At 39.7% G+C, this 71875-nt stretch overlaps 2 protein-coding genes across 17 annotated transcripts in view; both read left to right on the forward strand.

Annotated features, from left to right (window-relative positions):
• Positions 1-413: 413 nt before the first annotated feature.
• Positions 414-50378, forward strand: ZNF644 (zinc finger protein 644). Of its 14 annotated transcripts, XM_071810454.1 has the most exons (9): positions 701-835; positions 21400-21455; positions 32978-33050; positions 34412-36461; positions 36900-37455; positions 37639-38244; positions 40793-40915; positions 48083-48185; positions 48685-50378. In XM_071810454.1, exons 4-9 carry the CDS (start codon positions 34443-34445, stop codon positions 48875-48877), a joined length of 3600 nt encoding a protein of 1199 aa, XP_071666555.1. In that variant the 5' UTR covers positions 701-835; positions 21400-21455; positions 32978-33050; positions 34412-34442; the 3' UTR covers positions 48878-50378. The 14 variants fall into 14 exon arrangements, with proteins under 14 accessions (XP_071666556.1, XP_071666553.1, XP_065697943.1 ...); XM_071810448.1 differs by lacking the exon at positions 40793-40915 and adding an exon at positions 34118-34195 and having other exon boundaries at positions 32978-33083; positions 34412-37455; XM_071810449.1 differs by lacking the exon at positions 40793-40915 and adding an exon at positions 34118-34195 and having other exon boundaries at positions 34412-37455.
• A 19161-nt stretch (positions 50379-69539) lies between these two features.
• Positions 69540-71875, forward strand: part of LOC139828311 (uncharacterized) — a 14132-nt gene continuing 11796 nt past the window's right edge. For all 3 annotated transcript variants that reach the window (XM_071810457.1, XM_071810456.1, XM_071810458.1), the window contains exons 1-2: positions 69540-69971; positions 71580-71735. In XM_071810457.1, coding sequence (XP_071666558.1) covers positions 69542-69971; positions 71580-71735 — 586 coding nt within the window. In that variant the 5' untranslated portion in view covers positions 69540-69541. The remainder of the gene's footprint in view (positions 69972-71579; positions 71736-71875) is intronic.

Raw genomic sequence — 71875 nt, forward strand, 5'->3', positions numbered from 1 at the left:
CACAGCGAGCGCCCGTGTGCAGCTCCCGCAGCACCTGACCTAGTTTTCCACTTTCTGTGGGAAAGGCACCGCCAGGCAACAGCCTCTCGGACTCCTGGCTCCTGAGCGCGCAGCTTGGCGCAGGTGAGGGGAGGCCGCGCCGGGGCAGCCGCGCTGGCAGGCGGCCTGCTGAGGAAACCGTCGTGCCGCCCGCGGGAGGCATTTCCTTCTTGCCCTCGGAGCCGGACCAGGAGCGACCCACTGGGGCCGGCCTCCGGAGCTGGGGCTGTCCCCGCCCTGTGGTACCGGCCGCACACCCGCGGAGGGGTGCGCGCCCCCGGCTGTGCGGCTCGCTGCGGGCGGCGCCGAGGAGCGCGGCGCGGGAAGGCCGCACGCATGCGCGATTCGGGACCCAGGACGCGTGTGTGTGTGTGCGGCTCCGCGCGGAGTGGCGGGGGGTCGGGAAGTTGCGCGATGACGTCATGACGCCGCGCGCAGGACGTAACCCCGGCGTGACGCACACCCCGGCGAGCCCGTGAGTTTCCCGTTATGCTTTTTTTTTTTTTTTTTTTTTTTTTTTAAGTTGCCCTCCCCCCGCCCCCCCCGCCGGCAGCCGAGAGGGAAAGGAAGGGAAGGGAGGGGAGGGGAGGGGAGGGGAGGGGAGGGGGCGCGCGCCGCTGCGCGCGGCGCCGCGTGGGGTGGGGGGGGCGCGGGCCGGGGCGCGTGCGGGGAGCCGGCCGCCCTAGCGGCGGTTGGCGGGGAGGCGGCTCTGCCTCCATCCTGCCGCATCGGGAACATGGCGGCCGCCTCCGACCTGGCGCGGCACCGCGACTCGGCCGCAGCCGCCCGCGCCGCGGTAAGTGGCCGGGCCGAGGCGGCGGCCGTGGCGGAGCGGCAGGGAGAGGGCGGGCAGCTGAGGCGTTCCCCTCCCGGCCCTCCTCGTCGCTTCCCTCCGTCCCCGCCGTCGGCTCTCGCCCACTTCCCGAGCCGGCGAGTGGCCTCCCCGGTGCCCCGGCCGGGCCGGACACAAAGGGCTGTGCCGAGGAGGGTTTTGTTCAGTCACATGAAGCGCCGCAGCCAGTGAGCGCGGAGCTGGGAGGAGGGAGCGGGGCCGCCGCCATTGCCAGGCGCGGAGGAGCTGGGCAGCCCGGTGCCGCCGCGGCGGGGCCTAGGGCGCGGGGAGAGCCGCCCGGGCCGGGCCGCCAGCACCGCGGGGCCGCGGGGACACAGGTAATGCCCGCGCGGCGCCGCCACGACCGGGGCAGGAGGACGCCGACGCTCGGGGATGGCCGCGGTGACCCCGGGGGCTTCGGCAGGGGTCGGTCCCGCTCCGCCGCCTGCCCCGGCGTGCCAGGGCGGCGCGGCGGGCTCCCCAATGCGGGCCGGCACACAGTCTGCCCGCCGGGCTCACGGGCAGCTCGGCAGGGCTGCCTGCTGCTGTCTTGGGGCAGGGGTGACGCGCGATCCGTTCCCTCCCCTTCCTTCCCTTCCGTCTTGACATGGAGCAGGGTGTCCCTGAGACGCACCGTGTTGGTGTTGCAAACGGCTTGGCAAGTTCCCGGCCCGCCGTGAGACTGGCCGGTGTGCCCTGCGCACTGGGGCAGCGCCGCCGGCTGCGGTGCACGGGGCTCCCGGAGCCGAGGTGCTTTACAATAGCGAAGGAGAAGTTAACAGTTCAGGTACAGAGCCGTGTGTTCGGGCTCCAAGCTGCTTCAGGGTTAGTGGTTTCTCTGACAAAGTTTATGTTCCATCAGGTTGCAGTGTTGAGCATCATCCTGACCAATGTAGTTTATCTGACATCTAGAAAGTTTTCCTCCTTCTTATGGCTTGTATGTAACGTTTAATCTATTGGAAATACTTCTGTTGGGGTAGTGTGGGCTATAAACTGACAAATCATGATGGTAATGAGAAACAATCATGGTGTATCAAAATAGGTTTCAGTCAGTGTTGTACAACTCTGGCCCTTTAAGGAAAATCTCATTTGCAGTGATATTCTGATTCCTGCCTCCCCCCCACCCCGTTCTTCATAATTTAATTATGAAGATTGTGTCATGGAACTTAGCTTTCAAACGCATGTGGGGATTGAATGTGCACCAGATTTTAGAGTAAGAAACCATTTCATGTTGTGTAGATTAATGAATTACCACATGGGACAAACACTCTTAAAGAGGCTGATAAGCGTCTCTGGAATTCCAGCAAAGAATTGTGTTTTTTACTGAGAAGTTTGTGCAATACTTTTTTTAAAAAAAATATTTTCATAGAGATTGCAAAACAATTTTTCATTCGAATAATAAAACAAATCTCTAAATAGAAGATTCTTCACAGTTGAGAGTGAAGTGCTTTGGAATTTTGGTAACTTAATGTGATTCTTCTGCACAGAATATTTCACTACTTGTTCAAGGCAGGAGATTTGAGGGCAGAATAAATTGACTGATTAGACAATGCAGAATAGATCTGGAGAAGCTTTTTGTGGGTCACTTAGGTGCAGAGAAAATGCAGTAATTTTCTTACTGGAGAGGAGTTTAAGTAGAGTGCATGGAGGAGCAGTGCAGTGTGACAATCCTATTACACTGACTTATAATCACAGCTGATGTTGCAAACCTGTCTAATGTAACTGCAGAGGGATGTGCTGCAGAGTTATACAATAATTACAATGAGAATTGAAATTAATAATCTTCAAAATATTGTTATAAAATAGTTTCTTCTGAAATGAAGCATTCATTCAAATTGTTCTTTTTAATAAAAACATTACCCAAAGAGCAGGACTTTTTTGGGGGGGGGAAGTTGTTAATGTCACCAAATAAACTTTTATAGATGTATTTTTACTTCTGTCTTCTCTAATCTGTATGGTATTTTTTATATTCAAAGAATCCATGGCAAATATCATTGTAATATAATCCAAGCAAAGGTGTACTATTCTGACTATTTTGAAGTTTCACAAAGTCCAGCATCTAGCTTATACCTAGTAGCATTAGAAGGAATTTGCCTAGGCAAATGTGTATGAAGGTTCTTGAGTGAATGCTAAAAGAGACTACTACTGTCTTGAAATCTCAACAGGTGACTGGGCTAGAGAGAGGAAAAGGCACTGATGACTTAGAGCATCCTTGTGGGGTTCCTTGGTACAGCAACAATTCATTAAAATAAGAGCATCAGCAAGTGAATAAACAGGATGTTAAACAATGGTGGCAATGCCTTCCACTATAAAGTAACACTGTAGGCTGAATTTCAATATGGATGCTGAATTCAAGGGTTGCCAGTGGAATAGTTTGTGCTTATTCTTGCAAGCATTAGCAGAACCTACTACCATTTGTACTTTTAACTCAAGCCTTTTGGAAGTCACTTCTAGAGAAAATGGCCCAGAAAGGGAATAAAATTCTCCATAGTAATAAAACACACGTGCTTACATGCAATTATTAATTTCAAACACTTTCAGACTTTTTACCAACTTAAAAAAGATCTGAGAACTTAAACCTTGAAAAAATACAGAATAGTTGTGTCACTTGCTGTGCAGTTTCATCTGAAGCTGGTTTGAATTAATGGTCTTTGAACAGTTGCTGACTGGCTGCGCTTGTATGGCTGGTTGATAACACACTTTCCTCACAGTTCTATGTTTTCAAACAACATTCTGTCTTCAAAGAAGTTCGAATGATGCAACTATTAGATAATTGCCTTAAGATGCTTGTTTTAGTCCCTCTATTATAATTTTAATACCAAATACACTGCTCTAATGTTGCAGTTTTTAAGCCAAATTGAATTAGTTCCCTCTGTGCTCTGGATTGTGACTATACTGTATTACATATTCAGAGATTAGGAGGAAAAAAATAGTAAAATTAGGTTGTATCAGAACAATATTGCACTCACTTAAATTGACTTTGAGACTGGTCAAGTTGGTATGGCCTCTAAAGCCCAATTCCTTCAGGTGGAACTAACATCCACCCACTTCAGAGTGTAAAGAAGTCCCCAGTGAAATAAACCAAAACAAGTCTGTCTCCCCCAAAAATATGTTCATTTATCTTCTTCAGCACTCTAAATATAAGCTGATTTTTGATAAATAATATTTTGGTTTGCTGTTTGTTTTTTTTGTTGTTGTGTTGTGTTGTTTTGTTTTTTTGTTTTTTTTTTTTTTTCAATGTAGATGCAAGCTTCGTATAGGTACTGGAAAAAGAACTTCAGTTGCCCAAAGAAATTGTGAATGCTGGTTATTCTGGCTGGTATGTGTAAAGATACTACTGGGCTGTCTGGGTTAAAGGATTTCATGTAGTTTGTAGTACCATGAAAAAATATATTCAAGCTAATGAAAAAAAAACACACAGAAAAAACCCATACACTTTCATGCATGTATACACTGTGTCCATTAAATACAAGCTTGTGTCAGTTAATAGAAACCATTCACACAAGCAGCGATGGTAGAAAAGTCATGCCGATGTTATTCACAGAACTGTAGAAGGGCTTTGGTAGGCAAGGGTGTGAAATGGTCACTGACTTCCTCAATTACCTGAAAATGGACACAAATACTGTGCATCTCTACAGTACTGTAATAATCTGAGATTTTAATTTAATGCTCAAATCATAGCTGTCTGTCAAGAAAGACCATGCAACGAGTTTACACAAACTTCTAATGTGTGTTTTTTCACGAAACTGAAAAAGGTATGATAGTCATGGGATCAGCCATGGTGTTTCATCTTGTTACAGAGTCTACCCAGAATTCTGTGGTATTTACTCATAAGTGGTGTTGCTTCATTGAAGAAGAGCAAGCTTTTTTACATTTAAAAGGAAATAAAATAATCCAAATAAAAATTAATATCCAGTTGTGCTGCATTTCTGTCACTGTTCAACTGTACATAGTAGCTGTTATGCTGATAAAATGTTGTAGCAACGCCCTTACATTGACAGTGAGATTAAAGCGGGGGGAGGACAGTGACTTAACAGTGAGTATGCATTTTTTGGTCTTGGTTACACTAAACAGTATTTCTGAACCAACTTGGTAATACAGAGAACTCTCACTCCAGTCATACTCTTGGTGTGGGAGTTGCTGGTTTCAGGTGTGACTAAATCCAGCTACTGGAAGCAGTAAATCTCTAGTTGACATTTATTGATTGATCCTGAGTGCTTAATCTTACATGTAATCAACTAACAGAAGGATCATGGGATATTTAGTAATTTGGTATTTCTTTAAACTTAATCCAGAGGATGTGAGGTTTGTGCTCAAATCAGAATAAAGGTCAGATTGCTGGGTTTTGGAATAGTTCAGGCCCATTGTTAGCGTGTAGTAAATATTTGCAGTATGCTTAGTTGCATGGTAGATACTTACCATACTTGTAAAAGCTTTGGAGTTTTAGAGATTGGAGTACAGTCTTACTTGCTTCTGAATGAAAACAAAGAAGGTAAAAGTTGCAGTCTGAGAAATTTGCAATCTTATATATATGTGTGTATATATATCAAGGAACATTATTTTATGAATATTTGAATGATTATATTTTTTGCTTGCCTTGACTACTTGGTAATGTTACATTCTTCACAAAGCAGCTAAAGTGGGAGAAAGGATGTGTCTCAGGGAGGAGGATGGAAAGAATTACAGGTGCCCAATGATTTGTCCACTTGTAGCTGTAGACAAGGATTGAGATCATTGTAACCTTCCTGTTTTCAGGGGCAGCTGTTAGTGCTCCCTTGTAAAAATATCTTCCGCAGCAAAGGAATAGAACACAAGCAAAACAAGGTGCAAGGTGTATGTCTTGTATAATTTACTTTTGTTTACAGGCTTTTACCTGATGCGTCCTTTTTTAGTTCAAGTGGAAGAAACGAGGTCTTTCTTAACAAATTTAACCATTGTAATTCTGAAAAGTAGTAACGAATCCCTCCTACCTGCCTCTTTGCAGAATAATAATTTGATGTATTGATAGCGTGAGTTGCACTTTATCACATCTACTTTTGCAGTGTGACTTTTTGATGGGGCTGGGATGGGTTTTCCACCCAATATTTTTTTCCAGCAATGGCATACAGCAGGAGGTCAGGGGACTGCGCTTGGAAAAGTGATAGTTAATCTGCTAAAGCATGGCAGCTCTGAAGCTGCTCTGTGTTGCTGCTGGTAGGAAGTGGTAGGTATCTGCTTCGTGACTGGCTGCAGTCCGTGGGGTGATGGGTGGTGGTTATGGTTGATTTTATTTGTTTTGATTTGTTTTTTGTTTTGATTTGCTGCTTTTCATAGTGTTTGCTGCTGCTATCTTTCTTCATCTTCAAATGTAGGCACATACAACAGTTTTGTGGCTGTAGAGCTTCAGAAACTATCTCTAATTTTCCAAATGTATCTTTTCCAGTCAGAAGAGATGGGAACTTTGTAGGATTTATATACTAAAATCAGGCTTCCAGCCACCAAACCAGTTGGTGTGGGTTGTTGAAGAGTTTATTGCATTTATGATTATTTTGTTTGCAAAGAAACCATATATTCTTACGCATGTTTTTAGGAGCCTTCACCAAAGACACTGGATTCTGTGTTCCCCTGTGATAATTAGTGCGGAGGTTAGAGAAGGGGAGCATTTTTTCCAGAAGCATTTTTTTGTTGTTGTTACTGTAAGTTGGCTTGGTATTAAAGCCTGTATTTTCAACAGAGGACAGCCTTTGTGTGAAAATTTCTGATATAAATAACTTTATTTATTTACACAGAGGTGCTGTATTTTGTTGTTTTAATATCGTGGTTGTTATGCGTGTAACTTCTGTGAGAAAGTCTTGATTGTGTGTGCTATCACAGGGAGTGGGAGGTGACAGTTCTGCAGCTGGCATCTCCCAGCTCTCTCCCATAATGAAGCAAGTGCTGTGTCCTCTTCTGCTTCCTTTGTTCTTTTTAATATATATATTAATATCTATGAAATCACCTAATATTTTCTGTTCTTGAGCAACACTTAAACTAAGAACCTGTGGCATGTAATGAAAATAACTGCATTGTATACAAATTATAATGGGTCTTAGAACTCTGAAGTTACTTTAAAAAGTTTTTTGTCTTCTGGGAAACCAAGAACAAATAATCTGTTAGTGCTCCCTACTCAGGTATTTATTATAAAAAAATAACGTCATGGCAGTTTTTTTCTAAGGAAGACGGGGGGAGGATAAATTGGGGTGGCATGTGATGGTGAATTAACCTAGATAAGCTGTAAGGAAAAAAAATTCTGAGACTTTGGAGCAGTTATAGCATGGGAAGGAGTAGAGCTAGTATTCGCTCTCATGTTCCTGTAAATGAGAAGTCCCCATTCCTAGATTCTCTAGGTAGTGAGACCTCCTGGGTAAATTTGCTGTCATTCTCACTGCTATATATGTGGTGGAAAGCGCTGGTGGATGAGAGAGGTCCAGTTTCTTTCCTGGCGTGTGTGAGCGTTGGAGAGGAAGAGGAGCGGCTTGTCCAGAAAAAAAAAGGTTCCCCAGGTCTAGCTCTCTCTTGCGGTTGTAGGATTGCTGTTGCTTTTCACAATATTACTGGCATTATTGTGCTTTAACAGGCATGATCTATTTCTGCACAAGGGAGAGAACCAAAAATAGAAATCATACTTGGGAAAAATCATTCAGATTCCTATATAACTCAAGTGTCATGCTGTTTCTAAAAATACTATACAGGTACTGTGATAATTCATTTTTAGAAATGTCTTTTAGACACTAAACGCAACTTGGGAATTTGCCTTCCATTTTTTAGTCCAGTGAAGTTCTAGCAGAGGTGAGCAGAGATGATGATGTGCAAGAGATAATCTAGCAAGGATTTATGTCAAAAATGAACAAACAAATTGTTATAGTGGGAGAGGCTTTTTTTTGTAATTATTGCACACACACAGAGAACTCCTCCACAGTTTATGTGTGTTCCTTTGCCTATCTATCCAGGTAGATCTTCATAAACTTTTATATAGAGACAAACAATTAAAATATTCTTTAGTGTTTTCCAATGTAAGAGTATTGTGCTGTTCTAAATTAAGGCTATATTTAGGGTAATGTATTGACATATAGTAAAATTGTGAAGGCATACAGGTTCTGTAGTCGCTTCAGAAGTCCGGCAGTGTCCACTAGGGCAGTAGAGAGATGAGTTTACACTTTTGCATAAAAAATACTGCAGTATCCCAGCAGAATATTTTTTCATGTCATTTGAAGTGTTAATGGTGAGCTGGAGGTTTTGTCTGTTAAGCCATTTAGGGAAAAGTGGGTTTGTTTTATTTGTTTATTTGATCATTTTGATGTTTTGGATGTTGGGTGCTGTTTTATATAAAGTTCTCTTTAATATATTTCTAATAACTTAACGTTAGGTCCATCTGTTAAGCTCGTCCTGAAGCGTGCTGCTATGTACTATTTTCAAATATAAAGGAGGAACGATTAACTAGTGATTCCTTGTGTTGTGGTTTCCATGATCTTCTTAAAACAAAGCCTTCTTCCAACTTAGTAATATTAATACTAGGGCCCAGGGTGATTTTGTTCATAGTAATCTCTCTGTGGCTTCACTTCCATTCTGCCATGGAGTTTTACCTTCACTTTTATTTCGTTTTTTTTTAAGTCATGTTCTGGAATGCCTTTTTCAGCAGGAGAAAGTGCAGCTTTTTACATTCTTAAGGTTGTCCTTTTTCTTCATGTTTTCTGTTGCTGTAGATTCGTTAGCATTTCTTTCTGATCGTAAAGGAGATTTTGCATTCAGAAATGAAAATCAAAGCTATATGATGTTAATTAACAGCTTATTTGAAAGAATAGAAAAATGTTCAAGTGTTACCTTTTGTTACCGATACTTTTTTATTCAGAATTTACACTTCATTTTTAATAGGACAACTCTATTAGTGTAAAAACAAACCAACCAACCCACATCCCAAAGTCCCCTTGCCTTTTCTTTATTCTTGCTTTCAGTACAAATCTGAGTGGTTTATGACTGCCCATAGCTCATAAAAAGTGAACGACACAAATATCACTTTGTTTTCCTTTGAATATTGTAAATTCCCAGAAATTTTCTGATGGCTTTAAGACAGTGAAGGAATAGCTTTGGTTAGGTTATTCTGAAGTCTAATTTTGGAGAAACTGATTTATACTGTGCTGTAACTTATTGTAATTTTTATTTTCTTTATTATCTGAGTTCTGTGAGTCTAGGGGTAAAGACAGGTTATTTCTTAAATGAAATTTGTAGTAATACCGCATGTATTTCTGTACTTTTAAGAGAGTTCCGGAGTGTAGTTCATGCCTCTTTTTTTTTCTCTGAAGCTGTTGAAAGTTGGTTACGCAGGAATTGAATAAGTTCTGGGCATTTTTATCAGAATTGATCTAAGTAAGTTTTTTTCCTATATGTTGTCCGTGAACTTAAAGAAAAGTTCCTCTCCTTTAATTCATTTAAACCAGAGGATTTCATATTCACAGATAATTCTGTAAGCATTTAGTGTTGATTATGTTTTTTTCAGTATTCCAGCCAAAACCAAACATAAAATACTGGAGTTAACCTTGAAAATCTAACTCAGATGTTTACAAAATTCTCAATAATGAACTAAGTAGCTCTAAGGCCCATCAGCAGGCAATAGTCAACCTTGTTTATGAGCCTAAAAGTAGGCACAGAACCTCGACATAGGTGACTAAGTTTTGGGGACATATTAGTCAATATCTCTGTGAATTTATGAAGCTTTTGCAGAAGGTGTCTGGTGGTCATTCTATTTAAACTGTGGGTGTCTAAACCAGCTGAATTTTCCTTTACCTTAGGTGTTCACTTTCATTTGTTTTAAGAAGCTTTGTTATTAGTGCAAGTAACAAAAGCAGTTTACTCGCTGGAAGAATATGTTTCTGTCTCGGTGTTATGTGCTTTTTAAGGTACAAGGGAGGTATGGGAAATGTACAGGTTTCTTTGCCTCAGTGTGTCTATATTCTGAAATGGAGTCATGTGAATGACCTGTGCTGTGTGTATATTTATTTTATACTCTTGATTTTGTACAACCGTAGCCCATGCGGACCTGGTTCTCTTGCACTGTCCTTGTAATCTAATGTAAAGCATATGAACAAGCAGGCTTAGGGTGTATGTCTTTCTCCTGTTTCTTGGGCTACTTTGAAAGTTTGGTTGGGAAATTTGGTCAGGAAAACTGACAAATATAGTGTATGTGTTTTTTTTAGTCCCAACCAGATTAGGTGGCTATGCATAGGTGAAGATAACCAACGTGGTGTGCTTTTTGCTGCTGTATTTTTTGAAAATACTGCAACTTCTTTGGGAGCATACCAGAAAGATACTTTCCTGCAGCTAGAAGAAGAGTATTCACTGCTGTAATTCATCATATGAAGGAGACATCAGCACTTTTATAATGACATCAGTATTCATATTGATAGCAATGTGTATCACAAGACCAAAATGGTGGTGATGAAGTGGCCAAGCATATGATGTAATTGGTTTTCTCTTTTGTGCTGTGGCAGGTATGTCATGGCCCTTAAATATATTTGTTAGAACCTTTATGCCCTGCCTCAGTTTATTGGTTGTTTATAGCTAGCTCATGGAAACTAGACCAGAAGATATGTATTTGCAAGTGTGACAAAGCAGTGAAAAACAGTCTGCTATGTGTATGTAAATGAATCGGAAGTAAGTCTCTGCATGAAATGCTGCATGCTTACACCTGAAATCCCAGATATCTTACTACTGAAAAAAACAGAAGTTGGGTGGACTGAGTTTGTCCATTGGCTGCCATGTGTTTGGAAGAATTCAGATAGTAGAAGAGTCAAAGATAGAAAGCTTTTGCCTGGTTGATGGCCAAGCAAAAGGAGGGTAATGGTGGAACAGAGTCCACAAGCATTTAACTGGTTCAAGTTTAAAGAGGGAAGGATTAATGGAGCGCTAACCTCGAAGTGAAGTCTGCCTAGGACTGCTCCCCCTTCTTGCAATCTGATGTGGAGATTCCATCAAAGTTTATTAAACTGTTTAGTAGGTAGACCTTAAGGTCCTGTAGAACTTGGGTGGAGGGACCTTGGGATAGATCTCGAGAGTATCTGCTTCATAGCAATATGCATTTCATAGAATAATTTTTGAGCAAAGGCTTAGTAAATTTACAAAACACTTGGAAATTATACTATAAGAAACAGTCCCCTATGGTGATTAAGTTAGTGTGTTAGTAATAAAACGTGTGGACATTTTGACTGAACACTGGGACTGTGAGTAGGAGCTTGCTAACACGACCTGGATGTTGTGTCAGAGCTGATCTGTGGTTGTGGTGCTGGTGAGGTGTGGCTGGTACGATGCAGTGTTCAAAATGGTAACTAGTGATCTCGAAATACATTTCAAAGAGCTGTGTGGAGGCATTTGCCACAATTTGCTTGCCAAATGTGGGTAAGATGTGAGTTATTGCTATTTAAAAAAAGTAGAATAAAATGAAGACACCAACACTAATGCAGCTATCTAGCGTAAAGATGTAAAAGTAAACCACGATTGATTTGTGTTGCATTGCTACAGCTTATCTGAAGTAGGAAGTAGTTTTCTCATATTTATGTAGGTGATGGGCAGTGTTGGAAGCCACCAAACCAAGAGTGAACGCTGAGCAGATCAGTGAGGAATGGATTTTTACTTATGTTAAAACCCATTTTCAATAGCTATTAAGGTGATGGTGTTGACAGCATATTTTAACTTTATTCCTTCACCAAAACTAATCCTCTGTCATCAAAAAGCAGGCTCTTGCAAATGAAATAAATGCTTTACGTTACTGGTTATGTATATGTGACTCCCCAAAGTGATCTTTCATAGATTATAAGTAATAACATGTATACAAACCCAGTTAGAAAGCAAAGTATTTTGTAGGTTCACTTGAAATCTGATAAGCAGTAGTTGAACACAATTGTATAAAATACATGTATATTTTATTTGGATTAAACTATTGCATTGCAGGAAGAATGTCAGTACTGGAATTTATTTTATTTTTTTACATGGTTATTTTCTTCATACTGAAGCATTCATTGTAGTGACAGCTTAGCCCTCTGATAAGCAAGTAGGCTCTGAGGGAGTTAGCAGTGGTGTTCAAAGATGTCAATATTCTGGAGTGTCTACTCCGTCCTCTACTAGAGGTTACTGTTGTAGGGATATCAGAGTAAAGTGTCTCAGCCACACCAATTCAGAGTTCAGCATAAATCTACCTGCATTTTAAGGATACGTCCTAACATGTGACATATTTATTACAAGTTTATAAGCAGAGGCTTACAAATACTTATGGAAATCTAAGTGTGCATGAAATATCTAGGAATTTTTTGTTGGATTTTACTTTTTTGTGTGCATAGAAAATACATTTCCTTTGAGACCCTGAACGGGAGATTCCCTTTCCTGCTGTGGTCTACGGGAAGTGTCAGAAACACTGTCTAGACAGACAACAGCAGGCATTAGAGCTCGTGATCCCAGCATAGCTACCCGTTCAACTGGAACAAACTTGTGAGGAACTGAGTTTGAACTTGGGATCCTGTTTTATAGGGGATACTTAGGTGCTAATACCAGTTCACTGTTTCCTCCCATTGCTGTTATGACGGGTTATGTATTTCACTTTCTTCCTAGTGCCCTCCTACCATTGCTTTTTTTTCAAACTGTCATGAATCAAGAAAGGGAGATTTTAATTTTTTTTTTCTTATGAAAGAAGTGAAAACAGTGTCATTTATCACTAATTTTGAGCTGTAGGATTTTAGGTTCAACCTTTCTTAAAAGCTGTTTTGCGGTCTGAAGAAAGCCAGGAGAGTGTTTCAGGTGTTGTCATTTTTGAGACCACAAAAATGTAGAGGAGTTGGAAATGAATGTGTGTGCTAGTTTTGTCTTAAAATCGTTTTCTGAATACAGAAGATTCTGAGAGATGTCAATCTGCTAAGAAATTGCTCTTGGCCACAGCACCTGCTTTGGTTCAGTAATGTGCGATATAAGCAGGGGTTCCCTGTGGCTGCTGCCGCAGTGACCAATGCTGTACACCTACCGATCTTCTCCTGGGCTGTGTTCGTAGAGCCTGCCAGTTAAAATAATAAATCGTGTCACTGTTCTTCTCTCCCAGTGTCCTGCAAACTCTTCAGTCTCCTAAATGTAGAGTGTTTTTTAAAAAGCGGACTGCCATACTGTTGCATTTTCATTAGTGTAAACTGAAATGGTGTCGAGTCCAGCATTAGAGAATACTGTTAGGTAAATCCATTAGAAGGCAGTCTAGAGGGAGATATCTGAAGAGTGCAGCCAGAGAGAAAACTGCTGAGCAGTTTGCCGCCTTTGGGTTTAAACGGAGATTGCAGTAAGGACTGTGCGCTTTGGAACAGGGTTAAAGCTGAAAAGAAAATGGCTACCAGAAATCATTGTTGCCTCAGTAACAACATGGCTTGACTGTTAATGTGCTGCTCTGTTAGAAGTGTTGTGCAAAATATTGCTTTTGGTAAAAGTGTCCTAAATGGGAATTGAGATGTAAATCCATCTAGATATTAATGGATATCATCAAGCTTCTTGCTTTAGAATACGGATCTATTTATTGGAAAAATGAATTCCTAGTAAATATTTTTTTTAAACTTAATTATTGCTTTTTCTACCCCCACAAAATGCTTAATGGTTTTAAATTTTATTAATAAACATAATGTCCACATAAAAAACGTGCAGAAGAGACCCAGTACAGAGTATTAATCTTTTTTGGTAATCATTCTTTAAAAAGCCTTGATACTATTTCACCAAGTGTTTGGTAATATAATCCTAGCTTTCAGAAATTAAGCCCTTAATTTATTTTTTTTAATGCAGCAAAGCTTTCATTTAAGATATTTTTAGATTTTAAGTTCAAAATGAAAAAATATGGCCAACATAAATCCTGTTTGAAGACTTATGAATAAAGACCGGATTCTAGAGTGGAGTCTACTCAGGGATCTGCATTGTATTTTATTTCATAAGGACATAAGTGTATGTATTGTGGAATAAACTTTTTGCCCTTTTTTAAATTATTATTAATAGGGAAGAATACAGTTAATGGTGAAGAATTTCAGAGGTGTGTAATGTAGTATGTCAGGAAAGGAGTATGTGAAGTGCGGTGAATGTGTGAAGATTAATTGATGCATTTCTATGTGTGTCAGGATTCCACAGGTGGCAGACTTGATGGCAGGAATGGACTGGCAACTGTATCTGCTTTTCATCAGAGTCCGGTGTTCGTGCTGTGTCTTGTATACCTATAGCAGATCACGTTAGTTATTTTGGTTCGGATTGGGCGGGAGGGAGGGTGTGTGAAGTTCTTTGTCAGACTTCCCATCTGAAAAGACACTGAATTCTTTCAGTAGAGGTGGAGCTGATAAACTATTGTCTAGTCAGAGGGCTTATGAAAGATTATTCAGTGGTCATTGGTAAAAATTAAGAACACTTTTTACTTAAAGTATACATCTAAAATATATGGTTGCCTATGACTTGGAATGCAAGTATCTGTACTTAAAACATGGTATTTCTCAAGTAGCACACATACTTTATTTACTTTGGTTGTACTTATGTACTATTTTTATTGTACAATCTGATTTCATACCTACCTTGAGTATCTTGTACAAAATAGTCTTCTGACTGATTTCAGTGGAAATCTGCTTCATTTACAGGCATATGTGCCAAATACATAAAATACAACTTTCAAGCAGTAGAAAAATGCATAGCATGTAAAGACAGTAATTTGGACAACAGAATGTTGCAGCTTGGTGGTACACAAAAGGGGATGAACTAATTTGATGTATACAACCTTAACTTGAACTTCTTTTATTATTATGCTTAGCTTTGCCTTCCTCAAGTTTATATTAAAAAATCTTTATGTTTTGTAGAAAGGAGAGGATGACACTACACATGTCTAACACCACTGTACAGTTTGATATTTAAAAAATGAATTCCGAAATGTAACAGGCTGTCTCCTTAAAATGAGCATATGGAAATGCTGCCTCAGATGTTCTAATCTTTTTTTCATTCACAAAATGCATGGTTTTTAATTAAGGCAGTTGCTTCCTTAGAGAAGCACTTCAGAGAAGAAGCTCTCTGGTTTTGATTTCTGTTTACTTAGTTTCAGCTGAGGAACTGGGTGTGCAAAGTTTGAATTTGTAAGGAACCACAATAAATTGCTATGAGATAGGCAAGGTCTCATGTAACTCTGTCTTCCAGAGTGCATTCATGCCATGCTTATAGTCACTGCATTCTGGGGTACTGTATGTAGAGCTCATGTGATGATATTGTGAAAGAACATGTTGTAATTCAGACTGGAGGAGAGAGTGATTCCACAGCTGAAGGGCAGAGGCAGTTCCTGCACAGGTAATGTATTGACGAGATTTTGCTGACAGCATAATGAAAGAGGTGTTCAATGTCAAGGATGATGCCAAGGTTATATACAGTGCCGTTAGTAGTCTGGAGTGGAATGGAGAGATGATGTCATTCTGTGCTTTAAGCTGTTCCTATCTGATAGAAGCTGTTATATTTAAGGTATATAAATGCAGCAAATGGAGAGCTGGCTCACATAGTCAAGATAAATAGGTGGAAGGGTGACTGAACATGTACAGGTGTTTATTACGCAAGTGGTATGTTGATCTGTAACTTAAAATGGTAGAGAAGTTATAAAGAAGGTGAAATATTTCTCTGCAGCTTATTGCTTATGGTAATTCCTATTGTGAAGAATGCCATTTGATTTAATTAGATATGGACTATTAAGTATTGATGCTTAGAATGTTACAACTAATCTTACCTAAAGGGGAAACTGCATTTATAAGCAACCTTCAGAAACAATATATTAATATTTTATCTTAAGACCTTCAGGTTCTAAACGTTTTCATAACTCCATCTTTAAACAGATACTTCAGTTTAGTGCTTTTATGATGCTTTCATTTGTATGTTGATTGTAACATATTACTTACTGGATAATGTACACTGAAAGTAAACTGCTCTTTAGTTATATTTGTTTCCCCTTTGCTTCCCCTTGCTTCCGTCTTTATTGTGTGCCTATTGTGTACATCTGAAATGCTTACTTTCTTTATCTGTTTAGTGATGGAGAGGAAAAGTCACCTTTTGTTTTATTGTCCAAACCCCAGTGTTTTTCATTCTGGTGAATTTTCATTTTTTTCATTTACATAATAGAGGTATTTGAAATAATTAAATCTATTGTTGAACTTAATTGATGGTAAAAACACAAGTTCATTTTTTCTATTCAAGCTACTACTTTTTTACCCTACTGTGATACTCCTATTAATGTTGTATTCATCTACTTGTAATCTTCTTTGGACTGAAACAGCTTCACAGTCTGAGGTATGATCAGTTGTGTTCGTTTTCTGTGCTGTCACACTTTTCCTTGAAGTGCTTCACCGTCCCATACGGCGTGTTGTCAAAAACCAAAACTTTCTCCAAGTAGAAAAATGAGACATTTCAACACTTCCACGGGAAAGCCCCACCACAGCTTTGGGAACCGTGCATGTGGCTTTTTACTGTGATGAATAGACAAAGAAGAACTGTAGCTTCTTTGAACTATTTTTCGGATAACTCGAGATCTAGCAGGAGATTCAAAATGCAGGAGGCAGTCATCTCTCTTGCAGTCCCTTGCTTGCTCACTCTTGTTCAGTCGCTGCAGATTCTTTGAAGTCAGAAGCTTTTCCAGTAAAATGACTTAAATTTTGTCTCTTCATATTGTGAACTGTTAAGTTCTTGTGTAATTTCACTTCTGGATAATTCAGGCTTCAGTAGGGTACCTGCACTTAAACATCACTTTGCATTAACTGTTTTTCCTTTGCAATTTTAATTTTGATAAATTTGATTGTGACATATATAATTCAGTTGGGTAAACTAAGGTTGGGATAGCATAGATTGAGAGGACTTTTACAAATTCTCAAAGGGAATTAATTTTGTGATTTTAGAAAACCTCATATTTAAATTCAAGTGATTATTTGAATTCATCCACATTGAATATTATGAATATTTGTGGGCACTGAATGTAGATTAAGTTATTTTTACACTTTTTAATAGAAATCAAAGAGCATGAAATCTCCTTGTGCAAACAGAAAGCAGGAAACTACATTTAGTACACACAAGGTCATTATTGTCTACTTGTTGGGAAAATGGCAGTATATGCTTGTATTTAAAGAGCTTTTCAGCTATATTAAGTGATTGAGGAGACTTGTCGTCTAAGTTCTTGCATTTTCAGTCCTCTTCTGAAATTATTTTATCCTCGGTAGTTGTGAGTACAGTTTTAGCTGGAACTTCTTCTGGGCTTCTTGTAATAGCTTTTTCTTAGAGCAGTCTCTGTTTTCTACTAGCTGTTTTTTCCTGTGTCAATTCTTAGGATTATTAGATTTCTGTAAGATTGGGGACATTTTCCAGAGCTACATCAGATACCAGGATGAAATTTCTTCCTCTCCTCCACAGCTTTTGAATTTAGCAGACTTTAATGCTGGGACAACAGTAACCTAATAAAAGTAAATGCCATTCTCAACCAACTAATCACATTTTTGTAGGTGCCAGAAAGTACTTGAAGTCGAGATTACAGTTGCAAACTTTTTTCTATGGTTTTATGTTAATATAGTGAAATGGGACTGTTAAGCCAAAGTTTATACCAACAAAAGTAATTCGTATCGTGTAGTTTATTCTAGCCTTTGTTTCTTCCTCTTCCTTCTCCCACAAGCATCACCAGCTATGGGGCAAAGGCTAGTTTTGTATTGCATTATAACTCTCTTAAAAACAACCAACCAGCACACACACACACACAAACTTCCCAAAGCAGCAACAACAACAAACCCACCAAAAAAATGCACTGTTCCTGACTGCAGACATTCCAGGAGAAGGTGGTGGTTAAAGATGGTTAGGTGCTTTTCCCAGATAGATGTAGAAATGTCAGTTATCACAGATCCCTTAGGAAATAAAAGCTAAACAGTAGATAAATAGATCAAAATTCATGTCAGGATTACTGCAGATTTTATTTACTTATTATACACCTTTACATTCTAGTGTTTCTCAAGCTTTTTCCCCAGAGGGGGCCATTTTATAGGAGATACTTCATTATAGGAAACAGAGCCCGAATAATATAATAGAAAGTGACTAAAAGCAAATTTATGGTTGACATAAGATCCAACTCCTTAGACAAGAGGAATAGTTAGGCAAGTTTTCTGTAGTAACTTACATTTAAACTCAGATTACTTGTCTTTATAAACCTTGTATCGTGAATGATTAGGAGCTTCATGCAGGAGTCATGGGTAAATCTTTACAGATGTGAAATAGTTATCTTAGCTGTTATTTATGAACCTGGATTTTGAAGTAGCAACTGTTGTTGTTTCCTTGGGAAAGCAGTATTATGGAAGCTTTTGTAGTTGTTCTCTAGCTAACCAGAAAGATTAAAAATTTTAACTAGTCTAGTGTGATTATCTGTAGCAATTATTTTACAGCCTGTATAGACAGCCTTCTAAATTATTACTCAAACAAATGCTTTTTGAGAATCTCTTTGTGTCTCTCTCTGTAGCTGAGATACACTTGAGGCATTGTACTTTTGTCTCTGGGCAATACCCACAGCTGTGACTTTGTCATTGCCTACAGACTAGAGAACTTCTTGTACCTACTTCATCTTTTTTTATGTGTTGCATGAAAAGAAGTATCATAGGTTTGCTGCTTTTTTGTAGTGTCTCTGGGCAAGGGGATCATTGCTGGCATTGAACCAGCCTTGGTTCACACTTACCAATTAGTCAGAAATACTTGTGCTTTTAAGCACTTTCAGTCCATTTGTGTTTCTTCAGTATCATGAGGGTACACAAGATACAGCTTGTCTCCACCATTGCAGTTTTCTTCTACTTCCTGTTCTCTGCCCTTATCAGAACAGGCAGCTGCTTATCGGTGATCAGAGCCTAACCATTTTACAGCAGTCCTTGTAACTGCAGTGGGCCCCTTCTCACTCTTTGAATGGCAAGGCCTGAAGGTCAGTGCCCTGTAACTACATTTCTTACCTGCTTCTGAGTCCCTTCTGATGCTGTCTTTATTACTTGGTGAGGGAGAGGGCTTTCATTATCACTTACTTTCCTGATAGCGAGAATTAAGACAGGAAAATTGGAGCCAAAGCATTTGTGATTTTGATGTCTTTACCTTTCCTTAAGAAGTCCTGGAGAACTACCTCTCTTGGATCTGCTGGTAAAGAATTTCAGGTGCTTGGTTATTCCAAATGTAAACACCCTTGAAAGGAGGTGTTAGAGTTTGATTGTGCTAGAGTGAGAGGAATCTTCCTTGACAGCAGAAGGACCTTTGAGAAGTGACTGTTGGTTAAGTACTGTAGGTTGGGCTGCTTTAAATAGACTTTCAATGCCATCAATAGTTTGAGCTAAAATCTGATGTCTTGGTGCAGATTGCATTGCCTTCATCAAGGTGTTTGCACGCCACTGCATGTACTCTCTCCCATTGGGTGGAGCTTTGAACACCAGTGGGTCTGAAATCCTGAAAAGGGGAATTAATTCTGATGATGTCTCTTTGTGAAGCTTCTGACACCTTTTCCTTCAGCTGGACAATAAGCAAATTATGATGGCACATCTTCTCTATTCCCTTCTCTTTCCCTCTGTGCCAGATGTAAATATAGAGTAAGCCCAAATTTATCCCCAGAGTGGTCTGTGAGCTCCCTGTGAACCAAAGAATACCTACGTTTAAGAATACTGGCATTTAAGTTTACTGCAAAATGCACATTCAATGAGTACAAGAGTACATGCCCTCCAGACAGGCGCTGCAGAGTAAGACGTGCTGGCTTGTGTCAGCAAATGGATTGGTCCAAAGTAATGTGTTTCCATGAAAAAGCTGTTAGTGAGTGATGAGTTGTATGACAGCCTGCTGTAGTACATTGATCTGCAGGTGTCTGGGATTAATCCTTTGATGCAAAGATTCTGTCTGCTCTTGAATCACAAACCATGAAATCTGTTGAAAAAGGTTATTGCTAATGTTGAGCAACTGCAACGTTCAAAACATGTGAGAATTGTGACAGTGGTGGTGGGAGATCATTTTGCACAGGGACAGTCACTGGTATCATTCTTACTTGCAGTGAGAGAAGTGTTAGGCTGGGATTGGCTTTGCCCAGCTGAAATTGGCAGGTTGACTATGCGAATTTTAGCGTCTGATAGTATAAAGCCTGCATAGAACTTCTTTCCCAGTTTTTGAAAGGTGTTTTGGCTTTTCATACGTGGGGATTGTGTTTTTTGGGCATTTTTAACTGTACTTTTAGTTTCACCTTCTGTAACATACAGTAGGGTTCTACCACTGCTTGAAAATAGCACTTTTGCTTCTCTAAGCTAGTAATGTGAGTATTACTTTAAAACATAACTAAACAGTTTTAAATTTTTTTTCTGTAATGCAACTTATTTGAGAAATTAACATATCTTTTGAATAACATTAAGGCATCAAGGCTACAGTTCAATGTGATAATTAGGAAATTATCCTGGGGCTAGGGAAAGGAGCTTGGAGACTTGTCTTCTGTTGCTTTATATTGCCCAGCAAGACTTTTTTGAAAGGCCTGTCTTTCCTTACTCGTTGTAATTTAGGCAGGTGTCTTTGAGACACAAACTGACTGGGGAACTCAGAATCGGAAAGCTGCGTGTGTGAACAAATGGTGGGAAGGAATCTTAGGCAGTATGTGAGGATAAGTCTCTCAGAGTTAGTTTTGGTGATGGATGCATTAGTTTAGTCTAGATACAAATAACCCTCTCTGCAAAGCTGTATGGTATTGTGTCTTCGTTAGAAGTAGACTCATTTCTGTAGAGATGCTATATCCAAATCCATTCTTGATTTTGTGCAGCTTTCATGACTTTCAGAGTCTCTTCCAAAGCGTATATAGTCTAGGAGGTGAAAAATTGCCTTGTATAGTTCTGTTAAAGATCCATGAGCAAAACTGAAATTAAAGCATTTAATCTGACATTAGTCAGCCTTCATGAAGGCAAAGTAAGCTATGATTTTAAAATGAGCCAGCTAGACTTAAAGTAATAATCACAACTTTGTCCTTGGAAGGGCGAGTAATTAGTGAGGCCCAGGTTTAAAATCATCCAACACTTCACCAGCATATCTCAGATATGTTGATTGTTTTTGCTAAAAAGATTCAAAGATCCCTTTAGTTTGTAACCATTTCCTTTCTGTGCATTGTTCCCCATTCAGGGAACTTAAGATAGGTGACTTGGAAGGCACTAGCAGAAAATGCAGCAGAGCTTTTCTTGCCGTGCAACCTTTTTCCCCATGTTCTGCCCAATTAGTTTAATAGCGTGTTTATATTTGGTGTGATTTCTTATAGGTTTTTTAGTTAAAGTACCAACATCTGTGTTATTTGAAAATTACTTGTGTATTTGACAGAAGACCACTGGAATTTTGGTATTTCTACCCTGAGACAAAACTGATAGAATACATTTGTAGCTGTTGATTCCTTAGCTCTGTACGTTGCCTGTCTTGTCTGATGGTCTAGAACACAAGCAGAAAACAATGACAGCTGTACAGTAAGTTTTTGTTTTATTTTGCAGGTTTGTTTTAGTGTGGAAGTGGATATTGCAGCTTAATGCAAATCAAACAAACAAAGGTGAGTAGAAGTTGACAGGGGTGTTTTTCTTTCAAATTCTATGAATTCATTAGCACATACTACCAAACACTCAGGAAAACGTGGTTAGTGAAAATTGTATTGAAATTTGTATCCTGATTACTGTAAGTTATCATAGAAGTAACACTATGTCCATACCAAAGTAGGAACAAAACACACACGCGCCCTAATATTTAGGATTATTATGATAATTATGCTTTTCTTGGAGCAACTAATATAGTCAAAAAGCTATCAAGGCATTCTGCTAGCTGTTGTGAGCCAAAGTTATGAGTACTTGAAATTAGTTTCATCCTCTGCATATTATCCATCTGGTTTCAAAATACTGAAAGTGTACTTTGCATTGTCGAAGCAGCATGTTAAACTTGCAGTTTTTCTATTAATAGATAACTATGCTGGAAATTTGACCAGCTACCAGAATAGCATTTTGAATTTTTAATACTGAAATTTTGTTGGTTTCTGGTTTTGGTTTGGTTTGGGTTTTTTGAGCACTATTTGAAAGACAAAGTGTATGAAGATGTACTGCTGGTACTCATGAGCTGTAGGATTTAAGTGTCCATTTGCACTTGCAAAGTGTCCATCTAGAAAAAGTTTTGTGTAACTTGGGCATTTCTCCCCCACTTCCCCCAGCTCTTATTTTTACAAAAATAATTTAGCTAAGCCCAGATTTTGTTTCTCTTCATGTTCCTTATGTTCCACTTCAGGAATACTTTGACCTTTAAAATTAATCTCTTCTTCATTAAAGTATGTGAAACACTTAACAAAGAGTGATTTGCTTTAATCCATTTTAGCTTGAGTCTTTCAAGCATATCTTTAGGTAAGGCCCCAAAGTTCTGTTAAGTTCTGTGCTGTGGAGACAGGACATGGTGGACTCCTGTACACAGGCTTCCGTAACAAACGACAACTGGCTTCTCAAGTTCCCTGCTTGCTCTTTCACTAATATACTGTCTCAGAATACAGCTGCTTATGGTGACTTGATGTTTTGAAGAGACAAGAGGGAGATCCCGTTTGCTCAAGTCAGCTTGTTCTTAATTTCTAATCTCTGATTAATATGTAGACTTCATGTAACTTTTTTAATGTAGTATGTACATCTAAAAATAGACATGACCTGCTTTGTTTCTGTCTTCTGTTCTGCTAAGACTTTTTAGAGCAACTGCTGTCAACTTTAAAATACTGATTATAACAGAACAGTTTGTGGGAATTGAAAATAACTCTTCTGTTCAGTGTTGTTCCTTTGTATAATGTATAACTGATTCAGAACTTAGATTATGAATTGTCTTCTGAGCTATGAACAATTAGAAGTAAGCTATACTGCTGTAGTATGCATATACTTATGTACAGAGGATGTTTACGGCATTAGCCAGACTTTGCAGGTTTCTGGAATGTGCTGCTTTAAGAAAAGGAATAAATATTACTCTGCAAAAAGAAATACTTTATTTGAGGATGAGTGTAAAACAATAAGTGGGGCTAGGCAGGGGACTTGAATTCACAAAAAGATTTAGATTTTTCCCTGTGCCTTCTAATGCTTTCAGCTTATGTTCTGTCTCTTCTTAATTTGTGTTATCTCATTGCTGGTTTAAATACAGAAAATTAGTTGAGAAGTCTTGTATGAGTGTGTTCTTTAAGCATGAAATCTTCTGGATGGAAGTCCAAAGACCTTTCATCTCAGTGACGGTTAGCTGTGTATAATAGGAAAGAGTTGGTCTCTGAGGAAAAAGACTGTACTCTTGCATACATAACAAAAGGACAGAAAAATGTGTGAAAGAATACATGGAAGCAGTGTAATGATCTTTGATCAGTATTGTTGATGCTTGGAGGAGATCTTGAGGTTCTGACAGTTCTGGGAAAATGACATCTGAATAGTCAATAAATCAATGAAAATATTACACATTATCAGGGAACAAAACAAAAACCAGAACAAAACAAAAACCAGATCCGGTTATACAAATTTGTGGTGTACCATAGATGCATTGCATTGCAATGTGTATTGCTTCTGGAGTACTAGTCTAGTCCTGTGACCGAAAATGACATGGTAGAGCTGCAGAAGGTTCAGAGAACGCCAGCAAGGATGACTAAAAGACTTAATTCTAAAGAACAACCTGCATTTCCCAACTGCCTCTGCCTTCTGTCTCCACTCATGAGTGTAGTGGCTGCAGCATCTTGTAGGCTTCTAAGCAATAAACTCCCACAGCTCTGTACAGACTTGTCCTTTTGTGTAAGCTTCTGTCATGTAAAGGAATAGCTGAAAATGCGACTTAATGATTTGCTTAAATTTTTTTCTTGTACTCTTGACCAAAATGCATTTCGTAGTGACTCTGATGATGTGGTTTCCATGTATGTTTTCTTTAAGTAAAGGATTTGAGGTTTTTGTACTTCTAATTTCGAGTAATTCACTTTTCTTGTGCAAATTTGAAAGATTTAAAATCCTGACTTTTGGAAATTAAAACAAAAAAATCTTGCCAGCTAAAAACACAGACGTGTAAGATACTATTTACAAATAGTGAATGTACTTAGTTATGATAACCATAGTCTTTGTTCTTATATTCTCCGACTTCCAGACTGTATCTTCTGAGCTTCGTAGGAGGACATATTTTGTTTTAAATATGGGGGAAAGTTAGGAAAAAATAATCTTGGTCTCAGTGTGTTATTGAGACTCAATGGGTCACGCTTCTGTGTACAGGAAACACTACAGAAAGTAGATGCTTGTGCTGAATTTCCCTGTAACAGTGTGCAGAGCGAGGTCAGATTTTAAGGGGAGCGACCTTGTCTTTTCTTGTCGCTTGAAATTATGATATGAGTCTTGTCTGTTCATTGGGTCATGTGAAGAGTTATATAGCTTTGAGTCTTTTAAAAACTCTTATTCTATCTGTTCATCAGTAAGGATAACTTCTCCAAGTTGACAGAATTTTTTCTACTTAATCTCAAAAGGAACAAGATATTTTTTTTTTTTTGACCTACCTGGCACTGTTCCGTACAATCTTAGTAGCTTTTTAACCCTCGATCACTGAAAGAACATACAGGATGATGAGAAGCAGTTTGCTGGTAAAGATGAGTTAATATCACTAATGTAATTCATTACATTAAGGTTTTGAATTCAATGAGTAAAAGCAGAATGTTCGTTTCAGGTAATCTTTTTATAACTGGGAAAGCTAGCGTGCTTTCAGAGTTTAGTCTCTACATTAGCAGGAAAGACAATCTTAAAATTCGTGATACTGTTAAAATATGTACAGCAAATACTTATCACCAAAAGAAAGCAAAAAGCATGAGAAATGACTAGATGTGTTTCAGGTCATGCTGAATAAAAAGAATTACAACTTTTATTTAGTATAGTAGGATATAAGGTCAGAATTTTTCCAAAGTTGAGAGGTGTGTCATGTTCAAAGATCTGTCTCAATAAATTTGGGTTAAAATGTTTTTAATGTTACTTTTGAGAAAGTTGTACTGTAAATCCATTATGCAGCATCGTGTTGTCATGTGAGTTTTCATCTGTGATCTATAGGACTGACAGTTCACGACTAGTTTATGCAAGTACTTAACAATATAATGAACTTGAGAAATATCCTGTAAAAATAGTCAAATATACCTGACTTCTAAAAATCCTTCTCAGTCTGGCTGTGGTCTTTACGTGCTAACAGAACTACATTTAGTTGTTTATCCAAGTAACAAGCTGGATGTTTATAACTGAAGAGGTCTTTTGTTTTGGTTACTGAATTCATCTTTCTCTGGAATTTGGGATTACGGTGAAAATAAGATTTCTGTGGCCATGTAGTTGTAATCATTGGGGATTTGTGCAGAGCTACGGAAATTAAAAACAGTTTGTTGATATATATTGGATTTGTATTGGAAGAAAGGGCTATTTACACAACTATTCACAAAAGGTGTCTGAACAAAAAGAACAAATTGTAGGAAAAAAACTGTTTTAAATGGAAAGTCAGTTTTAGATTTGGATATGAAAACTCTGTAGATTCTATTTTGATTAATTTTAAATGTCTTTGTGTTAGTACACTATTTCTCATATTTGGCAGCTGGGGGAACGTTTTCAGTTTTGTATGTTCCATTCATGTGGAATAATTAAATTTGCATACAGAATTTCACCACCACTTGGTGGCAGTACCTGGCTTCAAAAGGACTTAGTTTTGAGCAGATAAAGTGACTTTGATTCTGCAAAACATAGGTTAAGGGGGAGTAGATTTGTTTTAAAAATTCTAAAAATTACTGATGTGTTTTATAAATGAAAATACTTTTTATTTAACCTACTGGAAGGATTTGCATTTGTATATGTCTATGGAAAATCTAGCTATCGTATCTGATACGTAATTTAAGAGTATTTCTAATGTTAGTAGTATTCTCAGAAGATGTAGTTTATGTTCCCTAGTTGAATTATTTTAGCATTTACTTCTAGCAGTTTACTTAGATCGAGTAAGGTATTTCAAGTAATTTTAGAATATAAAATTTGCTTCATGGTAGTGTTCTTCATAATGTTGTCTTTTGCAGTTAGAGGACTTGCCAAAGCTGCTTTTTTGCCTTCTGAAATCTTCTCTATATTTTCACTTTTTAATTTATTGATATAAATTTTAGGAAAAGATTCCCTAGTAGATTTTTCTGTCAACAAAGCTGGTAAAGGTTTGTGCCTTTACTCAGAATTGTTGCCTCTTGGTTGTGCCAGTTCAGCAGTGTGTGGGTCCCGGCCTTTTAAACAGGGTAATGAAATTGCTGATGCAGTATGACAGAAGGAATGTAGGAAAGTAGAAGGAGGCAAGAGTTATTTAAATTGGCTTTACTGCAAAGAAAAGCATAATTCGAATGTATAGGGCAGTAATTTGACAGCACATGGCTCCATATTGAGACTGCTTCCTCTGCTCTGCAAGCCAGAACCTTCTGCAGTGACAGCAGATCTTTCATTTTAGTATCATCCCCCATGTAAGGACTGTAGGGGTGAGACTAGAGCCTGGAAGAATGCAAGTACTCCGCTAAACACGTGCTCACTGTGAAATGTCTCACTCGCTGTGGCTGGAGTTACAGCAGCATTGCTGGTGGGAGGGGGTTCTATGGGGAAGAAATGTTTTTATTGTATTGCCTGAAAAGCCACCACTGAGAATCCAGCATCCTTAGGCCCCTCTGAGGTGTGACATAGTGAGAAGGCATCTAAGTAATTGGTTGCATAGAAGGAGGGGGGCTCATCCTGTGGAAAGTCCTGAATTGTAGAAATACTAGTAGAAAATGTGTGAGACTTGGTAAATGCATGCTTATAAATTTGAGTGAGATAATGTTACTTTACCTAATGAGTAATGATATTATTTTATTTAGCAAGAGGACTCTGGAACAGGAACACTGGAAGAGAGATAGAAAGGCAGGCCCAGGGCATCAAATTATAGTATCATGAGGTTTCTGTCAGCCCATTCCTTCAGCCTGCTGAGGTGCATCTGAATGGCAGCACAACCCACTGGTGTATCAGCTACTCCACTCCGTCTTATATCATCAGCAGACTTGCAGATGGTACCATCTGCCCCATCATCCAGGTCATTAATGAAGATGTTGAACAGTGTTGGACTCAGAGCTGACCCCAGGATACAGTGCAAGTTACTGGCCACCAACTAGACTTCGTACTGCTGACAGCCCTTAATTTTTGGTAGCCTGATAAAAATTTTGTCTCACAACAAGGATGGGAGCAGGGCTTTTATTTATAGACCGTAATGAGCAAAAATGTTCTTGTTTTGTAATGCTGGTGGTTACTAAAATAATCCATTTTCTTATGTGTAGATAAAAACAGTTTTTGGAACTATACTTGAGGCTCAAGAATACGTTTGACTGAAAAACACAGATGATGGTGATGAAATAGATAAGTGTTTTCTCAAACAGTTGATTTATTTAGGTGTGAGCCTGTGATATTGGCATAAAGGAAAACAATTTATCTATGCTTGTAAAAGTATGTAAGAGAACAGTTTTGGAGAGAAATAGTGTGTATTATCACAGGGAATTAAGTCTTTCTTTTTCAAACTTAGTATGTCTCTTACTGTAATGCTGCTAGTCATTACCATGTGTGTCTGCATATAGGAAAATTCAATATTTGATTGTAATTCTTGTCTTTAGTAGGAACCAATGGCAATGCAATTCAAACTAGATCATACTACTAGAGAGAGCTGCAGGAGCATGGAGACTGATGTACTTGGCTGTCCTCTACTGTGGAGTGCTGAGGGAAGTTACGGAAGCCTGTGGGGAGTTGCCGGACAATATGTGACAGTTCTTAAGTTACCAGATTGAAAGTCTTGGTTTTTTGTACTGGCTAAGCATCTTTTAAAAATACCTAATTCAGTTTGAAAAGTCTCTACCAATGAAACCATCTTAAACTGCTCGATTAGCACTTAGAACTGGAAGAGTATTTTTTTTAAGTCATGCGTCTGATTCTTGTGACACTTAGATTGTATCGTCATTTATTTTATTGATTTCTGTGTTGAATTTTAGCATGATGCACCCTATTGTGACGAACTGGTTTATTTTCCCAAGCAAATCAATGTTAGAGGAATAAGGTTAAGAATGGTTGGTGGCAGTAATGGTATTCTCCGCTATGATTTCTGAATTGTGAGACAGTCATTCTTCAGTTGTGTACCGTTTCCTTTTACACATGAGATGTTAAAATATCACTCTTAAACATTTTAGACCAGAAATCAAGTTTCTGAAATGTTGACGTTTTTAAGGAAACGTTTTTTTTCCTTGCTACCTGACACACAGCTTTTGAAGAAATTGTTTCAATAGGAAAAAGTTTCAAGTAAATAAACTTTCCAAAGAAGTGTGCTTCAGGTTTGGTGTTTCTGAGTGTAATTTTCCTGAAAAGGTAAGCTGCTTTTGTGATGACTCGTAGTTCAAAGTTTCTCTTTGTTCAGCTTTTTTCCATGGAGATAAGTCAACTCAATGAATCTGTCAACAGTATAACAACAGGTCATATTGTGGGTGGCAGTAACTTTGTATTTCTTTATTTAGGCATAATACAACCTCTTAATGTTGTATCAATAATTTTTCTTACTGCTTTAAAATTATTTTTTAATACGAGAGACTTGTTATCTATCTGTGAGAGTTCTCTAATGTTTGTGTTTTCATGTGATCAGCTATGGATCTGAATTAAAGATAACTAGTTTTCAGTGGAACTCCTCGGACTGTAGTTATATTAGCAACCATGTAGTTGTATGTAAAGTAGGTTGTGGGAGGGCAGTATTCATGGTGGTGTGCGTATTGAACAAGCAGCCTCTTCACTACAGAAGTTCAGAAAAAATCTGGAAATGTCTGAGCGCATTTATAGGTTTCAAAGCTAAGTAAGGCAGCCTACAAAGTGTCTCTGCTGTGCAGAAGGGAATGTATTTTCGAGAATTTATTGTGCAAACACAGGAGCTGGAGGAAGACCAGGGGAATCACCGATTCATACTCTGGTTATCAGGCTTTGTGGTTCTGTTTCTGTCTGAAGGGTGCGTGGATCTGGATACCTCCTAAGAAGAGATTAAGTGGAAAACGAGTAATAGGTATTCTTCTGCCCGTCAAAGTATCATGATTTTATTGAGGTTGGGTATTCATATTGCTAAGTAACACCCAAAACTCCGGAGGAGTGAACTGTGTGCAGTACTCTGTATGAAACAGGCAAGAATATCGTCCAGCTATCCTCTAAATAACTTGGGTTTTTAGTTTGTTTGTTTTGTTGGGTTTTTTTCTCAAGATGTGTCTGGTTTGTGCTAATACACTACTGGTTCCTCTGTTACTCTACACAAACCTTTGTTTTCCAAAGGTTCTTAAACATTTTACTTTTGATGGAAGCTACATGCTTGATGTTTACCGTGATTGAGTTGAAGAAATAGGCCACGTAATGGAGCAAAACGGAAGGAGACACCTCTTTAGTCCTGTACTGTGATGTACTTAAGCTTTCTCAGGTCTGCTGTTTGCTGCCTAAAAATCTGTGACTTTGGTTCCATCATCTTTAGTATCTGTCACTTGAGAAAGCTTTATTACAGCAATGCTTGTGGACAGAATGATAGGTTTCGTTGGTTTTCTGTTTACATAACGAAGTCTTAATGAAGAATCTAAATGGGAACAGTGGAAACCTGAAACTTTCCTATCTCTTGAGTATTTGAGTAATCCCTTCAGTGTCCTGGTTATTCACAAATCTACTTAAAGAACTTAACTTACAAGGACTTACAGAGCACAGGACAAGTACATTTTTTCCTTCATTACAGCACTGCTGAAAGACCTTCTATTTCTTCATTTACTTTAACTAGACTGAGTAAATTCGGTCCATTCAAGAGATGGCTTCTAAGGTTTTGTGCCACTTAATAGTTGCTCTGGACTTTTAGTTCATTGGCTTATATTTAGGAATGTAATGAGAAACTTGCTATCAAAGCACAGAAAAGCACTTAATGCTTTTCACAAACTCAACCAAATTCTTCCATCTTAATTTTTCAGCTCCAGTGGGCTTTCAAATCTATTATAAATTCTTGTAAAATGAAGTGGGCTTTGTTACAGAAACTGACAAATCTCTAACTACAACTACTAGAAGGCAGTAGCATAGTACACAGAGCACTGGAGTGTAAGTTTTAATGAACTGGTATTGCATGGAGGCAATACCCTTAATTTGGTGTGTGACTATTACGTAGCTAAGGTTGTCATTATGAAATAAGAACGTACTGGTAATAAATACAATTAATGTACATCGAACAATGGAATTAAGTACATTCCTAGAAAATAAGAATTATTAATGAACAGAAAGTGGACAGCATAGATCTGATGACAGGAAGGTTGCATCTAACTTGAATTACTGAGTGACCTAGGAAGCTTGCTCAGAGGGATTACTGAATAATTATGTTAATATGCAATTATCACCTCATTTCTTCTGTAGTAACCTCAAGACGTAGTGTAGTGAGGGTGTTATAGCAAGTGCTGATAGTTTGCAAAAATACTGATGTTCAAGATTTTTTAGACAATAAGATTAGCTTAAGGCATTTAAATGATGATCTGTCAGCTTGAAGATAGTTCTGACCTTACACTTTTTCAATGCTTAGACTATCTGGCCACAGGCAGTCATATCTGCAGAGCTCATTATGATTTTAAAAACTGATACTTTATGAACGAAAACAACATTAAAAATATGTAGATTTTAAAGTACTTAATTAAATAGACATGGAATGTAGCTTAGTTGGCTAAATAATTGGTTGTTTTCTATTTCTGAATATGAAATAATTCCTACGTAGTAAATAGTGTAGTGTGTAAACCAGAAATAACACTGTTAACTGCACTACAGTCAGTCTAGGCCTAACTGAAATAATTGAATTGAATTTGGCCTAGCCTGTTAGATAAAGCATGTTACAAAGATCTGAGCCTGGGATTGTGTACACTTGTATAGACTTTCTGAGCATTCCCATTTTCACACTTACCTGTCTCCTAGGTATATTGCACTTTGTGCTTAAATAAAAGCTGCCTTAACTGTATAGTGCTTGCCTGGGTAGAGGATATAACAGGATATGATTTGCAGCAAATTTAAAGTATGATCTCAGTGTTTAATTTTTCAAATACAATAAGTAAGGATTAATCGCAATATATTTTGACAGAATTAGTAATTTGTGTATTTCTGATATGGTATAGAGAAGATAATTTTAAAACTGTGATAGAAATATGCAAAGAATATTGCATAGCCTTCGTTACATCTTAGTTGTTACAGTTATTGTTTTTTCTTTTTTCAAGAGTATTCAGATCCAGTAGGGTTTGAGTGTTGAGCTCCCTGAATGATACGAGTGAGGTGATAACATTTCCTCAAAAATGATGGCGTTACGTGAAATGTTTTCTTGCATGTGTCTAGGTCTAGTTACACCTGTCATTGTTATTGCATAACTTTCTACACATGGAGTAGGTAATGTAAATGAAGTTTTGCATCTTAGCTCAGTGTCATCACAAGACTTTAAATTACCATAATTTAAAAAGATGCTGCATATGTTTTCTTTAATACCGTGCTGTTAAAGCTGCAAACTTTCTAGTTGTCCTGCACATAAAACAGTGATTTGTGCCACCCCGATAGCTGGAAAAATGTGATAATTAGCAGAAAATTATTAAAATGTAGCAGCAATGTTATTGATAAAAGCATTTCAGGCTTGATTCAAAGGCTGAAGTCTGTAGGGACAGAAGTATCCATATGGAATAGTTCACAATCCCCACAAATACACAACATGGAAAGGAGTAATGATTTAGATATCACTCATGATAACTCTCATGAAGAGAGCCTCAGTTTAAAGGTGATCATATGATGTCCTAGCCACCTTTTTAACTTTAACACTAATATTTAGCGTTACTATGGTTTTGTGTTCAGCATGTAAACCTGTGAGAAGTTTTCAGAAGCCGTTCTGATAATGAGGGTTGCAATCTCCAGGCAGGCAGGATATTCTCGGTTCACCTCCCTGCTGTTCTGGGGGTACTGATGAAGTTGCTTTAAATGGAAAGCGTCTGTTCTTCCTCTGAACCCCTCACACCAGAACAGATGGGTGTAGCTTGGAACATGGAAGGTTTTACCTCAGAGGTGGTAACAGTGAAGCCACTCATTAACACTGAATTTACCACTTCGTTAGCAACGTTGCTTCCTGTTGATAAAAGCTAATATAGGCTCTCAAATTGACTGAGCATGCATTTGTCTACCTCTGCAGTAATAAAATGAGGGAAACAAAACTGGCTTACTAAATTTCTCTAAACATTTTTGTGAATGTCTCTGCTGCCTGATACTATATGAAACTTACACTATTAAGTTGTTAAATTATTGGAGCTGTTGTGCATCCTTGGAGGTTTCACTTCTTTTTATTGACTTTTGCATTACTGATTCATAGTGCATGTTTGCACTGTCCATTTCTAACTTGTATGCGTGATGTAAAGACTCCTGCTGGGTGGTGCATTATCACCATTTTAGGGTGATAGCTTTGAATGCGATCTTATTGGAAATCTTTATTATGGTGGAAAATGACCCGTCTCAAACCAGCAAAGAAATGCAAAATCTATGAAAGGAGAAGATGAGGAACTGGGGTGTCTAGTAGAACATTTGCATAAAAGTGTGTTATAGATAAATAATACAATATTTCATATACTTCAAGCATTTATTATGCATCTGGCATGAGCACTGCTGTATTTCCAAATTGGCTATTTCAATGACTGAGTAGCAAAGGAAACTTTTTAAATTGCAATTTTTTTTCATTGTTTTTCTACTCTAAATATATTTACAGTTACTTTTATCTTCAAACTAGTAAACGTCATATTACATTAGTTTGTTTTTTGCAAATTTAAAGGAGGTTAAACTATTTGCTTTGTCCTTCTGCCGTTTTGAAACAAAACAAGCACAATAACAGAACTTCCAGGAGACTGTAGCTAGCTTTGAATTGTGTGGATAGCTATCATAATGTTGAATTGAAAAACTATTAGAAATGTTGGAGTAATTTTACAGTGTGACGTATAAAGATGAAAGTGGTGTCATTTAACCAGTTTTTTTATCTCTTTAGGAAAAAAGGATGTCAAGCGTGGTCTTCCTTGATTTTGATGAAGGACCATTGCAGGGAGCCATGGATATTAGTTGTGAGTTATAACATCTTAATTCAAAGAGTCTAGGTAATGACTCCTTTTAACTGAGCTCTATTCAAAAATCTTAATTAGTGACTGAAACTAAGTATCCAAAGGCAGGAATCAAATCCCCCAAAAGATCAAAGTGAATAATACTCTTTAAGGGTAAAATATATGATTTCTCTAAAATATAGATAGATGTTTCCAGCTCCTAGATGGGTGTTTTAATGTCTTATGCTTACTGTGTTCTGAGGACCCATATGAGAGGTAAATGCTGGGGTAGACTTAAGTTCACGCTCCTATTTATTACGCTCTGATTTTCATGTGTAGGTAATTCCTCTGTGCTCAGTAAACATTGGGTAGATTATTTTGTATATGAATGAAAGTCACTTGTAAAAAGACAAATTTATGTACACAAGGCCTTCCAGAGGGAATTAATATGTGGTAGTTCCCTGTACTAGTAGATACTATTACTGTCATGCCCTGGATTCAACATGGTGATTTCCTCTGGTAGGTAAATCCTAATGAAATGTTTGCTTCAAATTGTGGGGGTTTTTCCATCTTTGAGAAGAGGCTATTTTATTTGCTTATCATTTAAAATAGTGTTATAAGCAGAATCTGATTTATTTATTTTAAAACAAGTAGAATCCTTTTGTAAGAAGGGGCTGGGAAGATATTTAATTTCTTCAGTGACTTTGATCCTTTTCTATGTTTCTATCAGTAATCAGATGTTCAAAATCAGTGTAGTTGTGTTTTCTCCTTTAATACCAAAGTAAACATTTCTGCAGGCTTCTGTGCAGCAGCACGTCAGTTGTATGCAAGCACTTTGAAAAAAGTAATACTTTGATATACATAAAGATTATTTTAGTTTCCTAGATGCTAAGGGGAAGTACGATTTAAAAAACAAAACCAAAAAACAACCAAAACCCCCCCCACAAACACTTGAAATAAGTAGCAGATGTCTGGGTAGTCTTTACTTCTAGAAAACAACCAAAGATAAACTGTGTTTATGTTAATGTACATGTAGAATGTATTCTCACAGCTTTTTACAATCTCATTTCCCCCATCTTGTTTGCCTGCAGGTGTTCAGGCTTTTTTCAACTGGGATATTGGGCAGTGACTGGTTTGCTGTATGTTATTAATATAGCATAGCGAAAAAAGTATGTATTTTTAATTGCTTCATTGATTAATTTTAAACTTGTATTGGATATCCTTGATAAAGAATACATTTTTAACAAATTCAAACCATATTTTTAGGTCATAGTTTGGAGAAGGGTGATCTTAAAGACAACTGTAAGTTAAATTTGCCATTATTTATTTCTGTGATTGCCTGATTCTTCTATTGTTTGTTTTTTGTTTTTGTTGGTTTTTTTTAGTATAAATGTACTTAATGGACAGACCAGCAATATGGATGATTTAGAGATAAATACTGAAGTCATTGGTGCTAAAGAAGAAGAAGAAATCCTGTGTGATGATAATTTCATATCTGAGGAAGAAGGTGGCATTCCTAAACCACAAGAGAGCGACACGTCATTTCAGAAGAACAATACATTGACTCTACCTGAGGAGCTGTCAAGGGACAGATCTGAAAAAGCCTTAAGTGGAGGCCAGACTTCTCTATTTATACACACTGGTGCTCCTACTGTTTCTAGTGAAAACTTTATCTTGTCTAGAGGAACGGCTGTTAATGGACCAGTTTCACACTCCACCTCAACTAAGACTTCCATTATGAATAAAGGCAGTGTTTCGTTAACCACTGGACAGCCTGTAGGTCATCACACAGATTCCTGCTCAGCTCTGACAGTGGTTCATGATCTTCAGCTGCCTGCAAAGAGTACAACACAGAAATCAAATCAGCACCAAGTTTTATTTTTGTTACCTGATGTAGCACATGCTAAGAACCTGACTCATTCCATTAAAAATCTACCTACCTCTGCTTCAATTGGTTGTGATTCACAGAAATCAGTAGGAAATAGCGTAGATAGCACTTTAGTAGGACAAGTAGAAGTTTGTGAGGATGATAAAAATTTACTAGTAAAAGATGATTGTGTTGATACATTAACAGGCGTTTCCTCAGGTACAGGTGATTTTGGATCGGGATGTGATCCCAGCTGGGATCCACAAAAAGAGTTTATACAGTTTCTTATGACAAATGAAGAAACAGTAGAGAAGTCTCCCATCCACTGTAAAGTAGGCTTAGAAAAAAAGCGAAAAAGGAAAATGGATGTTAGTAAAATAACACGCTATACTGAAGACTGTTTTGGTGATACCAGTTGTATTCCTAGTAAATCAAAACTATTAAATGTTGACTTCTTAGACCAGAATGAGGAGCTACAAATAATAGAACCACATAAATATTCATTGAGTAAAATAAAGCCTGAATCCACAGATGAAGAGCTGGAAGCTGTTGATGCCATCCAGCAACTCATTTATAGTCCCACTAGTAACTGTGCAGAAGATACTTCTCCTGTACACACTAGCACTTTTTTTCCCAGTACTTTAAAAAATAAATGTGAACAGAATGATTCTGAACCGCCATCTACTTTCAGTACTGATGAACCATCGTTTTATCCCTGTACAAAGTGCAATGTGAATTTTAGGGAGAAGAAGCATCTGCATAGGCATATGATGTACCATTTAGATGGGAACAGTCATTTCCGACATCTCAATGTCCCCAGGCCCTATGCATGTAGGGAATGTGGAAGGACATTTCGAGATCGTAATTCACTTCTTAAACATATGATAATTCACCAGGAAAGAAGGCAGAAACTGATGGAAGAAATCCGTGAGCTGAAGGAACTTCAGGATGAGGGTAGGAGCGCACGGTTACAGTGCCCACAGTGTGTATTTGGTACCAATTGTCCCAAAACGTTTGTGCAGCACGCAAAGACCCATGAAAAAGATAAAAGATACTATTGCTGTGAGGAATGCAATTTCATGGCTGTGACTGAAAATGAACTGGAATGCCATCGAGGAATCGCTCATGGAGCAGTAGTCAAATGCTCAATTATTGGTAGCGACATGTCCCAGAGGAAAACACAGAAAAAGGCATCCTTGAAAGATCCATATTTAGGATCCTCAAAAAAGTCATCAGCGTATATGTGTAAGATGTGCCCATTTACTACTTCAGCTAGAAGCATTTTAAAAAAACACATGGAATATTTGCATCCAGCATCATGCATTGAGCCCTTTGGTAGCCATATTAGACTAGAAAAAAGAAAAGGCAGCATAATAGAAGAATCTTTGAATTTCAGTAGCAGGACAAAACAGTTGATCAAACAATCTTCTACTTTTCCAAAGAACTCTGTTTTAAAACAGGATGTAAAAAGATCATTCGGCTCCACTTCGCAGTCCAGTAACTTCGCAAAACTTCACAAGAGACCCTACAGGATACAGAAGGCTCGGAAAAGCGTTTCACAGTCATCTGTAAGTGTGTGCAACCTAAATTCTACAAACAAGACCCTTTTAATTAGAAATAGCTTTGAACAGAAACCTAATTTTCATCAAGCAGCAAAGCAGAAAGCTAGGGTGAAAACAAGCAGTAATTATTTATATAGATACAAATATGAAAACTACAGAATGGTTAAAAAATCTGGTGACTCTTATCCTTTTCATTTAAAAAAGGAAGAGGTTGACTCTGTCAGTTCTTTACATGTATTTTCTTCATCAAGTAGCCCCTGTAATGATTGTTTTGTCATGGATCCAAGTAATCTTGATTGCAAAAGGGCAGAAGGCTGTAAAGATTGTAGGCATGTAGCTGTAAAAAGAATGGTTAAAGAATCCAAGAGGAAAGGCTCTGTTAGAGGAGATGATTTGGATTGTTATCCAGATTTTCTGCATAAAATGACTGTTGTTGTTTTACAGAAACTTAACTCCGCTGAAAAAAAAGACAGCTATGAAACGGAGGATGAAAGTTCATGGGATAATGTTGAACTATGTGATTACACTACACAGTCTCTGGAGGATGAATCTTACGGTGATATTAATCAGGAGCATGTAAACCTGTTCCCCATATTCAAAGGTAAAATGGAAGATCATGAAGCTGGTGATAAATCGGCACTTGGTTACGAGCAGAATGATGGCTTTTATTTTGAGTATTATGAAGATGCTGAGGGTGGTAACTTCCTGCATGATTTGCATGATCCTCAGAATTTAGAAAATGTGGGATCCGCATTGCCAAAGCATAATTCAGTTTTCCATTGGACTGATTTGTCGCTTGAAAAGAAGTCCTGCCCATACTGTCCAGCAACCTTTGAAACAGGTGTCGGATTGTCTAATCACGTCAGAGGACATCTTCACAGAGCTGGACTAAGCTATGAAGCTCGTCATGTTGTTTCACCAGAACAGATAGCAACAAGTGACAAAATGCAACATTTTAAAAGAACTGGAACAGGAACTCCTGTTAAACGTGTTAGAAAAGGTAAGGTTTGTTTTCTTTTTGTAAATTTGTTTATGAATTAAAGGGGACAGAGGGATTTATTGAGCACTAAACCAGACTTGCTTTATCTTGTTGCCGAGCCTCTCTTCTTATCCTTGTGATTTGCTGTTGTAGTGTTTAACTGCATATAATTGTCAAAAAACATGAAAATTGTTTTCTTTGTAGCGATTGAGAAATCTGAAACTTCCTCTGAGCATACGTGTCAGCTCTGTGGAGGCTGGTTTGATACTAAAATTGGATTGTCTAATCATGTGCGAGGACACCTGAAGAGACTTGGCAAAACCAAGTGGGACGCACACAAGTCTCCGATCTGCGTTCTGAATGAGATGATGCAAAATGAAGAGAAGTATGAAAAAATCCTAAAGGCTTTGAACAGTCGCCGCATTATTCCCAGACCGTTTGTTGCTCAGAAATATGCATCAAATGATGACTTTTTATCTCAGAATGTTATACCTCTTGAAGCATACCATAATGGCCTAAAGACTGAAGATACATCTGTGTCTGCATCAGAGGAAGAAGGGCTGAGTTTCCTAAATGAATGTGATGAAACAAAAGCAGTACTACATGATGGGAAAAAAAATCAGTCACTTACACTGATAGAACTCCTGAAAAATAAGAGGTTAGGAGAAGAAAGGAATCCTAATATGTCTCCTCAAAAGATTCATAATCAAACTGCAAGAAAGAGGTTTGTTCAGAAATGTGTTCTTCCACTAAATGAAGACAGTCCATTGATGTATCAGCCACAAAAAATGGACTTGACTATACAGTCAGGTAAGAAGATGTTTCTAGCTGTCTTGACAACATTTCCAAATAATTCTTTAATTCATAGAACATGTGCAAGTGCAGAGTATTTTCTTTGGGATTCTGTTCACTTGTTTCATTTCCAGAGGACGCTGACTGCAAGAGGTAGCACAGCAATTTTTTTCTGACACGTTTTTCCTAAAGTGAAAGCACCCCTCAGCAGCACTGAGGGGTTCTTGCATGGCACACAATTTCTGTTCTGCATATGACTGGGCCTACAAATTCAAAGCAGACACAAAATGAGCCTCAGTAAGGAAGAAGACACATCCTGCAGTAACAAGCTGGTGTCCAGGCATATTTGATAGACTAACAGTTCTGAAATGTTTGGGCTTGTTAACCCTGTTTCTGGGAATTAGAACAACTGGTTTGGGAACTACTTCATTTAAATCTTTGAGGTTTGTGCAAAGCAGCGTTTGCTCAAGCTAACAGAACTGTTGATACCCTTATAAATGCATAATATTCCAAATTGGTGAATCACTGTCGACTAATGCTTTTAGGCAAACATACTCTTGCAACATAGATTAATTCTTGTTCGTTTCAAAATTGCGGCTGCTGTGAGAACCTGATGCTTGCGTAGGGTCTGTCTGTCCTGAGCGTAGAACTGTGCTGGTTCAAGCTTTGTTGGAATGCAGTTCTAGCCAGCGGGTTTCTGATGCACAGCCCTTGACCGATACAGGCAGTGATTGCCACTCGCTGAGGATTGTGCTAATGAAACAGTTCTATAATCAACTTCCTAGATACTCTGTATACTAATAGAGCAAGGTTTTAGAATGTTACTTTTAACCTACTTGTCACATAAGTTATTTCTAGTCTTGGGCAATTCTTACAACATCCTTTTTAATGTGTATGTAGAGCTCGCATTTACCCGTTTCTTGTTTGGAAACCACCTTATAATGCTGCAGGATTATTTAGTTGGAGGAGCAGGTTCTTGTTTTTATACCCCTGACTTTTTGGTTCTGTTGGTTTTCTTCTTATTACCCAGTGCAGGTTAGTAGAACTGGCAGTACCTAGTACTTTTTCACCTATATTCTTGTCTTCTTTTCAACAAATAAAAACAACAACAATCCAATGTGCTCAGAAGTTCTTTTAGGAGACTGCAGAAGTGTGGCAATTTCTTAACAAAGGTGACTTCTAAAATGACATAGTAGAGGTGGAACAGAATTACATTTAATGTCTTCTGGAGGTCTGTGGTTGTCCTTTAAAACAGGAGATTGCTTAATAAGGGAAGTGTGCTTTGACAGACTTAAAGGTTTGAAAATCAGTTCTAAAGAAATAGCTTGTCACACCTGACACAGTGTATTGCTTTCTGCTTAATATTTACCACTGAATATTAGGTAGCACCATTTTGGTTGCGATGAACAACCAGGTAAAAATAAACATATGCTTGCATAGTACTAACAGTTACAAATGAGGCCCTATAATTATCTGTGGATGAGGAAACAGAATTTGACAACTAACGCACTGTGCCAGTTGAGTTAATAAGAAAATATTTAACATCAGGTTGAAATTCTTCTGTTTTTCCTAAAAGGGCAAATATTTCTAATTCTGGTTTTAGTTTTTAAAAAGGATTTTACCAGCCAGGTGCTTTTCTTCTGTAACTTGCCTGAAAAAAACAGCATGTCTTCTGTGGGCTGCTGGAGAATAGGATTCTTTATTTCCTGCAAACAGAGGCTTTACAGCTAGTAGTTTTAGCTTTTTTAATTTATTCTTCTAAGAATTTATTAGTAGAGAACTTGAAATATTAGTTGACCAAAACAATGTATCTTTGGTAAAATGAAGGGAGAAACATTACGGTGAAGTTGAGCAGAGAAGTTATAATGGTTTCTTTGTCTGGTAAGTGAGGAGTTCAGTATTGTTTCACTGTTTTCCTGTGATAAAGAGCATGTTCCTTTGTTGATCATTTACTTAGCACAAAGATTTTAGCAAGAATCTTCAAATCATTAACTTTCATTATCGATTGCGCATCTAAAGTAATGAACAGAAAATGCACTGAACAAAATGTTTTGTCTAACAGCTGTTCAGTGGTGTGTTTTACCACCTTTTTCTTTGAGCCTTCGACAGCAGCCTAATTTAGTATTGAGCTCTTCAGTAATGTGGGTAAAACACTTTTAATTACGACTTTGTCAACCAGACTTCTAAAATTCTTTTTATTGGAAATGTTGCAAGCTCTGAAATCTCTCGACAGAATTGTGCTGTTCAAATTGCAGGATTGCATTGTGGGATTAGAGCTTCATATTGTGGCGGTCTATAGGAACTTGATAGTAGGTATTAAATGCAGAGTAGCCTAATGGGCTTAAGTTGCCTCCTTTCTGTTCTTTTCCAAATAACTTGGTTTGGCTTAAAGCACTACATGGAAAATTAATAACTATTAACTTGGATCCTTCTGATATACAAAACAATTGCGTCAATGCAGTGAATATATTTTAAACCATCTTTATTGCAGAAAACTTTTTACAACGCTTTGAGAATTTCATTTTTTGAAGAGAGAACTGGATTATAGTTTTCTTTTGAATGATAGGTATGCCTGTGAAGCTTAGAACGTGTGTGCATTGCAATACGACGTTTACAAGTGCTGTTAGCCTGTCCAACCACTTACGCGCTTATGCACGAAAGAAGAGTGCTGGACTTTTGACTGGGACAGGTATGTTTTGTTACAGATGTAAAAGCAAGTCTGTCTATGATACATTTTCCTCATCAGACTGGACAAAAGCATATGTTAATTCAAAATAATTTTGAGGCTTCTGCTGGTAAACAATGTATTTGCCATAAAACTTCAGCAACTTTTAAGAAAAGGTATGTTGCTGTTGTCCACTCTCATGTCCGGTTTTCATTCTTACTCATTTATTATGGATCAAACATTTAAGGTATGTAAGCAGAACTAAGAGGTGATTGCTTAAATTCATTCTCCTACAATATCACAACTTCCAAACCAGCTAGTTGGCCTTCTAATGAAATGTTTAAAAATACCTCAAAAATGAGATAGAGGGGAAAAAAAACCACAACAAACCAAACCAAACAAAAAAAGCAATTTTTACAATCTAGTACATTCAGTTACCAAAAATACTGTACTTAAAACAGGGAAATCAAGTAATTTTGCAGTTTGTGTATTTCTAACAACGTATTGTATGTAGTTGGTTTCGTTTCTTGTTTGGCTCACAACCCGAAAACTACTTGGTCTGACATGGAGTAAGTGTAGTACAGCATTTGGCACTGCTATTAATGTTTTTTATTAAAACATACTTCATTTTAAAATTCCTCTAATATTCTGTATTTTTACTAATTTCCAGAGACCTGCTTACCTGTAGGCAATTTCTGAGTTTGCTTGGATTATTGCAGAGACTAGTGGGACTTTGTATGATCAACAGCAAATTGAGAAGCAGAGATGGAATATAGTGAGGAAAATTTGGATATACAAAGTCTGGAATATTCTGTGATTAAGAACGGCAACTGTCAGTTTTCTGTGTCAACAAGCACAGACCGTCACGCTGTGCTTTGGAAAAGCCTTTTCTTGTCTGCCGATGTAACTCATTACACTAAGAATGACAAGCAGTTTCAGGCTTTCTCTGCAGAAGGCTAAAAGAAATACAGACTGGACCTGTGGCTGCCAGGTCTTACATTATACTAAGTTAATGCTAAAACAAAGTAGATTTAGAAGGAAGTCAGCAGATGCAGTAATATCTAATGTGTAGGAGTGTGTGCCTTTAGCTAGTGATTCTCAAAGTTTTCATATTAACTCAGTAGAAATATGAGGATAGTGGACTTCGTTTTTCACTCCTATCGTTTGATATTAGCCTTGTGGTAAGTTACTTTGTGTATATACCTACTGGTGAAATGTTTTTCAGTAGTTATATATTTAAATTGCATGTTGAAATCTTAGCACTAATTCGTTAGCAGAGACACTGTCGAACAGGATATTTAGTACACAGAAGTTTGATCCTAGACAAGCTCCTTGCACCTCAGCTTACCTTTTACTAAATGGGAAAAGCGAAGGTAGCTTGTTACGGTGCTTTCAGGTATTTTTGTTTGTTTTCTTTAAGAAATGTATTTTGCTAGGGAAGTAGTAGCATACTCATCAGAACAGTTGCCACTTTCTTGAAAAGAACTGAAAGAAAACTCCTGAGTCTTGTGTCATTGGACCTCAAAGTTTGTTTAAAATTAAGTTCGAAACAAACTGTTGTTAAAAACAAAGCTTAAAAAAAATAGAAACAAAACCTTTTAAAAAAACCCCTTTTGATCTCAGCAGCTGGAGCTGAGCCAGATAGATGGCCTGTACCATGTGGACAGAGGCTTTTCGTTGAAACTAGTGACTTACAGAGGCTTAAGTTCAAGCTATAACATTATGCAACCAATATATGTTTCTATTAACTTAGTCATTACCATTAAAACTGTTGTAACTTTGCGAGGGTTGTAAACTGTGCTTGTTGGCTTTTCATTCGAGCAGACTCAATGCAGGCAAGGCTCATAGACCAGAAAATATGCTTCCAAACAGTGTTTTTATTTGATATTCCACTTCATATTGTAAGGGTTGTGAAGAGAATGATTTTGATGCAAGATTTCACTAGAACACACTAGTTTTAAACTTTGCCATGAGTGTCATTCTTGGGGACATCTCAGTTTTCCTTATTAAAAAGTGGTTGCAGTTGAGAGAGGTTTAGAGATATCTTCAGTTTGGCTGCAGCCTGGAACCTGTATGGAGAGACAATAAGGATATATTTATATGGGTTCCACCTGTTTTCATGAAGCTTTTTTCACATCTTCTAAAGTAAATGTAACTACTAAAAAGAAATCACGTCGGTTGAATATTTACCTCCGTTTCTTTCTGTAATTAAATAGTTGTGTGTAAACATGAATGTTGTAATTATTTGGCTATTGTTATGGGAGCTATCTAGGCATTACTGTTTCGTAAGAGAAGTATAGTAATCTCTGCATGTCACCAAAGCGAGACCTTCCCTAGCGCTACATTAGCTTATATACTATTCTTCTACTCACTTTTTCAGTTTGTCTGCATATGTTTTTGATATTGACTATTATCATGTTGCTTTTCTAGCAGATGCCCTCCTTCTTCAGAGTCAGTAATTTGGTCACATTTAGTTAATACTACCCTTTTTGTTGTTGTTGTTGTTGTTGTTGTTGCAAATGCAACTTGACAGTTTTAACAGTATAATAGACACAGTTAAGTGTAGTGGTAAATTTTGAGAATGGACTCAAGAAAGACATCCTAGAAGTGGAACTTTTTAGGCTGTTGGCTGTTCAGGGTTAGTGTTTATTAAACTTAATTTGTGCCTATAGTTATGCAGTATGGATCCACTTTATAGCAAATGCCTTTCTAGGTTCATTTGGTAGTTACCTGCTTTTGTATTAGTGCTTGCATGCTGGTCTTCAGATGTCTGACTGGAACATTAATTTTTTAATTTTTTTTTTTTTGCTATGCAGCCCAGTTTCAAACAATATAATGATTTAATCGCTCATCTTGAGTAGATGCTAATTTCTTTGTATACCTGTTTTGATGAATAGTAGCACATTAGTGTTTCTCAGAGCAGATGGCAAACTTGTTTCTTTCTTCTGATTGTCTTCAGAGCATTGGACAGAACTATGCAAAATCTTCAAAATCTCACTCTTCTTGATACAGTTGTATATCCAACTTCCTTCCTTTACTTGTCCTTCCAGTGTCTCTTGATTCTCTCTTGCACCCTGACTTTTTACTTCTTCTCTTTGTTGAGTCTTTTCACATACTCCATCTCTTCTTACCAGCTGTCGTCCTCTGCCAGTTGCCACGCTCTTCTTTCGTCTCTGCTTCTGTGGATGGAGACTGCTTTTTTGGAAGTTTGGGACAGAATAATAAACTAAGGAGCAAGGTGTCTGGCCATTGAGCCAGTGGTATGACTGAGGTAGCAGTTCATGCAGCCACTACACTTCCAAATAAGTTTTCATATTGCTTTGTCAAAATTGTAGCTTCGGGAAGTTCACTGTGGAAGCATATGCAGCTCCAGCAGAAATCTGAGATCCACTGGCTTTGCTTGTCTTTATTCTGTGTTGTTACAGTTAAAACCAATCAACTGGCACAATGAGTTAATTTTTAGTATCCTATAAAATCCTTCAGGGAGCAAATTACTGGAGGAATTTTTTTAATGCATTTTACTGTTCAATAATGATGAGGATAGATAGGAAGTGATTGAGTTTGAAAACTAGTGAATAAATATACATGAAAGGTAATTCATTATTTTTTACTTTTTAATTTGCAGTGTTCTTAAATGGCTCATTAGATGCTTTTATGCATGCAGTTATTCAGCTTGTGTTAACTTGCATACACTATGACAAAAGTAATGAAGTCTGAATAAAGACCCAGCTTCAGTCTTCCTGAAATGAGAAGTGTTCCATGTTGGGGGACATGGAGAAGTGGAGCTTGCAAATTACCATAGATGCACTTTTAATTTTGAACCTCAAACCAAATGTCGTGGCATCTGATTGTGACTTTCTAATTCATGTTGTCTTAGGCATTCTTATTTTAGCCTCCCGTCTCCATCTGCTTGTAGTCTTTCTTGTTAAGTGGTCACAGAGGTAAAGAAAGTTTTTGTATGCCGCCTTTTTACTTCACATGTGTTTTTCTAAATAGTATACTTTGAGTCCCTCAAGAAGATTCCTCCGAAGTTTGGTTTGGTTTTAAGTGGGTTGTTTCTCTGTCATGCTGTATCAGAGAGGTTTGATGAAGTGGTGTAACTGGTTGTTTACAAAAGGGTTTTGGAGTAGCAACTAGGAAACACCAGGTGGCCAAACTTGAAGGTAGGAGGCTTCTTCCAAAAAGAATTGGGCCTTTGTGGAGAATGAAGAATGATAGTTTGGGAGCTGTGATAGCCACAAAAGAGGCATTAATGGTAGGTAGTTGCTGCCTGTCTCTGGCAATTTGTTGCAATTTCCATGGAGCTTACTACAGCTAATTATCCTTGGTCTCTTCCCAAAAGTGCTAAAAATGTACTTTCTGAAGCCGTTGTGCTTTGTTACAGTAAAGGCATTGGAAGAACAGTAACTGAGTTTTGGTCGGAACAGGGCTACCCTTTTGTGTGGGTGAGGAAATGATGTGACTGATGATACTTGTAAGCATCATATCAACACAGTACTTCAGTGTGTGCATGCGACTTCATTTAAACTTGTTACTCTCTGGGTAGACAGAATGAAATTAATGTGGTGGTTGTTGGTACACACCTCTGGTAACTGGTGTTGGAATTACGGTTTTCAGTCAGCTTTACCCAGATTTTACTGTTTCTCGACTTACTTTCCTGCTTCATTAGAATAACTTCAAAATGTGCCTATGCTGCTTTGTACCCCCTAAAATGTCAAAAGACAGAGAGAACAAAAAATGTCTCTTGCAGAACACAAGTTTAGTATTCTTAGTATTTTCCATCTTTTGTAACAGCTTCTTGCTTGGGCAAATCTACTTCCAATCTTAGCTAAGTTACTCTGAGAATTTTTTTTCTCAATGTGATGTTTTCTGTTAATTGCTGTGTGATTTCTCTCTCTAAAGCCTCCATTGTAAATGGCTCAGAGAAGATGCCCATTCCTTTGCTTTCCTTGTTTTCTCATTGTTCTTGGAAAAGGTATTTTTCAAGGAAGCGGAGACTACTGCTCCTGGTACATTACAGCAGTGGCTGTCTGTGTTGCAGTCTATTTGATTGCTCTTAGATTACGCACACAACACCATTAGGTTTGCAGAAGACCAATTCAGGTCTAGTAAGAAAGTGAAAGCTCTCTGAAATGCTTGGCATGTATGTGAATAGAATCAAATTTCTTGACTGGAATGCATGTCTGAAGTTTGTCAACGTGAAGGAAATAGGCTAGGTCTTGTTTCAAATGCATGTAGGCTTCTCTAGAAGGGGCCTGTTGTCTACTGCTTTTTTTTTTTTTCCACTTATATCAATTGACATCAAACTAACTGACATTAGATGCAACTCATGGATGTGTTTGCATTCGGATAATAATGATTTCTTTTTCCCTTCTTCCCATCACGTTCTGCAAAATTGGCAATGACAAAGCTTTTGCTGTAATAACTGCTTCCGTTAAGTCTTCCCTTCATGCAAATATTTCTCTTCAGAGAATGGGTGTCTGGGTTTCAGTATTATAATCTGCTTACGTTTCTGGTGAAGTTGTTACTGATGTTGTGGTAATGTAAAATATTTCTACTACTTGGTATTTTCTTCGTAACTATATGAAGAATATGCTTCTGATGAGAGCATGAAGCACGAAGGACCCCTTACCTATTCATTTCTCCAGAAGTTATCTTAGCCATTTCTGTCTCGCTCCCAACCCATCCATGTTGGGTTACTGCTTTTCTATCCAGACTGCTTTCATTGTTACCATCAAAAAAATGCCATTGAGCTTCATCTTCCTAATGATGGCTTGACCCTGGGTCTGAAGGAAGCGTCTTTAGGTTGATATCTGCTTCTTTGATTGGTTCTCTGGTACCTTCAAACCTCAGAAATCAATTCTATTTTTTCTAGATAGTCTAGGAATCTGTAAATCAGGGAATGGAGCTGGGAAGTATCTGGTGCATCTACAAGTTAAAAGTTTGGCTACAATGTAAAAGCTTGAGAGGTGCTTACATGGAGAATGTAGGAAAAACGAAGCATGCAATCAAGACCATATGTTCTTTAAATTGGAATGTTTTGCCTCACCAGATGTCTTATGCTTCAGCATACTAAGAGGTTTATTCTTCTGTTTTATGTTAAAGGAGTCAAAACTTAAACAAGTGTAACAGTTTTTCAAATTTTACTGTTAAGATGCATCAGTAGTATAGCATTATGCCTTTTTATATCAAGAATACCATTTGTTACTGTCTTTCAGGCTTCTGTGGGGTTTTACTGTCAGTGTCTTGTGTTTTGCAATAGCAGTGTGGCTAGGTGTGCTTCTCAGTTCAAGCAGTCCCAAACTTCCTGGTTTTTCTTGAGCTTTATCAGCTGTGTTCATCATAACAATATTAACTCAGTTTAGTCCCCTCACCCCCCAACTTTGGCTGCTTCTTCGAATCTCCAGGTTTTGTTAGATTCTTTTTACATCTGTTTATGGGAGGTACAGACCTCAATGCTAACTGAACCCATTTGCTGGGTGTTTCCTGTTCATACACATTGGTTTCATACATAGTTTAAAATGCTTAGGCTGAAGTTTAAAAGTTGCTTTGCCTTCCCTGTTGATTGTGCTGATACGAGTTCCCACTGCCAAGGATTAATACCTAATTTTTGTAAGATGCATGAGAATTCAGACAGGAGTGAGGGGGAAGTTTCATTTGAAACTTGCAGAATAAAAGGACAAACTTTTGCTATGTGCTGAAAACAAATGGCAGGTGTTTTCAGATGAGAAATTCTTGATTGTGTTACCTAAAAGCTACAATTTTGTGAAGTTCTAACTTGGTTGAACATAAGCGGTCTTATGATGGTGCTTGAACTGAAAAACAAGTTCCAAGGTTCTGACAGTGTTTTATGCATGAAAGGGAATTTCCAGTGGTACTTTGCTTCTGTATAATTCTGCAATAGGTTAGTAGCTGCTTACTGATACTAAAACAACAGTTTAATGCTGAATGTCAGTTATGTAGTCTATTAAAGAGCAAGCACTGTGCTAAACTAAAAAAATAGCTTAGTGTGTTTTTTCAGCAAATTTCTTAGAGCACACTGTAATTGTTTTGGATTCACATTGTAATTAAATGTATAATAACAAGGAGGTAAATGTCTTTTCACTGCTGCTATAGGGGATGCTTACTAAATATGTTTGGTTACCACTCATTCAAGTATCACTTTACATATGGAAATCTCTCTCTTCTTAGCTTTAGACTGTAAGCAAAAGAAGTCAAGGTCAAGATCTGGAAGCAAGAAAAAAATGCTGCCATTACCTCATAGTGCTGATGAAGTTTACATACTCAGATGCAGGTACATAGAGTATTTTAATTGAAAGAGCGCGTTCTTAAGAGCTTGCTAATTTTAGTCGTAAGAAGATTTAAGATTGTATCCTGTAAATTTGTTTGTGATTAAATTGAAGCGGGGCGGGGGGGGGAAGCAGTTGGCTCTTTTAAATAATTTGAACAAGAGGGCTTGAATCAGTGATGCTCAGGTATTAGGTTGCTGACTGTTTCTGTAGCTAAAATATCATTGGTCATGTCTGAGTGATACTCTGTCCTTCAAAAGACACCTTACATAAGAACAACAGATTGCTATTGCTACTGTTAAAAATGTAAGAGTGTATGTTGTATAAACTGCAATTTTTTGTGTTCACGGTTACTATAAATGAACTCAATTACTAAGGTTTTTCTGCTAAAATTTGTAGCAACAAACTTCAAGGAAATTGAGACTTTCCACTTAGTATATTTATTTTCTAATTTTTCAGTAGACCTAGATATATCTTGATGGAATAATTCTAATATTTGCATAGGTTTTGTGGTCTGGTCTTTCGAGGACCTTTGTCTGTTCAAGAAGACTGGATAAAGCACTTGCAGCGACACATTGTCAACGCAAATCTTCCACGGACTGGAGCGGGCATGGTTGAAGTCACATCACTACTTAAAAAGCCTGCTTCAATTACTGAAACTTCATTTTCTTTACTGATGGCAGAAGCAGCATCATAGAACAAGGAAACATTTTAAATTTTAATTGGATGTAAATTTGAAATACTTTGTCATTTTTTTAAATAAATTGCTACACTAAATTATGTTTATAAATGCTAAAGACAGAAAAATAGAGGAAGTGGATTACAGTAACATCAAAACAAATAGAATACTTAACAGTTACAGTAAGTAGTCTTTATATTTTATATAGGGTGGAAGATGTGTTTTTAAGGTTTATTATGTTTTTGTCACTTACTGTGTTCACTATCAGTACAAGACCATTACATGTATGGCAGCCATTTTTAAATTGTTGCACATGGGTACTTAAAAGACAGATTTTAATAAAACAAAGAAACCGTGTTCTCTTCAGTGTTACCCAAATCAAGGCTCTGTTTATTCCAAAAAGAATTACATAGTAAAATAAGATATTATTATATTTTGTTTGTATGTATGTAGTGTTTTGTATAATACCAAGAACTGCTAATACAATTTACTCAACTTAGGGCATTAAATATCATGTACTTCATAGTTCAAGAGACTGTTTCATTCAAATAGGGCAATTAGTACTATTCTATCTAGGTGTGTAAGTGTTTTTTTTAAATCACATGAGGCTTTTTGTACTAAAAAGTGGAGGGAAACTTGTTTAAACAAATTTCTAAGAGAAATATGTACATAATACTGGAAATTTGTGGTAAGGAAATATTCTTTACTTCAGTTGCATTTCTCACTGACAATAAAGTGGTGCATCCATGCTACCTCCTACTTGTCAACAAAGATGGTATTTACCCTTATGTTTTTGTATCATAGTAGATTTCAATCCAACTTTCTTTATTACAAAGCATCTTTTGGTTAACAAGTTTGTTTCTTTATGATGATTTACTTAAAGTCTGACTTACCTACAGAAGTTTGCCTCTACTATTTTATTTAACACTGTAGAAATGTACTAATAAGCATTGCTCACTACACGGTTAGAGTAGAGTTTTCATTTATAATTCTGTTTAAAAGACTGATCATTTTAGAAAGTTCGAACACAGATTTGAAATGTTTCTACATATGAAGAGAATGTTTACAACTTAAAATTTAGAGCTTGTTTTGGATGTGATTATATGTATGAAAACTGTAACACTATGCTCATGCTAAGGACCTACTTACAGAATTACTGAAATAAATGTGCTGTGAGGATGGAAATATGGTGCAGGTGTCTTGGTCATGATGACTTGTGTTTGTTCATTTAAACTGTCCTCAGAACATGATTTTTGTTTAAATCAGATCAGGTTCCTCTACAAATCAATTTTGTATGCAAGTAACATTTCATTTTACTCATATAGGGTAACATACTGTAGTTAAGCCAAGGATATGCATTGATATTTTCTTGATATGTAAATAAAGTTAAAAGCAGTTAAAACAAGAGGAGTATTTTGGTAGAGTATATACATACCTCACTGCCAGTGAAATTGCTTTCCTATGGTATATCTCCTTACCAGAAAAATCTCTAAATAAAAAGGTTTAAAGAAAATCTAAATGTCTATAATGTGAAGCGTTTATTTGCATTGTGTGAATTAAGTTTGTGAAATGGATTTGTCTTGCTTGAGATTAGAATCTTCTCATGATCCTAAGTAAAAATACATTTACTTGCAATAAATTGACTTGTTCACAGACGCATTACATTTGATTGGTGGAAAATATGAATAAATGTCTGTCTTCCTGTATGTGTGCAGTTCAGAGGCAACACACGAGGCTTGTTAACGTTCTGGTGAAACAGGTGGGCTAAAAATACACAGCACTGCAGGACAGGAGTCCTGAGACAAGGCTATCATTAAATTTGTGCTATTGGCTGGTTTACTGTACAAGTTGCTGCAGAGAACTTTAGCTTTATTGTCAAAATGTATTCCCTTTTTTTGTTTGTTTTTTACTGGAAAATCTACATCAGTACATTTAGAGGCTGGAGAAAAAAACAGGTTTTAGGAAAGATAAATGGGATGTTAAAGTATATTGCAGACAAATTATGTGTATGCAGACTAAAAAATTTCTAAATATGTGGATGATTGTTGGATTTTTATATACGTTGTGAAAATGGAAGATTTACAGCGATGTGTTGAGACAGAATAGAGGGAAGTGATAAAATCACCTTGTATGTTTATAATGCTTTAATAGAGTGCTTGTTTACCCTTCTCACCAAAAAGGTCCTTTGTGGCTGTTTAACAGATGAAGAAATTAATTAAGTGCAAATTATATTTATCTTGTATTGTTACGAATGCTTGTAAGGTGAAGCCATACTGTGCGGAATTTAGCAGTAGGAAAAAACTGTCTTAGGTTCATAATAACTAAAACAAACTACCTAATTCTATTTAATTCATTGCGGCCCAATAGTGAGCTGCTTTGTGTAACACTGCAGTGCAAGGTTGTGTCTGAAGAGCAGGGAGCTCCGCGCCCCAGTAGTTTCCCAAATGCGATGGTTCTGCAGCGGCCCAGCAGTTCTCAGTGACGGGTGCTCTGAGCTCCGTGCCCCGATGGCATCAGATCCTTGACTGTGTAGTTTGAAGTATATAGAGAAGTTCTAGAACTCTTCTGACTATTAAAGTAATTGCATATATGGTTGATACAGACTGAATGATCTTAAAAAAAAAAATCAGTAGAGTACCCTTAAGCTTCCTTTATCTCCTAGTCCTCAAGTGGGGCTGTTGGTTTTCTTGGTTTCTGTTGTTTGGAAATACAGATCTTCTGTCACTACATACGGGGAGATATAAATCTCCCTTTCCAGAATTACAGAGGTTCTAAATAATCTGGAAGAAGAGAGTTCATTGTCTCAGTCACTTTATTGTATGAATCTTGTGTTTTGAGATGTGTGGCTTGAGAGGCTGCATGGCAGGCTGTGTTGAAGAGCTGGACTTAGGAATTGCACATGTAAACATGAGTGTTACTCTTTCACTTTGGTTAGAGGCTGTGGTGATGTAGTGATACTTGTCTGGTTAGTTTTGGTTCCTTATCACAATCTTAGGTGTTTCTGGAGCTACCTTGGTTTCTGGTAAAGCTCTCTTTAGTAACCTCTGGAAAATTAAGAAGGAATTTTTTTCAGAATACTTAGAGAAACCTGGGAAATTGTAGACCACCAACCCCTACCTTTTGGGAAATGATTGCCTATATCCCTTAGTCCCAGTGATATTTCCAAGTCTTAAAAAATGAAAGCTCTGTTTGCATTCCTTGAAAAGAGGTTTCTGCAGGACCTTGGAACGGTGGTTTTTGAAGTGGCTGTGGCAGCCACTGCCAGATGACTGCGTGTTCAGGCTGTATTTGCAGAAAATGGGAGATGGAGGCAAGTGGGTGACAAATGCTGGCTCACAAAGATCGCTGAGCATTTGCTCCTGTTTGCCATATACTGTTTCCTGTGGATTGTGTGAATTGCATTAGGTGAACTGCACCCACAAGCCGAGGTGGTCCAGCTCTGCCAGCAGATCCAGCTTTGCTTCCTCAGGGCTCCCCCAGGCAGTGGGGGAGATGAGCTGCTGACTCCTCGGTGGGAGGAGGAGCCCAGACCAGATGCAGCCACCACCAGCTGTTGGGGAGGGAGAGCGAGCGCCCAACACGCCAGAGCTGGGGATTGCAACAGTTGGGTCTGTCCTGGGCCAGGCGTTCTGTGTTTGCGCTGTGCCAGTTCACAGTCCTGCCTTTTCAGCCACGCTCAGGGAAATATCCAAGGTCTTCAAGGTAAGTGGATCACAGGAAGAACCCGAATCACAAATGGGGGCTCAGAGATGTACATCCACGCGGAGCCTCGAAAGGTGAGCGCCACAGGACTGAGATGGGGAGAGCTGTTCCTGCAAAGCTATTCTGACACCAGTGCTTTTTGTGGGCTGTTTGTGGCTCTGAATTATCCTGTGTGCCAATAGTGATTTAAAGGGGTTATTCAGTCTTCTACCTGATTCTGAAAATGTACAGAAGAAAAATGTTGGCTGAACAAATGTGGAAAAATTAGCAGTGAATTACAAGTACTTGTTTTTAACTAAATGGTAAGGGCTGTAAAGGAAGCCTATTCAGTTTAGCACTGTGGTTAGCAGACTTTTTCTCTTTTTATCACCATAGGTAATGGCCTGGATACTTAAAACATGAGTTTAATGATACAAAAATTGGTTTATATCGTTTTGACTTTGTTTTTAAGAAAATCTTTTTAAGGTGGTACTTAAGCTGACTGCATTATGATTTGAGATATTTCAGTCCACCATGGTTTGTAGGTGCTGTTGCCTGATACATGGATAGGAACTTTGATGTAATGGGAACATTTTGGCCATAGTGCCAGGTCTGTAATCTCTTGCAATAAAATGTTTCTTTTTAACACCTCAGGCTTCTTTGTGTTCTTCCCATTGTTTTGGGGTGAGCTGCATGGTACATGTTGCTTAAGCTGAGGACTTCCACCCTTACCTGGATAGTTGCATGGCAACGCAGAGAGGATGGTTTTGCTCACTGTAGCCTTCTGAAAATTCAGGGGAGTGAGCCCGGAAGAAGGTATTTACATTCCAGTATTGGAGACCAAGCGTGAGGATTGGTGGTGGAGGGAACCTTCCCAGAGCCAAGGACCTGAATCTGAAGCTGCATCACAAATAACAACAGCTCCCATCTGCGTGTGTCCTCCCACTTCTTTCTCTGCACAATCAAGTTTTGCTGATGCTTTCCCGGTTAGTGGCAGATTTTCCCGACAGCACTGGCTGTGCAGTGCCTTCCACATGTACCTGGACCAGGGTACTCTGAAAATCTGGGTCTGCTTGGCGCTCTGTGATTCCCCACAGTCTCCTCCTGCAGCATTAAAGGATCCATTGCTGCACCACAACCAGTCACACACACGATAAGAACAACAATGCAGAGGTTGATCAAATTTAGCATGAAAGACTGTTGCAGTTTTCATTTGTTTTTTTTAAGCAAGCGCTGCAGTGTGGGTTCATTCCACGCTGTCTTGATAGAGTTGATACAATGGCACTGCTCATTCTCATTTCTAGTTGCCCTATAGGCTGATAAACTTGTGTTTAGAAAGACAAAACAATAAATCCTTCAAACTGTAGTGCCCTATTCGTCTATTAAGATTTAAACATCAGTCATCTCACAGCTTTTTTTATAGAACTTCTAAGTAACACCCAAGTGTATCAAGTAGAAGAACCTTGTGACCCAAGTGGCAGGTGTGTGGCTGCGGTGCTGTCCCTTCCCTTGGGGACACATTCTGGCTGCCGCAGCTCTAGTGTGTCAGAGCGGGAGGCAAGGGCTCTGTGGCGTGTTGCTGGGGACCAATGTGGTTTGCACATGTTGCCTGAAGACTGACGTGCTCTCATTTTGCCTAGAAATTGTAAAAAATGCATCCCTGTAGGGATGCTCTTCTCTAGGTGGAGACAAAGTTTGTTATAAAAGTGCTGGAAGACTTTCTTTTACAGGCTCTGCATGCTTTTTTTACTACAATTAAACCCCAAGCAAATAGCATCCTTGGTAACTGTGAGCCCAGAGACCTCAGAATGATAACTTGTACTGTCCGGGGGAGAGTGAAGGGAGCCCTGGAGCCTTCTCACAGCTTTCAGAGTGCGTGTACTACACGTGTCGCATAAATTGCAACACTGTTGGGCTTTCTGTCCTATTTTTTCACTTAAAAGTACACTTTTAACTCCTGAGAGCTGAGGTTTACATACCAAGTGATGATGATAATACCTCTGCTTTTGTGTCAGTGAGCTGAAACATGAAACTTGCTTACATGTTGTTTAGGATGAGTGTTCCTAAATATAATCTATCACTTTTAAAACATCTGTTTATTGGAAATTCTGAAAACTTCACATGTTTAAACATTTGATTATATATCTTTAAGCCAGCAGCAGCTGTGAATCATGTTTGTAGCTCTCAGTGAAACTCATCCAAATCCATCCTCGCTGCTGTAGCAACAAGTGCTGAAGCCCTGAATCCCATTTTGCTCTTTGAAATGGCTTCAGAAAAGAAGTGATTGATAAAGCAGAATACAAGCCAACACCATTAACCTGTGTTTTAACCAAATAAGGAATTGTGTGTCACCCAGGTACAAGTCTTGCTGACAAGAAATAATTCTTTCATCTGTCTCTTCCCTGAAAAAAAACAATTGTGTGAAAGTGAGAGAAAGAAAATAACCTTATTTGGATTAAAAAGCAGCAGAAAAAAAAATCTTTTACAAACAAACAAACTAGAACGCATAGGTTCAAATGAGCTGGAAACCAGGAGAGACAGTGTAAGCCTGAGGTTGATGCTGGTTTTCTAGTCTGAAATCCAGCTGATGGCTGCATTTGCTCTGCCTCCAAATCTTCAGGGGTGCATTCAGATTCCTGGTGGAGAGGAGGTTAGGGCAAATAGCTGAACAATCAAGGAATGAGTTTTAACCACAAACTCTTAAAAAATAGGCATTAACAGGAAAAAGTTCTAAAATCCATTTACTTGTGTTGAAAGTCAACTGTACCCATTCCCTTTGCCATCTGGAATATGTTTACTGATGCTTTTTAGGTGCTGCATATGAACCCATAGACACTTGGTCCTGTCATGAAGGACCGTGAACTGCTCTACCTTCATATGGCCTCAGTCACAAATTTGCTACTGAAATCTGATTTTTCCAGGTTCTGTTCCTGTGGGAGTCACCATTCACTGCCTCCAAAAAAACCACTCCTCTTTACTATTTGACATCCATGATTTTATAACATTCTCTTCTCATTGAAATAACCCCTGCTACTAAACACAGCTTTCTCTGACTGCAGCTGACCATGAGTGCTAATAAACAGCTAAAGACCCTGACCCAGAATGTGCATGTTCTTCGAGGATCCCAGACTCATTTCTTTGCCCTCAGGCCCAGGTTCCCATCTGGGGACGGTACTTAGCCGCGTCTCACTGGGCTGCTAACCTGACCGTTTTCATTATCTTCATTCCGAGCTTGGTTTGTTTTCCCTTTCCTCAGTTTTTGCTTACATCCACATTTGCTTTTTCTTCATTTTTCATTCCTCTTGTTCTTTAGGACTTTATTTCACTATTGGCTACCAGTGATTAAGCTTTTCTTGGGAAAGTCCTACAAGCTATATCACTGTGAACACAGCGACAGTATTGCTTAGTATTCTTAAAAGCATAGCTAATGGTGTGATTTCTGATTTATTTTACATGGAGACAGCAGCTGTCTGTACCTAAGTGGTGGGGAAAAGAGAAGATGTTTAGATCTTAGTGTGACTTTGGAAGAGAAATCACACAGAACAAAAATCCCAAGTTATACAGCTGATACCAACCCAGGATTCTGGGGTTGACTCTGCTGTTGGAAGCTGAATTCTTGCCTTATGAGTTCCCTTACGTGGCATGAGCCTGTCTGGGAAGCTCTTGCACCATCTTTCTGGTTTGTCTGCATAAAGGTGGGTTGTTGGCTTTTTTTTTTTTCCTGGCAGCCTTTCTGAAACCATCAAGTATTTGCACGTCCAAGGAAGGGCGATGAGGCTGGTGAAGGATCTGGAGTGCAAGTCTGATGGGGAGCAGCTGAGGGAGCTGGGGGTGTTCAGCCTGGAGAACAGGAGGCTGAGGGGAGACCTTATTGCTGTCTACAACTACCTGAACGGAGGTTGTAGCATGGAGGGTGTTGGCCTTTTCTCACAAGTAACAAGTGATAGGACAAGAGGAAATGGCCTCAGGTTGCACCAGGGGAGGTTTAGATTGGATATTAGCAAAAATTTTTTCACCAAAAGGGTTGTCAGGCATTGGAACAGGCTGCCCAGGGAAGCAGTTGAGTCACCGTCCCTGGAGGTGTTTAAAAGACACGTAGTTGTTGTGCTTAGGGACATGGTTTAGTGTTGGACTTGGCAGTGTTAGGTTAATGGTTGGACTTGATGATCTTAAAGGCCTTTTCCAACCTAAATGATTGTATGATTCTTGTCAGAAAATTAAGAATTTACTTGAATGACTTTTGTGAACAAGCAGCTGGTCAGCTTCTTTAAGCCAAAGGGAAACAGGGATATCTATTAAAAACTGGCAAAAACATGTTAGAGGCAAGAATCTCAGCCTATTTACTAGTAAATGATGAATGAGATAGCTAACATGAAATTCTTAGGACATTAAACTGTGATTTCAGCTTTATAAGTGGGAATGCACCAAGGGTCTCTGAGCAGCACCCCTGCCCCCCACTGCCAGCAGCAAACATCAGCAACCTGCAGGTTTCTGTGATTTCCTGCAATGTGCAGCAGCTGGCACAGAATTTATTCATGAAGGGCGAGGAGAAGAGAGGGAAGCTCTGCTTTCCTGTTGCTCCTGTTGTAACGTGTTGCGTGCCGGGCTGTGGAAGTTGTGTGATGGTCCAGGCTACGTTTTCATCGTGTCACTTTAGAAATTGGAAGCAGCAGGTACGTTACTGAAGTGGATCTTCAGTTTAAATCTATATGATACCTACTACCATAGCATTCACATTTACAGTGAACAAATCTTTTATACTTTCCCTTTTTTGAAGCAGTAGGTTCTTACTCTTGCTCTTGGCTTCCTGATTTCAGACATCTTCACTACCTTAGACTGAAAAAGGCAATCCTGGCTACCTAGTGCTGGGTGCTTAGCCAATGTCCTGGTCTTGGAGAGATCCCCGAGTGGCTGATGAGAGCTCCCTGTGCTCAAGCAGCCAAGTCTGATGCTGAATTTAGGTGCTTTTTGCTTCAGCTTTTTGTCTCACTGAAGCTGGAAAATCCATTCTGCTGTTGCTGTTATTACTGTGCACAGAGAGAAAGCTCTGACCAGCTTGGGATCAAGCTAAAAATTAAGCAGTTACTGAAAACTGAACCAGATACATTCAGAGCTTCAACTGCCTCCTGTTCCAGCTGCCAGCAAAGAGCAGCACATGCTGCCTGCAGCCAGTGCTCATATTCACTCCTTTATCATCACAGGAAACCTGAGCACTTTCCCTACTTTTTTTTTTAGCTTCCCCCGCATGTATTTTCTCTTCCAATCTCTTTCCTCTGCCTCCAGGAGAGTATTAGTTGTGTCATTTTTAACCAGAAAGGTTCTTGTTAAAAGTCTGTCTTAATTCTAGAAGACTTGCAAAGGTGAGAATTCTTACCCCTTGTTATCCTGTAGATCTGAACTACTTTCCCACCCAAAGGTGGTCTCTGCCTGCACAGGTTAATGAGGCGCATCTCCAGTTCTGTACCTAGGAATGAGATCAAATGAAATAATAAGTCTAAGTGTAGCCCTTCACTGCATCAGTATTTTGCCTTGGTTAAGGGTCAAAATGGTTTTAATCTTACTCAACAGGAAAGCTATGAAAACAGTAAGGCAGTGTGAAATCTTTGTGTTGTGTAAGTGTGGTGAGTGCTGCAATTGGGAAATGGAGAATGGCAAAGCCATGGCCAAGGGCAGAGGTGGTGCTATGAACCAGTGCATCTCCTTTAAAATGTTATACTTGAGAGGTTAGTAAGTGGAGAATAAGAAATGCAAAATGTAGGATTTTTGAAAAACAAGTGCAGCTGACTTCTGATGGGGAAAAATATATTGATACTTCAAGATCATATATTATGTGCAAAAAGTGATTAAACTTCTTTGAAGAGCCTTAACAGATCTATCTGTAGTTTCTAAAAACATACGTAAACCTGAATATTTTGTTGTCTCGCTTCCACAGGAAAGAAGTCTTACGCAATAGAACAGGAAATACAAGATAAAAAGGATAGAGTTATGTCACTGCAGTTTTTCTCATTAGGATTGTGCAAAATAAGTCATTTCCCATAAAACAGGAGAGGGAGCAAGCGGTGGAACCCTTGTGTGCTGCAACAAGGCTGGTAATTAGAATGTAGCCAGGCAAAATCCCAAGGGGGTATGTAATAAAAGAAAGCTTTAATGCGATTTAAATACCGTGACTGAGTTGCATGCAGTGACAGCCTGGTCACCCAGCACCACGCGGCCCCTTCCCTGTAGAGATGTATTCCCACACCAGGCTCCTGCAATGGCCATCTGGCCGGGACCACAGGAGCTCAGGGACGGACACAGCACCTGGTGGGACACACCAAATTTGCTTTAACGCAGTCACAGCTTCTTCTCATCACAAAAGCTTGAATATGGCCCTAATGTTGCCTCGTGTGGGAGTTTGTCGTTTAAAAGAGATTAAAATGCAAAGGTATAGTATTTTGGACACGTGCCTGTGAATCTACTTCACGTATTTTATTGCTCACGAGTGTAGTGGGTGAGGTGTGTTCTGGACAGCGTAGGCTGTGGAGAGGCACCACATTCTTGCTCTGGAAAGTCCGTAAAGGTGTAACACGTGTCTGCAGTTAAAGGAGCCCACTGGTGCCAAGAGCACGCGAGCTGAGCTTGCTTCCTCCATGGTTTCCATTTGGTTGAGTACTTCTGCTTTTAAGTCATTTTAAAAGGCACCAGTTTTACTGCGGCCCATATTTTAACTCTGTGTTTTTGGCAATTGCTTGGGTCACTCATCATGGTGTGACTAATGGGGGGTGATTTATTTGCTTCCACTTCTACACTTCCTGTGCCATCTACTAAATGTTCCTGAGGCCGGCGTGGGGGTGTGTCGCTGTCCTTTAAAGCATAATGGATTTATTTACCTTTCACTGGTCCTCAGAGACCATCGCCAACAGCAGGCAGGGCAGCTCCTCCTCCTGAACTCCCAGCCAAGGCGCCCTGTGCTCTTCCCGGGAAGCAACTTCTTTGAGAATGGATCTCAGTCGCTTCTCTCTCTGCTTTTCTTGGCAGCTCTTGTCTTGGCTCTGATGGGGATTGGCCCCTCACATCTCCCTCCCTCTAATAGTATCATGTTTAAAAAAATGGTTTTTTCCTTCTGTGCCTTTAATACATAGGCCTGTATTTGTAAGACGCTATTTGGGCCACACAGTTTTGTTAGTCAAAATTATTCTGTGAAGTAAACAAGTAACTGTATATTTTAGAGACACAACAATTCTATAAACAGTTTCTATAAGATAAATATTTTTAATTTTATGTTGTAATATTTGAATTAAGTTTGTTTGTTTGGGATTTTTTTGTTGTTGTTGCTGTTGTTTTTCTTTCTCCCAGGAAGCAGGTGCATTTCAGATTGTTTGCCCATGTAAAGGAAAAACTACAAGCATGAAAGGCACAATTTAAAGGCAAATGAAATACTGGAGTTGCAGAAATCATAATGCTTCGCCTGAACAGAGTGCAATGCCCCAATATGTCAGTAAAGCAGGAGTTAACTAATACTGGAGCACTCTAGAAAGTTCTTCTCAGCTCTGCTGTGAACACTCAGTACAGTGCCGAGAATGGTTATTCCAGCCAAATAATTTGACTTGTGTCTTCTGCTTGCTTGCTCTCAGTGCAAACAAGGCAAAAGAAGAAGAGATGTTTCCTGCCCCACTTGGGCTGATGCAACAAAGCTTTCACCATGTGAAATTCCTCAGGCCAAACAGTCTCAGTTGCAGATGATATTCTGATGATGAAGAAATCTGGGAAATGAATAGGTTGGATGGGATCAATGGCCGAAAGACCCTGTGATACCTACACTAAGGGCTACTTACATATTTCCCTGTGCTGAGGCAACAGTAGGCAGGGTGGAGACAAGGACCTGAAATCCTCCAAGACTAGCAATGTTTGCAGAGCAGAAGGTACACCATCTTGTTTGTCCCCCTCTTTTTTTTTGCCTCAAATCTCATTTGTGAAATGAACTATTTTGGACTAAATGTGGAGCTTGGTGCAGTTTAATGGGTGGCCCGTGATGCTGCTTCTGCTGCTCAGAAGCTTGTTTTCCTCATTTTAGGATGTCCTTTTTCCTTTAACCTAGCATGAAGAGGAATCAGACTAACTCTTTAAGTTCTACTGTGAGTGATCCAGAGTAAATGAGAGGGTGCCACTCAGTGTGTCAGAGCTATGTGTCTCGACTGATGGAGCTCCTGGCTTTCTGTCTCATACTTCTGTGTGTGGCTGAGAGGGTCAGTTATTCCTGAACAGTCACTCATGACATTGGATGTTACTGCTGTTGTTCCAGAAAGTTGGTAGATAACTGATTTTCAGAAGTTTTCTTTATACTGTAAGAGAATGGAGGCAGGCAATGATATCAAGTGTGAGAACAAAAAAGAGTAATCTGGAGAACTGTCAGTGCTGGATAATCAGTCTCCAGGGCACTGGATTTCTATTTGTCCTGTGTTTAAATATGTCATCACGATCTAGGGAAAAGCATCTCTTTTCTATAATATTACAATATAATAATTTACAGACCTCAAGGTCCTTTCCAGCACCTGTGTATGAGCAGTGTAAATGAATCGTTAAGAGATGATGCAGATACAATCTCAGTCCCAATTAACCTGTTAGGTACAGCGTCTGAATTACTGTATCAAGCAGGCTGATGCAGGTATGGGCTCTATCTGCAATTTACTGAGCTAGAACTGCAGCAAAACCAGAAAGCAACAGCCGAACACCTATAACTCATTTACCGTGTTCTGCAATAAGCCTTACAGAAAAATTTATGGAGCAGATGGGCAAGAAATGTTCATGGCCTTATGTGCCTGTGACTTTTTGTAAACAGATACAAGTGAATGTATCTCAGGAATTCCTCACTGAGGCTCTTGGGTCATGTAAAAACATAAAATGGCCCTGCTGGAGAGGATTCTTGAACCTTGAAATGAAACCATCATGGATGTGATTAAAAATAACACTTGTCACTGTTATAGATGTAGCATTTGTTCATCTAATACACCTTACAGAGGATAAGGATGATGTAATTAGAGCATCTGGTGCTCCAAGTGAGAGTAAATTAAGAGTGCCCCATATGGGGTTAGGAGTAGGGGAGTTCTTAGCAGGGACTGTCACTAGCTGATGGGAGCGTTAATGTTTTACGCTTCACTGCAAAGCAGGATGCCAGTGGGATCACACTAGTGCACTGCTCATGATTCTGTGGGTGGACTTCCAGCCCAGGACCAACAGCTTCCAGCTTTCCTTCCTTGCTGGATCTATTCATGAGGGCAGGTTGTGCAGTACCAGCGCTGCTGTGAGGATACTGCCCAGCGCTCCCCAGGACAATGACAGTGCTGGCTGGAAAGGACAATGGGACACTAGTAAATCTATGCCATGACTCCTCAGAGACCATTTTTCTCCTTGCTAAAGAGGGCTTGTGGGGAACGGATATGGGTTTCTGGCAGTTTTAGAGTCAAAGGCCACAGAGGACAGCCGTGCTTGGTGGGCTTTGTGCCCACAGCTGGGTGCTGCTTGTCCCCAGTTTTAGGTGGCTGCAGGCTGTGGCTCTGGGCTTGAGGGCACCTGAGCTGCCATGGCTTCCTTTAGTGTTTGCAACTGCTGTGAACCTTCATTACAAAAAAACCCCATCTTCTCATGATTCAAAATAACATGAGACCTTGGGGTTTTTTGTCTCTTGCGCAATTTCAGATTAAAATTATGACCATGAGCCAGCACTGTGCTCTTGTGGCCAAGAGGGCCAATGACATCCTGGGGTGTATTAGAAGGGGGGTGGTTAGTAGGTCGAAAGAGGTTCTCCTTCCCCTCTACTCTGCCCTGGTGAGACCACACCTGGAATATTGTGTCCAGTTCTGGGCTCCTCAGTTCCAGAAGGACAGGGAACTGCTGGAGAGAGTCCAGCGTAGGACAACCAAGATGATTAAGGGAGTGGAGCATCTCCCTTATGAGGAAAGACTGAGGGAGCTGGGTCTCTTTAGTTTGGAGGAGGCTGAGGGGTGACCTTATTAATGTTTATAAACATACAAAGGATGAGTGTCACGAGGATGGAGCCAGGCTCCTCTTGGTGACAAACAATGGTAGGGCAAGGAGTAATGGGTTTAAGCTGGAACATAAGAGGTTCCACTTAAATTTGAGAAGAAACTTCTTCTCAGTGAGGGTAACAGAGCACTGGAACAGGCTGCCCAGGGAGGTTGTGGAGTCTCCTACTCTGGAGACATTCAAACCCGCCTGGACACCTTCCTGTGTAACCTCATCTGGGTGTTCCTGCTCCAGCAGGGGGATTGGACTGGATGATCTTTCTAGGTCCCTTCCAATCCCTAGCATTCTATGATTCCATGATCCTATGAAAATACCATGAGAAAAAGGCTTTTACTGTTTCCGTACCATTTAATATATTTTGATTGATACAAAAATTAAATGAAGCAACGAGCATATATACACACACCCCCATTCACACATGCATGTGAAATGCAGATAATTTACAGTAGCATTTTATGACTTACTTAAGTGGGTATAAGAATCCCAGATGTTTATTACTTTGGGGATGAAGGTCTAAGTGTACCTTGATGGATTGTGATTCATGTTATTCCCCAGAACAAGCCATTCATTCACCATTTAAATTTCTAATTTTAGTAACTCTGCAATTTTTTATCTTTTCTAAAATCAGTACAAAGGAGATACAAAGTTAATTCTGAAAGCAGTGTTTTCCCATTATTTGTGCACATGATCAGCTTCATGATGATTGTGCTTGCAAACCCTCTGCTCCTTCTTCCCAACCCGTCTGTACCATCTCTTTAGAGTACAAGCTCTTTGAGAAGGGAAGCATCTTAATTTAGTATCTGCATAGCTTTTGGTACTAGAGATTTCATTTGAAGTTGGGTTTTGGCAATACAAATAAATAACAGTCAGAGTGACGGTTTGTGCTGGGCAACAATAAATGGGCACCAAAAACGGTGTGCCAGGGTGAGACTGGGTAAGAGTTGCTTGTGGGGAGGAGGGACTGAAGTGGTCACAGGGATATTCTCAGCAAGTTTTGTGCCATGATTTAATTCTCATGTGAGAACAGTATCAGAAGATTTACTTCATTTAATGTATTTGAGACTATTATCTCTGAGAAGCGAGATACAGTAAATTACAGAGTGTACAGAGCATATAAGTGTGATATGGGAAGCCTGTAACTGTAACTGATGTATGGGAAGAAAAGGCCTGAAGCCCTATTTTATTATTCCATAAGTATGCTGTGCTAGAGGCTCTTAAAGCAAGATGAAAGTAGAGTGGGTTTTGGTTTTTTTTTAATGTACATTACAAAGGAGTCTTTCTCACACTTAGACAGGTGAATCCCCTTCTCTGACTGTGACTTCATGTGGCCACTTGTCTGGAGAGTCCCCAGAGGTCAGCCCTAATAAAAGGTTATCAAATACCAAGAAATGGTGGACTTCTCAGCAATCAAAGTCTGCTCTTAAGAAGTGGTGTATAGTTTATTTACATTCCAGAAACAATAGAGCAAAAACTGAATAAAGGAGGATATTCTTCTCAGTAGAAATACGTAGTAGAAAATAATTTTAAATAGCATTATTAAAATAATGAAGATAATTTAGAAATTGGCAAAAATTGGCCAAATTTTCCTAATTAAAAAAAGGACTTCAGCTGATCACATTGGTGATATTAAAATGATGCACATGAACTACCATGTGCAAAGATTCCCTGTGAAGCTAGGCATGAAGGTGGATGTACAATTGAAAATCATAGCAGTGTGATTAGAGAAGTGGGAAGAGATTTAGGTTTAGAGAAATATTAATTTTTATTCGCCCCCCCCCCCCCCAGCATATTGTTTATTTACTGGGGAAAAGCCCTGGCATTACAATATGTATCTGCAGGGAGGACTCACATTCTGTCTTAGGTGATCGATACCCAGATCTGGGATCACCTCAGATACCCTACACCAAGATGTTTAAGGTGTATCTGAGAGTTGCACACAGCATCCTCACAGCCCAAGCTGTGGGGCAGAGGAGTAACACTGCTCTGGAGCTGGATCGTCCCTGGGTGAAATGGGGCACCCGAGCCCTGCATGGTGCCCAGATGAGGTGAAGCACCTGTCCAGGAGGGACCAAGCCAAAAGGTGGCAGCAGAGAAGGGAGAAGGGTCCCCTCTGGCACTGCGATGCTGACACTTTCCTCAGAGATGAGAGATGGAGGTTCAGATCCCTCCAGGCAGAGAAAGGATTGAACATGGATCTCCCACATCCTGGGTCACTGCTCTAATTACTAGGTTAGTGGATAAAAAGGGAATGACAGCAGCTGTGGTGAATCCAACCTCTTATTTCCTTTGTGGGTTTTTGGGTTTTTTTCTGTTGCAAGTGCCTGAAATGAAATATTTTGACTGAAACAAAGCACTTTGCTCGCTGCAAAATGTATGGGATTTGTTTTGTTTCAGCAAAGAAAACCAGAAAATATTATTTCAGAGTGATCTGAAGTGGGTTTTTTGCTCATTTTAGTTTCAATTGCTTTATAGCAGAATCAATTATTTGCACAAACCAATTTGTAAATGTTATAAAACACAGTTTGAGCTCTGTTGGAGGACAGTCGCAGACAAAATCTCATCCCACAGTGGCACACTATGATCATCCCAGGCATCAGAACAGACTGCCTAGGCAAGCGTTTGAATCACCATCCCCAGAGGTGTTTTGTTAAAAGACACATATACGAGATTCTTAGGGACGTGGTTTAGAGGTGGACTTGGCAGCATTAGGTTAATGGTTGGACTCAATGATCTTAAAGGTCTTTTCTGACCAAAATGATTCTGCGATTCTATCCCAGTGACAATAACTTCCAGCACAGCAGAGCTCACTGAGGTGGTACAATAGGATCATACCTGAGCATAGCACACTATTGAAATATTGAACACTATAAAATATATATTTACACAGATTTAGAAACAGTTTAGTATGAAAGTGGCCATCCATATTCCATTGATGCCTTTCATTGAAAACAAGGGGGCAGCTAGTCCCATAGTGCATCTCTTTCATGAGTGGAGTCAGATACATGTCGGTGTGGTCTTTCTCGTGGCAGGACAACAACTTGGTACAAGCCTTTCAGGGGCTCATTTTGGATGACCGTGTTTGGATGCTTTCTTCGTGGCTGGATGAGCCAACAGGTCATTACAGTACTAAGCCTTAGTGATAGGTACTCACTGGGAGGAGGCAAGATGTGCTGTGGGGACAGGGGGAGTCAGCGTCGCCAGGCAGAGAGAAGCTGAACTCCATTGTGAAGCCTCTACACAAGTGTAGAGTGTAGGGACTATAGGCAGCTTTACCATACTTTTTAAATATTCAGGACTGCATTTCATTTTTACTACTCATATGCTAGTTGGGAGTGGGTCACCACAGCCAACACAGTTGTAGGAAGCAAATGTACATGGTTATTCTACTTCTATTATTCCTTTCTTTGGACCATAGTGGATTCCAATATGTCTGTTAATTGTATTTTATAAATGACATAAATGTGAGTGGAACATTACAATAGGGAAAATATGACAACAGTAATGCTACAGAGTATAATCCCTGCCTCAGGAGCTTGCTATCCAAAGGCCTGAACATGTTCATTGTACTTCGGGAGGGAATAATGTGGAGATGTTATCTCTGCTTGGCTTAACATGTTATTTGGGGTTCTGAGAAATGGGCAGGAATAGGAGCTGAGAACTGTCTCTTCAGGGGTAAGAGATCTGGGTTTAAGCATCACCCATGAGGTTGTGGTTCTCTGAAAAACTCTTATGCTAGATGAATAGGAGGGATTTCAGCTCCCCATTCTAGCCGAAGGAAAATGTTTGGGGGGTTTGGTTTGGATTTAAAAAAGGGGTGGGGGGGGGGGCAAGAGTTTACATTTCATTTAATTCAAAATTATCAACAAAAAGAAAAACCCAAAGCATAATCAGCGATTTTCACAGCCTTGCGTAACACTTCTCAGGTGTGGCACATTTACTCTCACAGGATCAGGCCTGTGGGGATGCCAAGAAGAGAAATGCTTGAAAGCAACATATGGAAATTGAACACGAAGTAAAAGCTCAAGTGGAGGTAGGTGGGTTCAGGAGCTGTCTGCAGGAGAGGGAGCCAAGGCTACACAGCAGGAAGTGTGCAGAAAATGAAAATACATGGAAACTGAAATGTATTCAGCTGCAATCATGTTAACGTAATCTGTGCAGTCATTTCCTCTTGACGAGTGTATGTAGCACATCACAGAGCGGGGCCTGTTGTCAGGGGAAGGTAAAGGCAATACATGTGTGCATGTCATGGACAGAACAGTGATGCGAGGGGTACAAGGCACTATGGGGAGAAACCACTGAGCAGAAGGCTACAAAAGATGAAAATACATTTAAGAAGGTCTGGTGTTTTCGTGATGAAACTGACCCGTTACTCATAATTAAAAGAAATGTTTCCCAGAGGTGACTTGAAAATTTTTTGCCAGGATCACAAAGCTGATCTAATCTCCACTGGTACTAACTCTTGAATCAGATACGTACTGGCATCTGCCAAGGTAAGTATCTCTGGTTTTTTCCTCCCTCCTCGTATAGAAAACTTGGTTAATCTATAATGAGTTGAGTTCTGGAAGGCTCCAAGCCCTACAGAAGGGATTTGGGGCACACTTCAAGCACTTGGTATCCCACAGAAAAACAGTACCTGTCTGATCCCAGTTCCCATAGACCTTGAGCTTCCTGATGTACCTGAATGTCAGTGAGGCTCGAGCTCTGTCAGTCAGCCACAGGGACACAGAAGCGACAACTACTTTATCCAGGTGGAATGATCTGCTTGGGAAGGACAGCCCACAGTTTGGTTCCCTAAGACTGAGAAAGTAAATCTTGGAACTATCGCTTTTTCCCCCAAAGTTAGACATTTTCTGAGAAAGCTGTTGTACCAGTGACTCTTTCTGTTTAAACTTGCTGATGGAATTTCTTATGGCAAACAGCCTGTACAATACTGAAAATCCCTAAATATTGGTCTCCCCCCTCTCAAAATTTCAATTGCACTTGCAGCATGTTTTTATCCATGAACACCTCACCTGTATGAGGGCTGCTGTACAAATGTAAAATTTCACCTTGCATTGTTGAATTTTTATTAACTAGGATTTATCATGATTACCTAACATCTTTCTCAGCCCAGAGCATTTGTTGTGACACAGGAGGGCTGTGTGATTAGCTCAAGTGTCATGGGCTTGCTCAAGATTTTTCATTTCTTGTAGGCAGTTTGCCGTGGCCCCTGTTGGGTGACGTCTCCTGGCAGCCTTTCTGCCCCTTGTGTTTCTCACTCACTGGCGGCTCGTGGATGGGTGCAGAGTTTGGTGTCACTCACCAACACACTTTTCTTCTGTGGCAACAGTTTAAAACCTGGGGGAGCTGTCACAGGCCTCCTCAGTTAAGAGAGCAGTTGGAGTCCCCACGACATCTGGGCTGTGGTTTCTTAGCGTTTACCCAGGCATTGATTGCTCATTGCTTATTAGGGGAAAAACTGAGAAAGGCTACTTCATTTTTTGTTTGTATACAGTATTTTTTTTTGCAAGTAAATTGTCAGACAGGCAGCACATCTTTGATACTTTGTCTCTTTATCAGAGTCTAAGACAGCTGATGACATTATATTGGGCATTCATTTCAGATCTGCTGAGCCCGCAGAAATCAATAGTTTTCCATTATCGGGTCCGGCTGGGTCACTGGTCTGTCAATGAGCTGTTACAATTGCTGTACAAGGGTGAACCTGACCAGTCAATTGCTGCTGACAAGAGGAAAACACGCTGACAGCCACTGGAACAAGCCAGAACACAGATTTGCACTTTGGTTTGCCATCCAAGGAGGCTGGGAGCGGGGCTGCTTCCAAGATGTGGGGCACGCACAGAGGGAGCAGAGGCCCCGCAGCTCCGTGCCGCGCAGCAGGCAGGCCTCCGCTGCTCAGGAATTGTGGTTTGCTTCTGTAGTCCCAAACCCCTGAGAACTCGCTAACTGGAAATGAAGGAACCACCTTCCCCAGTGCTGTGATTTTTCCAGCCAAAAAGGGGAGTGCCAAAGGGGAATGCTTCTGCCCGCAAGGCCAGGGGGCAGTCCTCCTGTGCGGCCTTTGCTGGGGGATGCTTGGCTCAGTGGCTGCTCCTCCCTGGCACGAAATTGTGCTACACCGGGCAGGAATGCAGCTGATGAGGTTAACTCCAGTTCTCGTCTCTCTGTGTTTTAATACGGACTTCCTATCAAACTTGAGAGCTGAGCAAAAATAAATATTTAGAAATTATCTCAATATTATGATTTTTAATTTTCAACTTTATTAACTTCTTTCAAGTGTTAAATCCTGACCGTTTTATTTACGCCTCCGGTCCTCTGTTTGATTCTTGCAGAAGTCAATATTCACTTGTGTTCCATCATCAAACAAAAAAACCGGTAATCAACTTTATCACTGGAAGCCAACTAGCTGGGTTTTAAAAAATACACTACCCAAAAGAAAGATCATTTTCTCTAAATGAGAGGAGAGGGAAGTCTTTTTAACAGAGAAGAGCAAACCTTCCTTTACTAGTAATTAGAAGCACCAGCCTTATATGACTTGCAGCATTTGGTAGCTCAAGCAGCGTCAGATCTCTTACAGCATTAATTAAAAAGAATTTATGTTTTTTTAATAAAATGCTTTATGTTTTAGCCCCTTTTCTTCCTCCTACCAAATGTGATTATGGGGGCTGAAGGGAATTCAGGTTAATATGTTGACACACTTAACAATGCGGGGTCATGTTGCACAATCCGCTTGGCTGGTTCGGTGCAGCGCAGCCCCTGACAGGTCCTAATCAACGCTGCCCTAAAGGCAGAGGCAAGGAGAGGATTTTAATTACTGCTCTATACGCGAGTTTGCCAGCATTAAATTGAGACATAATTAGGCCTCCGAATTTTAATAATTGTCCTAGCTAATTGGGCAGACAAGTACGTTCTGCAGCGTGGCGTGATTAGATAATTAGTGTTTCCAAATGACAAAATTGGGCAGTTGATTGCAGATTCCACATGCGGGGGGGAGCGTGCGACTCCTTGCGCGGACAGAGCAGCACCGCGCCGGGGGAGGAGGCCGGGCTGGGCCAGTTCCGGCGCGGTGCCCGGGCGGGGATCCCGGCCCCGGGAGGGGGGTGGGCCGGAGCAGCAGGCGCACCTCTCGGACGCCCGATGTCCCCCCCCGCCTCCACCCCGCGGCGTGAGGCGATTGACTTCGCGGCGCTAATTGATCGCTTCAGCCTAGCCCAAGGACGGCGCGGCACAAGTGACCGCCATCGAAAGGACATCTGGGCTCGGGCCGACGGGACGGGTCCCCCCTCGCCGGGCACCGACACGGCGGGGACGCGCGCGGCGTTTCTCCCCGCAGCCGCCAGGGGGCACCGCTCCCGCGCTCCGGCGGCTCCGCGCCAGCTCCGGGTCCCTCGACCGGGCCGGCCGCGGCACCGTAAGTACCCCGAGTACCGCTACCCCTGCCCGCCGGCGGGGAGACCGCGTTCAGCTGCCTGTCACTCTGCCCGCCCCACCCGGCCAGGCCCTTCCACCGCGGCCCCTGAGAAGGGGCGTCCTCCCCGCCGGCTCCGCTGCTCGGTGCTGAAGCGGGTATCGCCACTCTGTGCGGCTCCGCGTCCCCACACAACCTGCTAGCGAGGTTTGCTAATTATATATATCAAATATATATATGCATATCGCTCATCGAGCTAAACGGGGACTCAAATGGCCGCGGACATCACCCCAGTCGCCTCCGACAGCGACGGCGCCGGAGCTGGCAATGCGGCAGCGCTGGCGCTGCTCGCAGGTGCCACCGTGCTGCTACCGTCATCTGCGGGTTTTAGTCCCCGCGAGTCTTTTCCCGTTAGAAATATTTTTTTCAATGATATAACCAAGCGCATTAGTAATTTTAATTTTAAAAGAAAGGTGGGAAAAAAGCTTTATTTGAGGAGGGCGCTGGGGTAAATCTGTGGCGAAGCGCCGGGAGACGGTGCTCCGGGGCTGGGCGCTGCCGGTTCGGTTGGCCGAAGGACAGAGTGTCGGTGCCGGTGGGAGCAGGGCAGGGCAACACCCCCGTGCTCCGAGGGCACAGCGCATCGATTCCCGGTTAGGGAGACGCGCACCCTGGCTCCGTCTCCGCATCCCTTGGAAAGAAAACGGGGAGGAGGCGCGGGCGCCGCTCCAAAGCATCTGTCTCCTGGAGAAGAGGTCCTGTCCCCGCTCCTGCTCCCCGCCCTCGCCAGCCCCTCCGCCGCCGTGCAGGTAAGCGGCACCGCGGGCCCAGAGCTGGGCCGGGCGGGCAGAGCTCCCGCCGCGCCGCGGAGCCCCGGCTGCTGCCGACACCGCCGGGTTACAGGAGCCTCGTGGGAGCGAAGCTGCCTGTAGGCTGCCAGACCCTTCCGGGAGAGCACTTGCTTTTGTTTTTTATTATGATTATTTTGTCTGCGAAGAACCAGGCGGTTTTACGCAGCGATATAAATTTGACTAGCTAATAACCGAAAGTTAAACTTGAAACACCTCACCGGGAAGCATTTCATGCAGCTGGTTCAAGATCGCTTTTATTTTTTTTATCTGCATGAAAGGGAAAACAGTTTTATTTTTTTTTTTTCCGTGTGTGATTGCACCGGCATCGAAAGAATAGATATTTTTTTCCTGCTCTGACTGGAATCTACATCAACGATTTTCATTACAGCCTAAGGGCTTATTGGCTTTAAAGGTCTAGTTATTTTTGCTAATATATCAAGATTTTAATTCCTGACTATTTCATAAATCAGTTTCAGATGCTTTGTACAGTATTTATATAATTATTTTCAGAGGTCTGTGCTAGCTCAGTAGATAACTGTCTTGCCATTTCAGTGCTTCAAAGCAATGATGTTGGAAATTGTCAGCTCTGAAGACAAGGTTAGCTCACAGGAGTAGGATGTGTTGTGTAAAATGCTGATTTATAAAAGTGTTACAATTCATATATCTTGCACATCGAATTGCATGCATTATCTGATCAGAAATACATAGCAGATTGATCTGCCAGTGCATATGTAAAGTAAAATTAATGTTGTCTTCAAAGGTGAGAGTGCTGGAGTTCTACCAGAGCAGAAGCTAGAAGGCACATCTTACAGCCAACCCCAGCCTGGAGAAGCTGTGGCAAACCCCTCCTATGTTCTGATAACAAACTCCTGTGGCCTAACATACGCAGTCCTCACCCAAGCGCTTGCTAGGAGCGGTAAGCACCTTGCTCTGCTAAAAGTGAAAAATACCTCCTGTGAGCCGAACAGACACCTACTTTTTTTTTTTCTTTCTTTTTTTTTTTTTAATAGTTTTTTACTTTGATGGACTCTTGACCACGAGGCGACATATCCTCGG

This window comes from Patagioenas fasciata, chromosome 6 (genome assembly GCF_037038585.1).
Source record: "Patagioenas fasciata isolate bPatFas1 chromosome 6, bPatFas1.hap1, whole genome shotgun sequence".
NCBI classification, from domain to species: Eukaryota; Metazoa; Chordata; class Aves; order Columbiformes; family Columbidae; genus Patagioenas; species Patagioenas fasciata.

What these genes read in the sequence shown, in the direction of transcription:
- ZNF644 (XM_071810452.1), top strand. Translation starts at nt 34,443, where the DNA reads ATGGATGATTTAGAGATAAATACTGAAGTCATTGGTGCTAAAGAAGAA. An exon ending in GGACTTGACTATACAGTCAG is followed by an intron (nt 38,245 to 48,082) that starts GTAAGAAGATGT and finishes CTCTCTTCTTAG; the next exon opens with CTTTAGACTGTAAGCAAAAG. An exon ending in GTTTACATACTCAGATGCAG is followed by an intron (nt 48,186 to 48,684) that starts GTACATAGAGTA and finishes ATATTTGCATAG; the next exon opens with GTTTTGTGGTCTGGTCTTTC.